Source organism: Motacilla alba, chromosome 2 (assembly GCF_015832195.1).
Source record: "Motacilla alba alba isolate MOTALB_02 chromosome 2, Motacilla_alba_V1.0_pri, whole genome shotgun sequence".
NCBI lineage: Eukaryota > Metazoa > Chordata > Aves > Passeriformes > Motacillidae > Motacilla > Motacilla alba.
In genome coordinates, this window is record NC_052017.1 from 119,980,064 (window position 1) to 120,050,339 (window position 70,276).

Here is a 70,276-nt window from a genome sequence, read left to right on the forward strand (position 1 = left end):
ATAGATATCTGACTGAGAAGATTGCATCAAGGATATGATTTGTGTGCTTTCATTTCAAAGTAGCTGGAGGAGTGCTGTGTTAAAGCCACAGAGGATGAAACAAGGTAAATGGCTGACCTTGTCCTTTTATGAGCTGCAGTGTGGGTCACTTAAGAAACTTCTCACAGTCTAAAACTTCCTCAAGGCAGGCAGTGGAGGAGGGATGCTGATTTTCTCTCTTCAATGGTGCGTGGAATTGGAATAAAGATGCATCAAGGGAAGGTCAGATGGAAGATTTCTTCACCAAGAGGAGGGATGGTCACTGGAACAGGCTCCTCAGTGAAGTGGTCATGGCACCGATATCAGAGTTCAAGGAGTGTCTGAGCAATGCTTTTTGTGGTATAGTTTAATTTTTGGTAGTTCTCTGAGGAGCAGGGATTTGAACTCGGCGGTCTTTATGGATCCCTTCCAACTTCTTATATTGCATAATTCTCCAGTGACTCCACTGGAAAACTTGGTGATGAGATTCAATTGCTGTGTTTTTCTAAATCCATTTCTCCACATTAAGTAATTTCTCCTTAGAAAGTAATCAGGGTCTGTGTGGGCTGGCTAATTATCCACCTTGAATTGCAGTTTTGCTGCCTCCTCTGCTAAAGGTTGCCACATTCTGCCACCCATTTGCTTATTTGAGCACTCCCTGATCACTGTCTGAGGGAGAGAAACAAGTCAGTTTAGCAGAAACCTACCAGTTTGTATTAACTCTGTATATTTTTTTATTAAATGAAGGTGGGAAGTGATCCCACAGTAACTCTGGTCAGAGGGACAGCGTGCTGGGCATGAAATTAATGGCAGAAGGCACAGTAGTCCCAGTCCCAGTTCCCATTTTAGAACTTCAGCAAATTAATTCAGAGGACTGTTATTTTATACTACTGATACATCTTGCATTTCCTGCTATTTTAAAGCTTTCACATTACTATATTAATGTTGCCATCCCATTACATGAATACTTTTTTCTCAAAAAAACTCCCTCTGATTTTAAATTTATTGTAAGAGTTTAATAGAAATTAATTGGTTAAACTCTTTATTATATCAAATATCTTTGTTATGATCAGATTCTAATATTCTGTGTGTGCCTGGTTAACACACATTTTAAGCAGAAATGAGGCAGAATGAAGAAAGTGTTGCAACACCTAATTTTGCAGAGACTCCAGAGCTGTCAACCCATCCCGTCTCTTGTACTTCAGATGAAAAAATATTTGGTGCTCTGCAACCATTTCCAACATGGCATACAATATATTCCTTTGACTAGTTGGCATCCTGCTACAAAGAGAGGGTTTGGGGTTTAAATTGCTGTCCTTTCTGCCATTTGGCAGAAATATTCTTAGCTTCCTATAAACAGATCAGATATATTCACGTGACCCCTTGTGTTCCAAGTAGCTGTGAAATAACTTCTCCAGTACCATCGGTGCTATCGTTCATTGTCCAAAGAGATTCAGTTCCTTCCTTTATGTGTTCACAATAACAAGAAGCAATATTGTGCTTACAATATTTACCCAACAAAATCCAAATAGTTAGCTCAGCCCTTCTCACCCTTTGTACTTCTTCTGCCAGGAGTGTTCAGGGCGTAGATAACCTACAGGCAAACAACAGTTCAGTTGTCTATTCATTAGCTTGCTTTCAAGGCTGAGTTCACTATTACCTGTTCCTTTGAAACAGGACACACTGGCTTTCTATCCCTTTATACATTCCTTCCTCTGTGTGTCTTTGAGGTCTGGGGCAAATGTTAGGCTTTCTTATGGTCTTCATAAAACCTCTTTTTTTTTACGTGCTTGTTTTAGACATTAGGTAATCTAATATTGACTTCGTCTTTGGTGTCTCCGTTTCCACCCACTGAAACAATGGAACAGTTTACACTTCAAAGCTGCTCTTTGTATTAACTGACAAGTGTCTGCCCATGCAAGTCATCCATTCTGGTTTTTGGAGAAAGGGAATCATGGTGAAAAAGGGAATGCCCACATGTTTTCTTCATAACAGCAATCAAAATAAAAACCTGGTCCTCTCATACCCCTTTTCAGAGAGACTATTCTCTGTGGGGGAGCTGTGTCTGTGACAGATCTGCAGGTGGGGGTGAAAGAATCCTTGAAGCTGGGCATTAGGAGGACTGGAGGCATGGTGGAAGGGAAGATGGAAAACCAAAGGTGTCTAATCTGTAGTATATATAGGGGAATGAACTTATTATATAGGAAGGGAATATTAGTTTTTAGGCTACTTCAGGGAAGTAAGGTCTTGCAGAGAGAAGAAACAAATAGCTTGTGTTTGTTTCTCTAGAAAGGCTCACTGAGATCAGAGGAATGCCAGTCCATCTCTCTTTTGCCATGCTGCATATTTACATCGTGAGGATTGGAAAAAAAATTTGGAAAGGGTAAGGTGAGAAAAGAATCCGTATAAAACACAACAGGATAGCTGTGAGGAAAGATGAGTTCCTACAAAAATAGTTTTTGTTATTGCCATGGTGGTGCATTCTTTGATAATACAAAACATACCGTAGAAAATCCTGTCATCTTTGGCTAGGCTTTAACATGCTGTTTAGCAATACAGAAATCACTGCAGTTTACTGTGCTGTAATTTCCCACCCTGGAATTTGACTAGGAAATTGGTTGTAACTTTATATAGGCAAGGAGACATACTGACCACCACGCAAAATCCTTCATCTCCTACATACTCCACCAGAAAAAGAAAGTTAAGCTTGTTGCAACTGAGAAAGTTGAAGCAACTATTTCTCCCTTGTGGCACGGATATACGTTTATGGCATGTCCAAAAATTCTGGGAAAGTTTCTTAAACAATGATAATTTATTTAGCACCACACTTAGGACTAGCTTACAGATTCAGCTCATACTTGGGAGACACAGGAGTACAGGAGTGAAATCCCTTCACTAGACAGAAAGGAAAACAGGAACTCCTTACTTTGCTGTGGGCACTGGAGGAGGCAGCGTAGCTACACCCAAAGAGGCAGACAACTTTGTATTTTATGTTTAAGTATCATGCTATTACACAGTGCATTCATTTCAGGACTTTTTGTTTTAATGCAGTTATTGGTGCAAGAGAAATAAATCCACAAAATTTCTAGATTGTACCTACTTGCAGAAGAACCCTGCCAAAAACTTGATAAGTACATAGAGTATTTATGTTTTCAGTAGTCTTTCTTACTTTAATTCTGTTAAAAACAGAATTCTGTAAAAATTGCAATGACCATTATTTGTCAAAAAGATTTGTGCAAACTTTTACACAATTTCATCCATTTTTTCTAATAGTTTCACTGGTCATGAGAATGTGTGTATTCATTTAAGGGATATTTTTACTGTACTATGAATACACACATTTTTATGTGACTTTAAACATATTAGAGTTGAAACTGTGAAATTCACTTTGAAAGCAATTTAATATGGAGAAGATTCAAATGTATAAATACAAATTTATTATGGACACCTTTCCAGCTACCAATACTAGCAAGCATCATGAGAGCTTCTGTGGAGCAAATTAACAACATCTCAGCCAGACCCAATACAGTGACTCATGAATGAAAGAAAATATCTCCAAATAAAATGGAAGCTGTTGGTGGGTTTTTTAAGTGCTTTGGCAAAGTAGACTTTCTTAAAGTGATCATAAGGGCCTACAAAGCAATAGGGACAGGGCAAATTAAAATACAGAATCTTCAAACTTAATTCTCTTTATTTTGTCTGTAGAAAATATTTTAACTACATTTTCATACATTTTCAAAGCATTTGCTTGTCTCTGTCTTTACCTCAAGGTTCTAGGTAGTTACTCTGTTGAGATCATGTTGGGTAGGCTCTTTCAGTCTGTCAGCTTTGCTGTAACTTCATTTTCCAATATTAAGCTTTAATTTGAAACCATAATACCAAAATTCAGTATTAGATTAATCATCCACTAAAGGAACAAAAGAAAGTCACAAATCATACTAATGAGAACTAACTATTTTGTAAAGTACTTGATTATGTATGATGTAATTAATAGTTCCTGGTTTGGGGCTTTCTCTTAACTACCATTACACAAATCCTTTAAATGAAGTTTCACCTGAATATCTTTGAAGACTTTCTGAAACAGCTTTATTAGGATGTAGAAATGTGTATGAGGAAAGAAACAAAACAATTACATTTAAAAAAAAAAAAAAAAGAGAGACTTGTGGGCAAAGTAGCAGGAAAGAATGATTGAATAATACATTGAATATTACATAAACAATACTTCATTGTTCAGAATATTATTCTGGGGACTAAAAGTTTTGGACCACTGAAATCCAAATATTACCTTCCTGTGCTGTATGGTACTTAATAACTTTTCCTTTAAATACTACCAATGTAAGCAATTCATAAAAACCATAATTTGATATCATGGAATTTTGTATTTATGTATATTGTGTGGCTTTACATCAATAATTATAGTTTTGTAAAATATACTTTATAACACTATTTATATCAATATTTTAGAAAATACTGGCTGTTTCTGGTGGCCCTGGATGTGCGTGTGTCTCTCTGGGTCTAGACTTGCCCTGAACATGTTCATTCTGTGCTGTGCAATGAAGGCTTACTCACTCCTCTCCTTTCTCCCCTCCCTGGTCACACAAACACATAGAGCTTTATTTTCCTTGGAAGAGAAACTCCAGGGTAACGGAGATGCTGCACCATATTCCAACAGGTCTGCTCATGGCAGATAGAACTGCAACCAAAGACCTGGTCAGATGTCTTTAGGAAGTCCCAATTACAACGATTTTTTTCTTTTTTTTTAATCAGCTGTGGGTATCATAGTAGTTTCCTCATATAATTTTGTTATCTTTTGATGGCAAATCGTTTAGCCAAATAAATTTATTGATTTCATTTCTTCATTTGAAATACCAAGGAAATCTTTTACCCCCCCTCAGCACTTTTTGTTCTATAATTTTAAACTTCCACTGGGTGGCATCGTTTCTCCCATAAAAAAAATCCAGCTCTTGTGATTCTGCAGCAAACTTGGAGCTTTGAGTTCCTCTGCCACAACTATGGCTAACACATGATGGCATAGATGGTAAGAGAATGCTCCTTCAGTGAAGTATGTTCCTTCCATCTATTTATGGCTGTGTGCAGATGGTCTCTGCCTTGAGTATTTTAAGACTCTGCTGAGAAGAATTGCTAGGTAGGTTTATTTCGTTTTCTCCTTTTACACCCAAGATATCTGGGGAAACAAGCACAACTCAACATAATTTATTTGTATAGGACAGATTGTATTTATGAAGTTTTCTCTGGAGATGACAGTATTACTGAAAATGGAAACAAAGAAAAAATGTAAGAATTGTGGTGTTCAAGGACTGAACAATAGGCATTTGACACTCTTTCTAATAGATTTACAGATCACAGCTGGTTGCAAAATGCAATAAAAAACCTTGCAGCCATGCTGGAAGAATTCTTAGAATCTCAAATGAGAAGTAAAAATTTCAATCATCACCAAAAAAAAAGGAATATTTACTAAAAAAAAAAAAAAAAAAAAAAGAAAATTGAATTAAGGGGTAACAAGGATCTTCTTGCTTGAATTGCCTGTAGAACTTAAAACCAAATTGTGAAATGTGTCTGTCATTTCATCAATTAGAGCAAGAAACATTCTGTGCCTGAATCTAGTTTTTTGAATATTCTTAACCTGAATATTAAGAATTGATCCTAACTAAATGCCTACTTTTCTACAAAGTATACTATACAATATTTTTGACATGAAGTTCCTACTTGATGAGAGAGAACCGAAATATTTAAGACCTGTTGGCATGTGCCAGGGCAGCATGCTGGCATGAAACATGTGCTGTCCTAGTCCTCTTCAAAAGCCACCAATTGCCTAAAAGTTATTTGAGTGTCAAATCTTCCTCTAAATTCTTCAGTGAAACCTGGTGAAGTGATCCTTGACATTGTGCACAGCCAGAAATCTGTTATTTCCTGGTTTGCTTCCAGGCCTTTGGATGGCTTGCCAACCTCTTTGAACTCACAAAAAGACAATTTCTGGTGTGTAGTTTTTGTGTGGGATCTCATTTCTAATTATTGATGATAACTTCTTTCTCCATACTTTTGGTTACTGGTGGCATGCTCTGTCTCTGCTCCCCCTCTTCCCCCTGTTCCCAGTGTTTTATCCAAATCTGTTGTGAGGGCAACAGTGCAGTTCTCCAAAGCAAGAGACGCAAATGTTCTGACAATTTAAAACAAAACAAGCAGAAAAAACCTCTTGTGAAATTTGTTAATCATGTGTAGCACCCATTGGTCTGAAAATCTGGAGAAACTGAATTTAAATTTGATATATACTTTGCCATTGATACACGCTTTGGATTGTCACTGTTTGTGGTCCAGGGTGGTATTTCAGATGAGATGAGTAGAAAAGCAAGGGGTGAATACCATTGTTAAATGTTCCCTGACAGCTGCTCAGAAAATAAATTAGTCCTTAAGTAAAGCACATTAATGCCAACTAACTTTTTTATTGCCAAGAAATTAACATATTTAATCTGAAAACTTTGTAAGAAGTATTCTCTTTAGTGACTTATTTCTTCATCTCCTTCAATTCATAGAAGACCCTGAAGGATTTGCAGAAAAATGTCACAATATGCAAACCAACTCTGAAACTTGACAAATGTGATAGCTGTCTTGAAATCCATTCAGACCTTTTAAGAACTGTCAAAGGTTTCACCCTAAATTTAGCTGGTTTAGGAAGATAATGCTAGTATCTCCTTTAACATGTAGTGCCATGTTGTGGGGAACCAAATATGCCAAGTTTCACTGTGTGGATATCAGTCTTTGAAAGGAAAAAATGAAGAGTTCTTCTGATTTCTGAAGACGTCTGTAGGAGCTGCAGGTGCTCTACATTTTTAAAATTCAGACAAGTTTGCATAACAAGCAGAGGACGATAAACCTGCTAAGCATTTTTATTGAATTAATTAGAAATGTGGTCGTATTTCTGAAGAAACAAATCAACTTGTATATTAAAGAACCCAGGAAATAACATAGGTGCAATCCACAGAGAATATGAAAAAATAGTAAATTAGTCCAATCTTCATACATGTTAATGTATGAAAAGTTAGAAGTGAAAAGTTAGAAGGGATCAGTCCACAAAATACCTAGAAATTTTTAACACAATAGTACAAAATCAAATGCCAAATTGTGGAATGGAGATCTGAAGGACAGACCAAATTTAGGCACAGGTTGAATTTTTAAAATGACTAGATAATGTGGAGACTGAAAAGGCCTATAGTTAGGTGATTTATTGTTGGGGAGATAAACTTTTGCTTCTCCCTGAAATACTAGATGTCAACAGCTATCAAAAGAAGAAATAATGATGACTAAATCATTAAGTCTTGTCCAGCACAGGAGTTACATTTTGCTTGTTGAATAGTTGTTCTAAGTCAGAAAGTACATTTATTCCACTTCAGGTCAGCATCTATGGGTCATGGAAGTGAATGAAATGGTTAAACCCATGTAAATTAAGCTGATTGTACATAAATTATGCTGTAGTACCTTGCCAACTGCTGTATAAATATCCATACAATCTGTTCTTTGTATCTCATTATTGCAAAGAAATGTGTTCAGGAATCAGGCTATAAACCTTCTGTCCTTCTCTGAGAGAGTATCCTCATGACTAAGCTGTTAAAGCTGTGGGGTTTTGGTGGGTTATTTCTTTTTTCCTTTTTCTTTTTATGTATTTTTCTTTCCTCTTGCAGTAGAGCTAAATGGAATACTTGGGGATGATTTTCAAAGCTACCCTTAGGACATTTTGCCAATAAAGGGAATTGACTGGCTAACCAGGCCTGGATTTTATAATTTGAAAAACCTGTATTGTATTGTTTTAATATTTTGTCAACTGCCTCATGTATCTCAAGGTTTTCATGTACTTTCATCTGGCTCTGTTTCAAAGAGGGTGAATCTTCCAGGTGGATATGGTCATTCTCTAACACGTTCAAGGTTACTCGTGTAAGTCTTTGACAAGATTTTTTTTTCCCATTTGACTAGATTGCTACAAGTTTTCATGACATTTCAGTTTTGATATCCTGCAAATATGTTATATGCTTAATGAATTCTATTCTGTTTTCCTAGAGTATTTCCTAAGTAACTAGTTTTTCTGTTTAGTTAAGATAAAATGAGAAAACCACTAGTTTTCAGACAGTTTGTTGTAACTTTATCTGGTCAGGACTCTGTTTTCAGAGGCCTTACCAAAAATTTTGTTAACTTGTACAATTTTAGTTGAAGAAGGTATCTGTCTGGATCCAAGTGCTTGGATAGGGTTGCTGAACTGGGGCTCAAAACTGGTGCTTAAAACTGAAAGACATATTCTTCACTGCTTCTTGCATTTAATGAATTTAACTAATTCTCTCTGACAGCTAAAATCTAAATCACCAACTTAAATGTAGATAGCTGCATTAGTCTATGCTCCAGTCCTAGTCAAATATATTTTGTTTACTGTTTTCCACTAATGTTTTTTGGGATTTGGATGTACAGCTTCTCAAAATGAACCTCCACAGGTTCAGAAAACTCTTGAATATGTAACAAATATTTGAACGTATGGCCCATGGTATCATTCTGTTGCTGCAATAAAAATATGTTCCTTCTCATATATTTCATTCAGAGAGGTGGAACTGTTGTTTCCTGTAGCTGAATTATTTATAATTTTTCTCTGGCTTTTCCAATTTTCAGGTGTTTATCTAGTCATACTCCCCCTCATCCTGCTGGTCAACCGCAGCATCTTGGAGTCTCCTAAGAAATCTGAACTACAATCGGGTCAACTTATGGATCCTGAGGACACTCTCCTTCCTGAGAAACTTTCTCCCTATTAGACATGACCATATTTATCAAACAGAGTGCAGAAATCATTTATCCTTAATGCTGCTTCTGATCCTATGTGCCTAAGGCTTAATCTGAATTGAAGCAATCAGCCAGGATGTCAGTGCTGCCCCTCTCCTGCACTCCCTTCAGCCCCTTAGACTGTTTTCTCTACTCCATGTCTTCACTTTGTTTGAAATATCAGTCCAGCAGTTCTGATGCCTGTGGCAGAGCTCCCTGAACCAGGGATTGCAGCTGGTTGCACTTAACATTCTGCCCTGCACTGGGCTCTTCAGCTGTTCCCTAGGACAAAGAACTATTTTCTAGGAATCCTTCCTAGAATTTCTAGGATACAAATATCTGAGCACTGTTGCATAATCATCCCTAAACTATTTTTTAAATCCTGACTACCCAGGAAAATACTTATCTCTTTAGCATGTCAGCGGAGATAAGGTGGAAAGCTTTTCCTTGGTCCCATAGCTAAAATATCCAAAGCCTTTACCAAGGCCTGAACACCTAGATCTTTTTCTTGGTCATTTCAGCAGAACCAATTTATTTCATTATTGTAAAGTCCCATGCCATAATATAATTATTTGGATGAGTCTTTCGTAGAGTTTGGTTTTGACTGATAGATCAAATTTTATTCATAAAATGGTATTTTTAATGCTGCTGATTGTTTGGCATTATTAAAATCTGGTGGCTTTTCAACTTACATAGTTGCTAGTCTGTAATCATAATAGACAATACAGGAAGAAAAAACAAAACAACATAATTTTGTTCCGAACTTTCTTGCTGCAATCTGGAAAATTGTGGACTCTAATTCAGAACAGCTGGTTCCAAATATGTCAAGTTTTGGTTGATTGCATTACCATTAAATAATATTGAAATAAATTATTATCTCAATGAAACTAAGCAATCTGATGCCTTATTTGGTAAACAGTCTCGTGTCTCTGAAGGCTAGAATTAGATTCAGCCTTAAAATAAATATTAAGATACCAACAACATTTTTAATGATTTTAGTTTTAGAACATGCTCAGAGGTCTCATGCTGATTCTTTTGTTTAAAGAGCACTAGCTCTAGTTTCATGCATAAGTTCTGTGGCATGCCTCTTCTGGTTTTTGCTAAACAAGGAAAAGAAAGAATTGATAGACAATACATTAGTATCCAAAAATAACTTTTTCTTGTCATTACATGGGCTTTTGCATTGACCTTTATTAGGCATTATTTTTTTTATGTTTAAAAAGCTCAATACATTTTAACTGATAAAAATCTGATCAAGTTCAGCCTATTGGTTTTCCTGAATCTGTGCCAGCTGTATGAGCTGAATCATTCTGGTTTGAGTTATTCACAAATAAATAACTGGCAACAGCATTTAGATTTAGTTGGATGACTGAAACAGTGAAAGTGCTTTAGAAACACACCAGTATATTGTTCTTCAAAGCTGTTTAAGGCTTGTGAATTGTGTCACTAAAGAGAGAGAAGCATGTGTGAAGGGATGAAAGGTAGAAAAAAAAGAAGCTTCAAATTTTTCAGTCCCAGGTTTAGAATAGGAAGGAGGGAATACTCAAGATGGAGGAGCTTTAGTGAAAGTATTTGGATGACGATCGCACGACAAACCATCCTCAACTGCTTTGGTTTGGTCTTTGTGACTGGGGAAGGACATCAGCTTTTGCTTTCCTGAGAGGGGTGTTCTGTCAAAGATTAGTGTTGTCCAAGTTTCTTTCAAATGCAAATCCTTTAATTGGAAAAAGGTTTTAGTTTTAACCTTTTTTTAAAGAATTATTCACCTTCCATTTGAATCAAACACTATTTGAAATATTTTTGAATCCTATAGGTTAAAAGCCTGAAAACATTCTTTTTTGAAGAATTTTGTAAATACCAAACATTTCCTGTGTAAAGCGATGCAGTTTTTAAAAGAAAACACTGAACAAGCAAAAAGAGTTAACCTGATTCCACTGAGGGAGAATCTGCCTGTGAGAAATCTCTACAGCAGACTGAAATCTAGCTGCTGTTAGTTTATTTATTGGAAGAAAACCAGACCATCGTTTTGCCCACTTCCCAGAAGAGACTGTCTGTGGGTGTTCTCTTTTCTTTCTCACCAGTAATAGATGAGATCTTGCAATAAGACCTGACTGCTACAGAAACTACCTCAAGAAGCTATTGTCATGGAAAACAATGACATCAGCCCAAGATCTGTGGTGTTGCTCTTGCACCCTTCCTGTGGTGCAACATCAGTAAAGAATGGTTATTTGTTTTTTGGAACAAGAAATACAGCAGAATTACTAATTCTTTGCTGGATTGTTTTGCTTTCTTACAGCCTTTTTTATCCTAACCTCTAATTATGTTTCCCCTGTGTAAACGTGGATAGGAGAAAAAAAATTATTACAAATATTGAGTTCTCCAGGAACATGTGGTATGAAGATGATGGGAAGTGATTTCTCTTACATGTACGTATGTGTCCCAGAATAAAGTATTCCTCTATTTCAGAAAGAGATATGCAAATTTATGTGAATCTTTTATCCATTATGACAGAGAGCCAGCACCATGATCTTGACTGCTAAAGGAAACCTGGATTCATGAGTCTTTGTAGCACTCCTTATAATAGCTGGATACCTGATATGAGCATGGAAATTCACTCACTTCCTGTCTTGAGACTGTTATGAATCCATTAAATAAAAACATACAATCTAAACTGGGTTTCTGTTCCTGATATAGTTTATTCTGCTTCCTCCTGGTAGAAAAGACTGACTTCAATGGATCATTGCTCTTAGCAAGTCAGCAGAGAGCAAAGCAGGTTTCACTGTAAGAATGAAGGTAATAGAATGAAAATGCAATCAGTGACTTAGGTACAATTTAAATTGTACTTACACAAGGACATATACACAAGGACAGTGTACATGGGGTGGAAGATGAAGGCTCAGAAGCAGGATCATCTGCTGGAGGAGATGCTGACTTTTTGGTAGCCAAGATGTTTCAGTGGATATGTCACAGCTTGCTAACTGTCATCATTCCCTCCTTTTTCCATCTTTCATCCCAGATAGATAACTCAAATTCACTCAAGTTAGAAAAAGGTGATGACTATGATGAAAATGTAGCCATTCAGAAATAGGCAGCAAAGCAGAAAATATTAGTTTAGGCTTTCAGCCTCACAGAAGTAACCAAATTTGAGAGACACAAAGTCACACATTCCAGCCCCAAAAAAGCCATGATCTCCTCCAGCTGACAAGCTTGATGATCTTACTGGCTTATTTTCAGTAGTTTCTTGTCACTGTCATCATCTTCCTGAGATCAATTAAGGTCATTAATGCATGAAGGATGGAAAAATGAGTGGGTGGTGGGCAGGGAAGGCTATTAAAAAATTAGTGGTGTAACTAAAAAAGCAACAGTGCAGAGTGTTGTTGTGCTGTATATTGAGGAAGTGGTACAAAACATCCTGGGGTTGGTGTGCATTCAGCAAAAAAGGCAAAGTCTTTCCTATGCTTAACTGTGGTGGGAAGCCTACATCTACCATAACCTCTCCATAGTGTACTAATACTAGAATTTACATCATGGGAGTCATGTTCTTCCTTCACTGACCCTCAGACTAAGCTGTAGTGTCATTATATGGCCACAGGCTTTTTATTCGGCAGCACTCCTGCTTCCTTTGGTGCATTGGATGAACGATGCTCACTTAATGAACAATAATCCAGTACTGGTTTCCCTTTGATACTCAGTGTGTGGCCCTCCAAATGATTTAATACATATTGTTTTGAAGACAGAGCTATGAATTCTCTTAGGAGTTTTTCTCACTACAGTGCATGCATGTGTTCCACAAAGTGAATTATTTCACCGTTGTTGTAAAAGAGGGGCTGTTCCACACAAAGGGTACATTTCAAAATACCTGTTGGTTTTGGTTGCCTAATCTGAGGCATGCTGGATCTGGTTTGTTCAAGGCACTTGCAATGAGTAGCCCTTAATATGCAAAAATGTAGATCCCATTACTCTTACTGAGAGTTCTCAAGGCTTTTGCAAGTAACAGCCTGAGATGTCCAGGCAGGTACATAGAAAATTAGGAAACACACAGTTGCAATCATTAAATACAGTGGAAATCAATTCTTCATGGTAGTATGAACTGAGGCATTTTTCTCTTCCAGAATCCCTGTCTCTTACACAGTCTTTAGATATCAGCAGTAAAACACAGGAATTCTGAACCCAGTGTCCTTGCCTCCACAAACTCTGTTTGTGCCTAGAGACAAGGGCTACAAACAGATTAGAGGGCTGAGAAGAGAAGACGTGGGGAAAAGGAGCAGGAAGGCCACAGCGCAGGATTCTGAGGACCCTTGGATGGACAATGGCAAGCCAAAGCATACAGTCATGTTATAGGGACCAAGAAATTCAAAGCAGAAGGCAGCTGAGCTATGGGTGTGAGGTGACTGCAGTCGTGTGCTTCACACTTTCCAGCACTGTGAGCTGCTGGAAGTCACGATGTGAGCAATGAGTTGAAAGAACAACAGAGGAGTTGAGCATACAGTAGCATCAGAGAGGATGAACAGAAGATAGGACCTTTGTAAAGAGAGACAAGATCCCAAGCCCCACATTGTGGATGGAGGAATAATAGGACCAGTTGTCCTCGGGCTACTCAGCCCTCTGAGCTGGAAGACAGGAAAGGGGAGCAGAAACATGCCTCCATAATTCAAGGGAAAATGGTCAGCAACCTGCTATATCACACACACAGGTCTAGAATGAGATCTGTTTATGAAAGCCAGGTCCTGCTTGACCTCCTGCTATGACCAGCTGACCCACTTAGCAGGTGAGGAAAAGACTGTGGATGTTGTTTGTCTAGTAAAAAGGAAGTGATTCCTGGTGGACATGAGCCCCTGCAACAGTGAAGGCTGACTGCACACTGATCAGTGTTAGCCAGAGCATGGCAAGTAGGCTGAAGAGAGAGATTTTTTCTCTTTACCTAGCGCTGATGGAGCTACATCTGGAGTACTGTGCCCAGTAATTGAGACCTTCCAGTAGATATGCCAGCACAAAAGGAAATCTAGAGGGCTACTAAGGTAATTCAGAAGATGGAACATAGTACCATAGAATCATAGAATCACAGAATGGTTGGGACTGGAAAAAACCTTAAAGATCATCTAGCTCCAACCCCCATGCTGTGGGCATATGTTAGCAGAGACTGAAGCAACCAGGTCTGTTTAGCTCATGGAAAACACCAAAGGAGAAGAAAGATAATTGCACACTCAAGGTACTTAAAAAGAGCTTAGAGAATGGACGTGGACTCCACCATCACAGCACAGCAAAGGAAGGAGAGGCAACTGCCATATTGCAAGAGGGAAAATTAGTTATATGAGAATAATTTGGTATCATGTAGAAAGGGTGTATCATTTCCATCCCAGGAGAATTTCAAAACTCAGTGTTTTGAACACCTTGATCTAACTTCAAAGTTACTGTACTTTAAGCAGATGATTGACTTCAAGAGCTTCCTTCCAAACTATTTTTTTTCATTATTCATCTCTATTAGTTATCCAAGTTCTCATTTACTTTTAAGTTAGCTCCTTGTCACTACAGACCACATTCTTCTGTTCACATAAATCACATTTCATTGTTGCTCTGAAATTAAAGTTCTACTCTTTGACATTTCACTGTGAATGATTATCTGGCTCTTAACGCTTTGCCAGGAATCATAAAGGAATGCCATGGTAGAAATAGGGTTGCCATATCACCTAGTACAGTTACCCATATTCAACAGCAGAGCATGGCAAAGCCACTCTCTGCATATGTAGCGAGATCTACTTCATTGTCACTTTGCAGGTCACTATGATAGGAACAAATCACTGTAACAGACTGTGGGTTTATTACCTTGACAAAGTTCTCATATTTTGTGTCTAATGGACACTTTTCATCAGTGACACATTGAGTTAAGGCAGTTACTGCCCTGAAACTGAGTCTGCAAAGAGATGGACATGCTTACAGTTCTTCTATCACTCATGATATGAGCAAAGATCCTCCACTATAAGGGGCAAAAAGTTTCTGGGTCACTCAGCATGTAATACTCTCAAAAGAGGAGTTATCTTGTGCAGTGAAGTCAGAAACAAAATTATGTGGTGCAGGACTTTTGGCTGAACAACTAAGTGTTACATAGTTGAATCTTTCAAGGATTAGTGCTAGATGGATTCTAAGCAAGGCAAAGCTCATGGTCCTCAATTTGCTTCCCTGGGTATTCTGCAGCACCTGTGAGCACAGCAACTGCTGGGATCTTATCTTTTTGCCAAGGAAGAAAGCAACTGTGAGGCTGCAATTATCTCATGAACCTGAGATCATGCAGTCTAAGCAGTTTTTCACAGACACAGCAAAAGCTATATATTTGAGAGCTGTATTTATCTCCTAATTTAATCCAATGTGGACCAAACTCACAATGTCCTCAGCTCCTTTAGCTCAGCTACCTTTAGCTCCAGAGAGACAGCAGGATAGAGAAGGCTCTGTGCCAAAAATGACCTACCAAGTTGGTTTTAATTTGGTCGGTTTTAACATAAGTGCTTTCCTACCCTTCTACATACATCAGTTACCACTGTGAGCCTGTGAAATCACACATTTTTATGAAGTAGTATGAGGGAAAAATGAAAGGAAACACACCTGTAAAGAGTTTCTTTATTATTATATTGTCTACATTATGAAAATAATAAAGAATAACAAATAAAACCAGTCAGGGGTTATTTTCCCTCAATGTTATATTTGCAGTCTGCAATTTCTTTTCTCAAGGAAAGAGAGTTTTAAGCATTGTTCTGTCCTAACCTGCAAACAGATATCACAGACAAGAGCAGTGTTAAGGCAGCACATATAACAAAGCTGGTGAATTCTTTTCTAAAACAGTGGGCTAGTAAATGACAGGCAAAACAGATGTCACACCATAAACACAGCACCAAAAGGGAATATGTGTGACTAGCACTTATCAAAGCTGAAAATTCAGAAAATCCTTACTGTGCAGACAAATATTACAAGACTCATAATAAGTTTTTTTCTGCTGATTTTATGTATGTAATGGATGCACAGGTGAAGATTGACTGTGAGATAAGGCAATCTGACATTACATTAGATATTAATATGTAGTAAAATGTACTGATATGCAATTTTTTAGGCTACTAGCACAGCAATTTTTTAGGCTTTAAGCCCTAAAAAAAAAAAAACAAAAAAAAAAAACAGTAAGGAACTTCAGTAATTTGCAGGTGGGTACAAAGATTTGGTATGGAATTGAATGTTTTCTCATAGCTGTAAGACTTCAGTAGAAAAAAATCATTTCTCTGTCTGCAACACTCTGGCATGAGATCTGTTTTGGCTCCATCTAGAGATTCATTTACAAACTGACTGTGGTACAGTCACCTGCCATGTCCCTACAGGCTTTGTGTAAGTGACCAAAGGCACATGGCATTGAGTACCTACAACTATTTTTAATGCTTAGGTTATTGCTTTCTTCTAAACCACGTGCCCTGCCTTTCCCAGCCATCCCTAGAATGCAGACCCCACAAAAGGGCCCTGTTCTTTCTAAGTGAACTTTCACAAAGTGACCAAACCTTTGTCAGAGGTTATAGCTTGACATGTGCTCTGATACTTCATATTTATCAGCATCCAAAACATAAATTGATTACAGGATATGTACTTCACTTGTGAAGTCTCCAGATGGATAATGGGCAGTTTTTGGACTGGGGGCTATTTTCTCTTCCCAACTGAGGCCTGCTCTGGATACAATTCTAATGAAATTTCATGTAACAAATAGTAGTATTGTTGGGCTCCAGTTTAAGCACAATTGCTTAAAACAAAATGGTTTCAACACACTAGAGCAATAGCCCTCAGCTATGTGTAACTTTGTACAAGGGTGTTACCAGGAGGAACATTTCCACAGCATGTTACTGCAGGAGCCTTTCTGTCTGATAGAGCTGTCACCACCAACAACTTTTGCATCTCGATAGGGTCCTGAAGGTCTTAAAGACCCAGAAGCAACTCATAGCATTTCTGTACTACAAAGACACAGGTTTAAGTTCAGCACTTCAATAACAGACATTGCAGATGGCTAAGTAACAGGAGCCCTTGGGAAAAATAATCTGTGGAGAGAGAATTTAATCATCCTGACTCCCAGACAAAGAAATGACCTGCTTTTCTTCAGGGGTACATGCACTTTGCCTACAAAATTTCTGTCCATTTCTGTCCATTTCCCATGTAGGACAACTGTTACCCACTCACCTTTATCTATAGTGTTAAAAAAAATCATACTAAAATAGGAAGAAAAACTTAATATATTTATTTAGTTTATTTCAGAAGTAACAGCTTACCATTGAAAAAATATATATTCACTTCAAAAGTTCAGCTTCTAAGCAACAGTTAGGAGAAGTTCATTCCCATTGTAAAATTTTGGTTCAGGAAGACTCAGATTGAAAACATGATGAGAAACTAAACACAAGAATCAAAATTTGCATTCTGAAAAAGTATAACTGAGGCAGAAATAGCCTATTTTGCTCAACCATGCATGCTTTGTGAAAGCAAAAAAGAAAGTGGCAAGGGAGTGAACAAAACCAGTAATAATCAAGGCATTCAGCAAAAAGTGGATTTAAATCTAACTGCATGTCAGTGTTTTTAATGTAACATGATTCACTAAGATTGTATTTTAAAGATCACATGTATGTGCTATCACTTGATTTACAAGTTCTGCTTATTTTAGTTTATAGATTCTTCAGTACAACAAGTCTTCCAGAAAGTGCTGGTACAGCATCCAGAACAAAAGCTCTGCAAATTTATCTCAGGTCTTTGCTTGTTACTCTGACACAACAAATTGTTAATCTGTATTACTTGTACAGTGAAGAATTAATGGGCTTGGTTTAAAATAATATGGGAACAAAGGGGAGAGATAGAAATTAGGGTGTTATTTTATTTTCATACCCTGTTTTATTCATAGCTTTTCACAAAACACAGGAGTAGAACCTGTAAGAAATTAAACCAATTTAAGTCAAAAAATCAAGTAGTGAGTGATGGTCAAAAGAGAGTCTTGTTCATTTGAACAAACGAAAAATAGCAGAGCTAAGAGGGAGCAGTCCAGGAATATTTCCCCTCTGCTGGTCCAAACCACCTCTCACTCCAGCTGAAAACTGCTGGCTCAGACCTAGCTCTGGACACAGTTCCCTTTGCAGATAGGTACCCACACTGTTACTTAAAGCATTACTACAAGTTCAGTCCTGCAGGACTATAGCAGCCAAAATTGTCTCCTACAATTCTCTTACTGTGCCTGTCCAGAGTAAAGCACATTTTGGCAGGGCAAGGAATCTCTGTATTTAGATCAAGTCTAAATTTATTTAACATCTATGATAGATGTCTATAGACCAAAAGATACTCAAGCCAGTAGGATAATTCAAACCATATGTAATGCTAACTTCAAAAGAAAGCATAGCCATTACTCAGAAAAACTCAATTTGTCAGAAGTGTGGGTAATTTTTGCTGCAGAATTATACATGTGAATTTGAACCCATCTAAGTCACAGAAAATTACTGTATATACACAGACAACCTCATTGCAGTTATGACTTCCTCTCGAGGGGAAGAGGAGGGGCAGGCACTGATCTCTTCACTGTCATGACCAGTGACAGGACCTGAGGGAAGGGCCTGAGGCTGTGTCAGGGGAGGTTTAGGTTTGATATTAGAAGAAGTTTCTTCACCCAGAGGGTGGCTGGGCACTGCAAGAGGCTCTCCAGGGAAGTGGTCACAGCCCCAGCCTGACAGAGTTCAAAAGTGTTTGGACAGTGCTCTCGGGCACACGGTGTGACTCTTGGGGATGGTGCTGTGCAGGGCCAGGAGTTGGACTTAGTGATCCTTGTGGTTCCCTTCCAACTCAGGATACTATTCTGTGATTCTATGATCATGCACTTTCCATTCTGATGGTTTCTCCCACAAAGCATGCGTGTAAGTGTATATCAGGAGACCATTCATATAAAGAAAAGCCTCACCTACTGTACTTCAGAAGTAGGAGGGAATATCAAAATTTTAAAAAAGCATTTCGGGTTAAAAAAAGAGTACTTAAAATTAGAAAATTAGGACTGACACAAAAAAGGCCAGTATTACTAGTTAAACATGTTCTCTTACAGTTTAGTTGTTAAATAATACCTATCAAAAGAAGATAGAGTCTGTTTTTCAAACTAAAATCAGCTATGCTTAGAGCCTTCCTTGAATCCCATTTTCCTACTTGTCTTGGCTCATTGTATCTTATTTCTTTTTATCTTGGAGGCCTTGTTATAATGACATGAAATACAGTATTAGTATCAAAAAATTAAACACGCATTGTGCTGAAATTATGAGGTACCACTGTGTTATTCTATTCATGAGATATTTGGAATGATCAGGACTTAAAATCTTCAATTGGATTTTATGGTGCAATAAAGAGCATAATTTTGTGGATAACAGCTGCCATCAGATATGTCAGTGAGGTAATCCTTGCACAGCTCCTAACAAAGTGCAGCAGGAGTGGAAATGTGCCACGGGTAGAGCTCCATGACGATGCTGCAGGGCCTGGGCAGCACACATGCACCAGGAGACATCCAACACCCCAGGCAGACTCCAAGGACTGGTTAAGTTGTACAACACGCCTCTGACTGCCAGAGCAACTCAGGATGGGAAGCATGTAAAGCGTGTGGCATGTTGGCTAGTTAAACTGGATTTACAGCCCCTCTGGACTGCCAAAACAGTGCTAAGCAAGTGAAGAGTTACACTGCGGCTTACACCTCCCTCTGCTCCCTACTCCTCCTCTACTTAACTTTGCATGTGACTTCCTCCCCATATACACTCCATGGCCCTATGATTGCACATGCCCTTATTTTTCATTGTTTTCCTCCAAGTACCAACTTGTTTACTCATAAAAAATATTTTCTGCAATTAATAATTTATATGAAGAAATATTTTACAGTATTCAGACTACAAAAACTTGCAAAAGCAGATTTTTTATCTTTAGAAAAATAAATCAGGGAATATTGTTTGCAGTTCGAGACTTCAAAAATTTGCTCTAATTTGCAAGGTGGCCAAGATCACAAGTACTTGGTATTCACCAGTTAGGCTAGAAATGGCTAGTGTGAACATCTACAGACAAATTAAAAAACTACATGTAGAAAATTGTTTCTGAACAACCTAGCTCTTAGCACTTGTACTTCATGAGCTCAGTACTTTCTCAGGCTGTTCACTTATGAAAAACTGCAACGTGTAAAAGCTTACCTACATCTAAACCTGTATATTTTCGAGATCTAGAATGCCTGGAATAGTGTGATGTAGTACAAATGCTTTTAGAAAGAATCAAGTATGCCAAGAATGGGAGCATTATAGAAGAGACCTGGACATAATCATGCAAAAGATCCAGGAAGACAAAGAAATTCTCACTACAATTTAGACCTGACAAAACTAGTTAAGCAGAACATTTTGCCTGGGATTTGGGAGATTAAGATTTTTTTCCATTCTGAACTTGGCTGTTTTCAGATTCGTACCTGTCTGCTCTGCAGTTTCCTAAATCTAAACTAAAATTTTGATCTTCTGCCTGCCTTAGACTTTTGGTACAGCTTCAATAAGGAGCAACACGCTGAGATTTTCTCACCTGCAGTTCTGTGGAAAGGACAACCTTCTGGAAGATGGGACATGGGAGGAATGGTTTGAACAAACCCATTGCCTAAGTATAAGCAAACCTGTTGGATGAAGCAGGAACACCATTCTGCGTGCTGGGGACTCAACATGGACAGTGAGCACTACTCAGTTCTCCAAACAGCACATGAGTCCCAGTTCTAAGGAGAGAGCTGCCAGATCTGGATTCCAAACAGACAGAAGCAGCAAAGCCCATAGAGGTGTGTGAAGCCCTACCATCTCTCTCCTAAGCCCTGCTTATGCTGAGGTTTAGGTGATTCACCTCTTTGTGTACTACACTTGGACTTTGTAGTCCAAGTTCCATTATGAAGCATATAACATTCTGAATAACCATTCTGAATGTCACTCTGGGTGGCCAGACACCTTAAAACAAGGCTCTAACTTGTATCTCTCAAGTACCTGAAGGGCCTGCATTTAGTAACTTCTGCTGAGCAAAAGACACCAGGACTGCCCTCAACAAATCTCTTAGAAATATAGCATTTGCTTCAAAGAAAGAAAAACCCAAAACTTCTATTTAGAAATGACCACTAACAAAGAATCTGGCACACCACTGGTTAAGTGTTCCAACATCTAATTATGTTCCATTAAAATTGTTTGCTTAAATCCCAACATTTATCTGGATTCAATTTCAAGACATTTCATCCTATTATAGCTTTGTTAGATCAAAGAATTCTCTATTATCAAACTACTTTTCTTCATGGAGGCAATTATAGGTAGATACTCATTTTGTAACCATGTCTGCCTTTAAAGTAAGGGCTGCGAGTATTACAAGACATGTGCTTGATTTTTGGCACAAGAACTGGATATTGCATTTGGCACTAGTGTAAGCACTACTGGAACAAAAGTAGTATTGCCTCCCCCATACCATTTGATATTCTCTTTTTAATGCATCCAAGAATTGCATTTGGCCAAGTGGGGGCTTATGTTCAGCTGACTATCCATCATGTCTCCAAACTTTCTCTCGAAACACTGATCCTTCGGATGGGCTCCCATTCCATTTCCAGATGTATGACTTTACACTTGGTGATAGTGAAACAGGCTGTATGAGCTGGACACCAGCAAAGAAAGGCATATCAATTAACTGTAAAGCGTATAAACCTTTGCATGCCTGAAAAATTTGTGAGTTGTTAGCATTTCAGTCTCCTGTTGCTCCTCCAATAGCTATTAGGTAAAGCTTCTGGCTCCAGTTCTGAGGAACTAACAGGAAGATGTTGGTCATTCTGAAAGGGGAGAGGAGTTCACAGAAATTTTATTTCAGAACGTGTCAGCAGCTGGCAGTTATGGACAGTGAACGAGTAACAACATGTTTCCAAGAACCTAAACTTTATCATAGAACATTGACAAAGGATCTGAATTATTTTTTGTTTAGGGATCATCTTTGTCTGCTACATTTTAAACTTAAAATTGCCTCATAAATGCTCCAAAATGCATGCATTAAGTAGACTGTGCCACATTTCTAGTGCAAATTCTGACCTTAGCTATCAGATTGTGAGCTATTTCTGTAAACGCCTACTATGGGACATGCCTGAAAAGCAACACCAAAAATCCTGAAAGCTATCCTACAAAAGGTGACCAATTACACCAAATTACTGCCTCAAACACAGCTACACTTTAGTATTAGTTTCCACACTATGTACTAACATTTTGCAGCTGTTACCTGAAAGACGGTTTCAGAGGCAGGCAGGAAAAATGAGCTGCTTAAGTACCATGAAAACCAAATTAACTTTCTCCTTACTAATGCTTTACAATGCACTCCTTTAAACAAAATCTGGGACCTATAGGGCACTCTTATCAGACAGGCAAGGTCCTACAGAACTGATTAACTTAATGAGCTAATATTTTCTGCTCTATACTTATCACACAATGTCTGTGATCCATTTGTATGACTTTATCATGTTCACAAAATGCTTGTCTGTTAAGATACTAGAACATGTGTGTGAGACAGAGGAATGTGAAATAATAAGTGAAAACGCTGTAGGGAAGTAGTGAACACACTACCAACTGAAACAAATGAACAGGGATACCAAGGTCAACAGACTTTTCTTGGGTACATTCCCCCCCACCCCCCACAACATGCAAAATTCATTGCTTGTTGGTGCAATTCTAAACTGAAGTAAGACTGTACTCTTACAAAATCAATTCTATTAATTATGCAAAGTGATTACTGTATTTTTCACCGTAACATTTTTTCCTTTCATCCAGCCACTTTACAAAAACGCATTTCTTCCTTGTGAAACAGTTTATCACTCTATGAAGATGCCTAATGAAATTTTTCTATGGTTTCAAATTCATTCACATATTAAACCTCTTTCAAGCATGTAGTCCCATTACTTGCACTGAATAGCTGAAAGGAAATGCTAAATTTTTCTGATTTAGTGCAGTAGCTTAAATGGACTAAGGTGTTGATACTTTTGTATTTACATTTTGGAGCTTGGCTCACAATAGGGGAATTACTAGTTCTGGTTTTATAACTCTGTTGTTCAAGTAGCTGGAAACACAGACCCAGTGACTGACAATCAGGTCTTTTGCCAATGTCCAAACACATTCACCAAAAAAGCACTCAACTATTTTTAGTTAAGCTGCCGTCAAAAATTTCCATGTTATTTAAAAACTAGCTTCTGATAAACTTTAATAAACTACCATTGATGTTAAGCTTTATTTAAATTGAAGTGCAGAACTAAGCTCTTGCAGAAACTGTCATAAAAATCAAGGACAGTGAATTTTATAAGGAGATCTTTCACCGGTAGTTTTAATACAGCTTGCCTGTACCTGACCTGAAAAAAACCAAGTATTTCAGTCAGAGCAGACACAACTTGTGAATCTGTTGCACCAAATGCCTCAGCAAGCTAAGACTCCTCCAGTAAAGTGCTTGCAAGATGAGAAATTAGTCTGAAGGCAGTTACGTGTTTTACCACTCCCTGGCTTTCTAATCTCTTCTCTGCTACACCTACACATTTATCAGCAACTGTTCATATCCTCATGAATACTGTGCTCTTCCACTTTATAGTATCTGCAGTCTAACACTGCAAACAAATGATGTCATTAAACTGAGTGACTACATTTAATGTGGAAAAAAATTACTCTTTTGTTAAGTACTTTATACTTCCTTGGCAAAAAATACCTGAAGATGTTCAAAGCTGGAATTATCCAGCTCAGGAGGTCCCCAGCACTGGAAGGACATCAACTGATTACAGAAAGTCCAGAGGAGGGTCATTAGGAAGATAAGGGGGATGGAGCACCTCTCCCCATGAGGAAAGGCTAAAAGCATTGGAATTATTCAGCCTGGACAAGAGAAGACTTTAGGGTGACCTGATTGTGGCCTTCCAGTACCTGAAGGGAGCCCTACAAGCCTTTTTTACCTGGGTATGTGGGAACAGGACAAGGGGCAATGGCTTCAAATTGAGAGTAGATTTTAAGAAGAAATTATTTACTGTGAGGATGGTGAGGCACTGGAACAGGTTGCCCAGAGAAGCTGTGGATGCCCCATTCCTGGAAGTGGTCAAGGCCAGGTTGGATGGAGCTCTGAACCTGGTTTAGTGAAAGGTGTTCATGGCAGGGGCATGGAAACTAGATTTTATCTTGAAGATCCCTTCCAACATTGGCCACTCTATGATTTTCTGATCTTAAGATGTTAAGAACTGCTTCTTTACATAAAAAAAAAAATCACACAGCTTTCTTGTAAACTACAACTAAGCAGGAACCCTGCTCACTCTACAACAGCACACAGCTCAGTTTGTCATTTATTGTTGCAACTCAAAACCTCACCTGTTACCTGCACAAATGCTTCCAAATTTTCTTCCTCCAAATGAAGGTTAAGCAGTATCTAGATACTGCTAATTCAAACTATGGCTCTTTGAAACACACGACTCCAAACTCAATCTCATAAACACTGCCAATTCAGAACAGGACCACAAAAAGAGACCAATCGAGGCAACAGACTGTTTTGTGCAAGATCGTTTTATTAACAGACCAGACTTTGAAATATTGCAGCTGGGCATCTTTACCTGCAAAGCAAAGAAGAAAAAGGTACCATTAGGCACACGTAGATCTGAAACAACTCTGGCCACATGAAAAGTAATACATTTCTACAGTTTGTAATTTTGGCTGAAAACACTCATTTTATTTCACTGGATTTAAGACTGCAGTAGTCTCACACACAGCAGCTAGTTTCTACATTAACATCTCTACACTGAAAACAGAGATTTTGAGTACCAAACCTAACAGTATAAACATTTCTACCTTGAATCACTGATACCTATACTTGATATTTTAAGACATGCCAAGACATTGTGCATATTCTAACTTTTGCTGCACTCTCATTTTCAGCACATTTCAGAGACTGTTTACATACAAAAATGAAAGCAAAAAAGCTGACTTGGGTCCAGTTCCTGTAAAGCTCACTTGGAAAATTGATGAAATTCAGTATGTTGCCAATACTGATTGTCAACATTTGCTTTCAAGTACTATGCTCTTTCCTCCCACTCTATACAAGGGAATCAGTACTGGAAGTCTATTTTTTTCATTCACTTGAGAATATCACTTTAGAAGTAAGTGACAAATAGAACAAGAAATAAAGACAAACAGCAGGAAACTACCTATAGGAAAGAGGAACACCCTTCATCAAATACACAGCCCTTCATAATGACATTACTTGGATAGTACTGCCAGTATGTCACCTGAACCTACTAATCTAGTTTGCCCACAACCTCAGTAGAAACTACAACATTCTTCTATTTTCTACACGTAGGCTACTTGAATTTTAAACATGCGCTCTATTCACAACAGCAGGAAAAGAAAGTTGAAGAGACAAGAACAATCATTTATCTTAGATTTAGTTTGCAGGAAAAGCATAACAACTGCTTATGAGCATAAAATAGGAAACTGCAAGGTCACTTTCAAAATTAAAATATGAAGTAAAGCTCTAATGTATGCCACTTATAAGGGATGCTGAGCTGCAAGTCCAATGAAAAACAGGAGCAACCAGATGAATGAATATCCCTTGTTTCTCTGCCAATACACCAACCATCACAGGCATTTGCAACAACTGCAGTAGTGAACTAGAAGCTTCCCATCTCTGGGAAGGCTCCTGAAAACAACACTACCAGTATAGATCTGCCTTTCCTTTAGCAGGGAAGATAGAGCAGAAAGGATCTACACTGACAGAAAAGCTGCAAAAAAAGTTTCCATTAAAAACAGCATCATGCTCAGAAATCGCAGGAGCACACAGTCCTCCTCAGCCTTGGCTATGCACTAACTTCAAGGACACATTTGCCAGTAGTGAACTTCCAAGTTTCTGCCACCAACAGCAAAATTTCTACAAGAATAGTAGTGGGAGTAACTTAACATCACCCCAGGCACCAAATGTTACAGCAATTCTGCTTCTCAGAGTTACCAACATCTTCCCATAGTTGAGCTAAAAAGCTTTTCAAGAACACTGTTCCCAGTAAGGAACTCTTTTCCTGAAGTTGGAATTTCCACATGCCATGTAAGCAGTGCTTTAAAACTGCTGACTTCACAGATGGGAGATAACAGCACAACATGCAAGGCAAGGAGCTTGAACTGAGGAAATCAGCAGCCTACAAAAAAAGCTTTAAGAATTAACGCTCTCAATCAAATGGAAAGTATTTCCTAGATCTCCTTTAGCTCTTTGGACAGAAAAAAGTGCCCAATGAGCTTAATTTGCTGTGCCTTGGCTATAACAGTTTTAAAAAGACTTGAGAGAAAAAAAATAAAACCAGCAAAACAAACAATATAAAACTTCTTTCCCCTCAGAAACTTTATTTCCAAATTTCAGAAAATTTAATTTCTGTATCATCCAAATGGAACTGTACCTGTTTCAAACTGTAAAGTCACAACACTACCCATTTTTACCTACCAATCCTCTGAAGCTAGAAATTCATATGAAAACTGCATATCTGATCTAAAAGAAAAAACAGAACCCCACAAAAAACAACCAAACAAAATCCCTACACCAAATGAATCCCAACCAAAAAAAAAAAAACCAAACAAAACAAACCAAAAACAAACCACCATTTTGACTCTGGAGGAGTTAGTTTGGGGAAAATTAGGTTTTTGTTTGATATCCTTTCCAAACACCTTAAGACAATGAAGTTTTCTTAAATTGCAGCATACCTATCAAACCAAAAATATATTTGACTGAAAGTAAGATACGGGCAGCACTGAAGGTAGTTTAGTGCCTAAAAAGCAAAGCGAAGTACAAGAGCTCTGAAAAATGTGTTGGCTTTGAATGGTAGAGACCAACCCAGGAACAGCAGACTGACAACAATAGATAAGACATTGTTTGGAGTAGGACTTTAGGACTCAGCAGTCACTGTTAAATCACTTTAAGTGTTAATAAATCTCATTTCTAAAGGACAGACTACTCAAATGGGCAAATCAGTCTTTTAAAATTACCAACTTTATCACTATACATCAAAGCTTTAAATGAATCATTCTGAAGCTTTAACAAGCTGGGAATTTAGACCAGTCCTAATCAGGTTTTTCTAGAAAACCTAAAAAAAAAGGCAGTACTTGCACTCACAAGATTTCAGTCATATTAACAGGTTATTAATGAGGCTAAAGTTTTAGCCAAGATCTCAAGGCTTCCCAACACAAAACCAAATAAGGCTTTAAAACAAGTTATTGGTAATGTTTGTATTTCCTAAACGTATCAGTGACACTGACAATTTAACTTCCTAAATGTTTAAGTTTTATTAGGACTTCAAAAATAAAACTAGAACACTACATTGTCCAAACAGCTTTATACTGTAGGTACCACCCAAGAATGAGTGAGCATCTAATAAACTTGAATGTCAAAATGACAGCAGCCTGCAGAGCTGAACAGTTGACAGCCTTGGGCAGTATCTCACCATTAGTTCATTCTCCTTATGAGTCTGTTGATCTGGTCTTCTCTGTTACCAGCATCTCCACCTTCCACAAAGTGGATTGTTTTCTTCTTCATTCCACCCCGAGGAGAGGATAACTTGAAGGGCCAGAGGAAGTTGTTCACAACTTTGAAGTTCTTGCCAACAGTGTAAATTTCATGGATCACATCTTCCATGCAGATGATGCCAAGCTTTCCTAAAATTCAGACAACAGTTTTCAGAAAGACTTCAGAGGCACTGGTCAATAGCAAACTAAAAATTATCATGTTGTTACTGTCATGCCTATTTATTTTGATAAACTTCACGAAGTCAGAAACCCCTCACTTTGTCATGAAACTGAATGACTGACTTTTCCAATTAAAATGGATTAGCTGCAGCCAAGTCAACATTTAGATGGCATACTTGGCAAGAGGCATCAGTTTCAACTGTTAAATATTTGCTGCCAGCAATGAGGAACAACAAAAAACAACCGGCACTTACTGAAACTTAGGAAAACACTGTTCTTTGGAGAAAAGCTAGATTAAATACACCTAAACCACTGCAATGTGTAACTCAAGGAAACTCACTAGCTAAGAAGTTAGGCTGCTGAATACATAGTACAGCATGTGTCCTTAATGCTTTTGCAGAGTCTTCAGCAATATGTTACAAGTTAACTCTTGTAAAACACAGGGTTGAATAGAGATTACAACAGAATACATGTATCTTTTGGATGCCTATCCACTGCACAGGAAAAGAAACACCTACAACACCTACAAGAAACAGCCTAATCTGAAGGAAAATGCCAAGTCGAGTGCCCAAAAAAGGGAGAGACTTGAGTGGTCACTTTCACTCATTCTGGCAGGACTGCAAGAGAAGGGAGCTTCCCAGAGCAGCCAGTATCCCACTGTTCACCATGCTTTGTTTCCAGTGAATACACTGATCGCTACCTAGTTCTTTCAACGAGTTTAAAAAGTCTGTTTACCAGATCACAAAAGTCAAAGACAAAATGTTTAATAATAAAGTCTGAAAGTTCAAAGCTATGATGACTTTTCCATGCTACACACTTTTTCTTTACTCAAAGACCTACCAACCCCACAAAGGTCAAGGAGGTTACATTTAACACTACAAATTTAAAAGGCTAAAATTTGATTCTTTACACCTGTTTTCAATACTTTATGATGGAAGTTACTTCCAGCTTGCTTTGTATTAAACAATTAGGACAGAAGCAGAGATCATAACTAAACACCAGTGTACTCCAGTGACACTTAGGGACAGTTGCCCAGCTCAGCACTGTCACCCCGAGGCATGCAGCTGGCTTCCCGTGTGCTCAGCAGAATTTACCAAGGCGTTTCTGGATCAGGCGGTTGTCAGTCAGAGCGATGCGCTGCTTGTTGATCTTGCCGTAACCTCGCTTGTAGATGAGTTCATGCACGGACTTCAGGTTGGGGTAACTGAAACAAAACAGTCACGTTCAAAAAAAGAATTTTAAGTCTTAGCAAGCCTCATTTCAGGGCAATGTTAAGACTTGGACTTCCATACCAAACAATTAAAGATCATTTCAGCATGTCCCACATGTAAACACAAAAGCAACAGAGAAGCAACTCTCACACCAAGTTCCCAAGAACACCAGTATGAGTGCAATCATACCTAACAGCCATTTCCTTTAAAGCACTGCCTTAACCACATTTTCAATTCAAAAACTGAAAGCACACGGAAGATAAAAAACCCCTGCAAGTCCAGCACAGCAAAATGCAAAACCCACTCAACACTTGCACCCTGATTAGGTACAACTGGGCCTTGGGCCTTTCACTCACCCCCAGGCAATGTAGGGTTCAACAATCCGCAACATGTTGATAGAGGCTTTGTTGAGTTTTACAAAGGTGCCGTTAAAAATCTGCCGCAGGCGGAGAAGCTGCAGAACCTTGCGAACCTTAGGGCTGACACCATTGGTACTGGAGAAGAAAGTGAAACAGCCTGAATTATCGGCATCCCAGAAACACAAGGTATCAGGTTAAAAAACAGCCCCAAAACACGGTAGCACTGTTCCCATACGAAAGCACATTACATGAATTACACAAAGCAAGCTCAGTAAATTACCTTACTATTGCTATATATTTCAGTATGAAGTTAAAACATCCATTTCCATGAAACGAACTAAGTATTATACTAAAACAATTTAGAACTAGCCTTGTGCTGTCATGAACATAATTCTTCCAACTACTTTTTTTTTTTTGTTTTCTGTAACACTTTACCAGTAGAACAAAACAAACACTTGAGGAACAGCTCAGCAGAAAGTCTGGGAATAGGGGCATGTACTTTTATCAAGTTAAAGGTGAGAAAGAGTAATTGTCTGCAAGTATTTTCAGCCTTGTCTTCTTAAAAATCACGGATTCCTAAAGATAGTAGGCAGCAAAATGATTTAGCCCTCAATTAAACACACCTCTAGGGCATGTACAGTATCGACCAAGAACTTCTCAAGCCACTGGCTGAAGGCTTTATCTTATTAATGTATTTAAGCCATCAAAACAGAGTGGTAACAGGAAGGCCAACTTTAGTACTTTGGAACATGGCTTGTATCTGTACCCAAGCTTACCCTCTTATCCTGATCACAAATGCCAGTTTTGGCTCAGCTGGGACGTAGTAGTTGCCAGCTTTCCGGGCCATCCTGGCCATACGGATCTCCTGCCTGTACATGTGCCTGTACTCCTTGTGGTAAGCCTGGGCTCTCGCATAGATGAGCTTCCTTTGTGCCTTGCGGTACTGCAATAAATTGGAAATTGCTTAAAGTTAGAAAATGCCTTTTAACACATGAAAATCACCTTCAAGTAACGTGCCTTACTCTAGAACTTCCCTCGAGTAACACAGATCAGTATCACACAGCTCACAACAACCCTCAGTCATGCTCCAGAGAACCTGGCAGGCTGCTACACAGCAACCACTGTTACCATTCCTGACTCTTCATCAGCACCATGGTGATGAAGAGTAATGGGTACAAACTGAAAGATGGAAAATTTAGGTTAGATATAAGGAAGAAATGCTGTATTGTGAAGACAGTGAGACGCTGGAATGAGCTGCCCAGGGCAGCTGTGGATGGGCCAACCCTAACCGTGTTCAAAGCCAGGCTGGATTGGATCTTTGAGCACCCTGGAAGGTGTCCCAGCCCATGGCACAGGGGCTGCAGCTAGATGATCTTTAAGGCCCGTTCCAACCCCCTAGAGTTCTAGGATTCTCCCATCACACACCAAGCTCCCCCTTACAAAGGCTATAACATCTTGCCCCGTACATTACAGCTGTACACTTTACCCTGAACTCTGCCCTGAATTTTGTTATCAGCCACCAAAAGCCCATTTTAGTCCAAAACTTTAAGAATATATGAACACACAGTGAATTGCTGTACTGCATCACATCAGCAGCAGCAGCAGCTGCTCCTATAGCAGATAAGCAATCTGAGTCAAGGGATCAGAGGATATTCACCTTTTTTATAGCCAAAATCTTCTTCTGACGTTTGGCTTTCATGACCGCATAGGCCTGCCGCTTCTTCAGCAGGCTCTCGGGCACAGAGGGCACCTTCTTTACTCTAAATGGGAACAGAAACAAAAGCTTTTAGCTGGTAGAAAGAAACTCAATGACAACACATGTGACAAACATCAAAACTCTTAAACATAAGATGTGTGCAGGCCTTGCTACCTTGAGCCACTTCACTGCATCTTCCTCATCCTTGCCGTTCCCAGACCAGGAACGGCATCCCAGGACAGCGCCCTGGGACTGAACTGGGTGATTTTCACATTCTGTACCAGACAAGAAAACCCTGACAGACCAACCAGAGCTGCACACAACCACAACTACAAAGACCTGTCCTACTTTGCCACAACTGGTAAGAAATCAAAGTCATTTCAAGATAACGTCTCCCTGATCAATGAACATTTCAACAGGTGTTCGAACAGGAAAAGCTTATTTGGAAGTGCTGTAAAATTTATTTGACAGGACTCTCAACTCGCTCAGACTATTACAAGAGCGGGTGATGTTGGAAGGGACCACGGCAGGTCATCTGGTCCAACCTCCCTGCTGAAGCAGGATCGTCCCAGAGCACATGGCACAGGATAGCATCCGGATCGTTTTGAAGACCCCCAGTGAGAGAGACTCCATAACCTCTCTGGGCAACCTGTTCCAGTGCGTGATCACCCGTACGGAAAAGAAGTTCCTCCGCAACTGCAGGCACAGCTTCCTGACATCACTTTGTGCCCCGTTCCCTCTTGCCCCGAAGATTTTAAACTCTTAGACACGACAAAACTTGTCAGAACAGCGTTTACAGAGCCACAACCACCCTGACGAGCGCCTACACCATCCCGGCGGACAATCACTCCTGGCTCCAGCCCCAACACAGCCGTGCTCGCCCCCCCAGCCCGGAGGAACTCCCCGCCCCAGTCCCCCATTCCGGGCTGCGGCGGCGCTCGGGGCCCGCTCTCCCTCCCCACCCCGCCAAGGGCCTGCGGCCGCAGCCGCCGCCCGCGGAAGGGCCGGGCCGGTGGCGGCTCCATCTCCGCCGCGCCGGTCCCTCCCCTCCCACCACTCCCAGCCCCGGCGGAGGCGCGGCGGCCCCGAGGGCGGTGAGGGCAGGGCTCGGGCGGCGCGACGGCCGCGGATGGCGGCGGATGGTGGCGGGAGGGACGGGACTCACTCCTTGTCCGCCATGGTCAGCGCCGGAAGAGAGGGGCGTGCGCGTGCGCGGCGCGCTCTTAGCTCATTCGCCCGCGCAGGCCAGGCCCTGCCTGCCGGCAGGACCCCGGGTTTGGATGTCCGCCGTTGTGCCTGACCGCCGTGCGAGCGCCGGGGTGTCCGGCGAGTGCCTGACGTAAAAGCATCTGGGAACTGCTTCCGCCCAGCAGGGCTGGGGCCGGCTGTGTCCCGGGCACGGACTGTCCCTGGCACGGGCTGTGTCCCGGGATCGGCTGTATCCCGAGTACGGGTGGTGTCCCGGGCACGGGCTGTGTCCCGGGATCAACTGTTTTCCGAGCACTGTCAGTGTGCCGGGCACCCGCTACTTCCGGAGTATTGGCTGTGTCCCAGGATCGGCTGTGTCCTAAACACTGACTGTGTCCCGAGCACCGGCTGTGTCCCGGGCACTGTCTGTGTCCCAGAAGCGGCTGTGTCCCGGGCGCTAGCTACGTCCCGAGCACCGCTTGTGTCCCGAGCACCGGTTGTGTCCCGGGATCGGCTGTGTCCCGAGCGCTGTGTCCCAGAAGCGGCTGTGTCCCGGGCGCTAGCTACGTCCCGAGCACCGGTTGTGTCCCGAGCACGGGCTGTATCCCGGGCCGGGCGGGAACCGCTCCGTTACCAGACCCGGCCTTCCCTGCAGGAGGCTGAGAGCGAGCTCAGGGTGGTGGGGCTGCCAGCCGCCTTGTATGCGCCAGGATTTCCCCTATTTCAGCCCTAAACCCCGTCCCTAACCCCTGCGGGACGCCACCTCCCGCCCGCGCTCAGTACGGCGGCGGGAATGGAGGCTGCGGGAGGAATACTGCCCGCAGGATTGTTCACCGGACACACGGGAACCACGGATTGCGTTTCTGCCGGGACGTGTTTTCATCAGGCTGGGCATCTTTTCGGTTCGCCATACGGAATCAGTAACTGCAGTGCGGGGAAGGGAGGGCGGCTCGGGAAGCAGCGCTGCCCTGCACAGCAGCTTGGAAGGCTGCTCAAGGCTGTGGCTCGTAAGTCTCATCCTGTGCGCGCCTAAAATCACCCAGGGAGACACCGGGAGACACATCATTACACACACACGGGAAAAAATTAGCAGCAAAGGACTGTCCGGTGTAAAAAAACGTGTAGACAGCAAGATGGGGGATAAGGAATGCCGAGCTCTGCGGTTACTGACTTTATTTGTTGCCAATTAACAGCACGCAGAGGTGTCGCACAGCACTAGCGCCTGAGAACGTTATTAAGAGTGCTTTGGAATCTAGTTGCAGGTGTATCAATGTTCATTTTTTCACTATAGTGTTATTTTGTGCTAATACAGACGTGTGTATGACTTGATCTCATTAGCAATATTATAAAGGGGACGGATTAAAGTCAGCACACAAAACCACCTGCAATATCTACTTAAGAGGTTTTCTGCACTTTCTTCCGAAATTTTGAATTTGAATTTGTGCTCAATCCGAGAGACAGCGTTCACAAAGTTCCCGCAACTTTTCTGAAAACTGGCGGCTACACAGGGAAGAAAGCGCAGCGTCGTACACTTAAGGCACACGGCTGCAAGCGACCAGAAGCAGTGGGATGAATCCAGCACACCCATGTGTGGAAAATCGCAAGAGCACGCTCTGGTCCTCATCCTCTGGAACTGGCAAATGGAGGAGCGGGATGCTCTGGCGCCGGGCGGCCGCAGGGTGCCCATCTACAGGGAGCGGCCGCTGTTACCGCACAGAAGAAAATACTTTCCGTGTCCTGGCACCCGGGAGCTCCTATTTCAGTCACTGGCGGCTGAGATACCAGTGACCTCTGTACTTGGCTGGCAGACCAAGAAGCCATGGGGGTTTTCCTCAGCGGTTTCTCACAGCTCAGCAGAGGATCCCCAGGCACGCGGGCATCATGCATCCTGCGATGGCCCGGTGCTTCCTGTGGGCTTCCAGCTTCCCTGCGTCTCCAGCCCCGAGCACGAACCTTTAGCGCCCGTGCGCGTTCCTCTAACCCGCGCTGCGGCATCGCACCCGAGATGGCGCTCTGGCGGGGCGCGGCGCACCCCGGGACTTGTAGTCCGAGGGCGGGCTGGGGCGGACTGGAGCCGCCGGGGCTCCCGCCCCGAGCCCCGCAAAGCACCGGCCGTCCCGTCCCCGTTCCCGTCGGGGACCTCCCCCGGCGGCGGGGCGGAGCGGGGCGGGGGCGGGGGGTCCCGGGAATGCGGGGCGGGATGGGCCGGCCCGGGGGAGGGGCTCGGCCGCCCGGTCCGCCCTATATAGAGGGGCCGAGCGAGCAAGATGTTCACTGCCAGTAGCGGGGCCGCGGGCGCGACGGGGCAGGACAGGGAGGTGGCGGGCAGGCAGGGAGGCATTACCGTGCCCGGGCTCCGTGTTTGGCGTGTGTAACTGCGCGTGGGGCTGCGAGGGCGAGCGGCACGGAGTGGGGGAGCTCGGCAGCGGGACCCCCGAGAGCGGAGCCTCCCTCGGTGCCTGCCCGCGGCGGGCGGTCCCGGGCAGCGGCGGCTCCAGGTCGGGGAGTCGGGCGGCGAGGAGGCTCCGTGCCACCGGCCCCGCGGTCCGGCAGCATGAACATCCTGCTGGAGTTCTTCGTGGTGACTTTCCGAGTGCTGTGGGCATTCGTGCTGGCCGCGGCCAAGTGGCTGGTGCGGCCCAAAGAGAAAAGTGTGGCGGGGCAGGTGTGCCTGATCACCGGGGCGGGCAGCGGCCTGGGCCGCCTCTTCGCCCTGGAGTTCGCCCGGCGCCGGGCGCTTCTGGTGCTGTGGGACATCAACACGCAGAGCAACGAGGAAACGGCGGGCATGGTGCGGCACATCTACCGGGAGATGGCCGAGGAGGCGGCCGCTGCTGCCCCCGGAGGTAAGCGGCGGGGCTCCCCGCGCTGTCCCCGCCGCTCACCTGCCCGGCCCGGGGCAGAGGGAGCCGGGGCTGCGCGCCCGGCCGGTCCAGCCCGGAGCAGCGCTCACCTGCGGCGGGCCCTGAGAGCGGCTCCGGGCTGGAGACTGCCGGGCTCAGGAGTATCAGACGCCCCGACGGCGCTTTTGCCAGCCAGAGCCGGCCCTGTGCCCGCCGCGGTGAGCGCAGACCTGCTTCGCGGAGCCTCAGAGTCCAGCAGCTGCTTTAAAACCTGCAGCTTTTCCTGAAACACGTAGCAGCGACAGTAAATAGCTGACTCCTGGTGTACTGCAATGACACCAAAGTAAATAGAAGTTTTGGTGGTTTGAAATTGTATTTGCTGTTTCTGCTTTAACTGCTTGTTTGAATGTCAAAATATGAGCAAGAACTTTATTGCCCCCCCCCCCCCCCCTTCTGTTTTCTTATCTGTGTTTTCTAGTGGCTGGAGATGGAGAGAAAGATGTGCTGCCCCATTGCAACTTGCAGGTTTACACGTACACCTGTGATGTGGGCAAAAGAGAGAATGTCTACTTGACAGCTGAGAGGGTCCGCAAGGAGGTTGGCGAGGTGTCTGTCCTGGTTAACAATGCTGGTGTGGTCTCCGGGCACCATCTTCTGGAGTGTCCTGATGAGCTTATTGAGAGGACCATGATGGTTAACTGTCACGCACACTTCTGGGTAACTATAAACTCTTTTTTGCTGCCCTTTTTAGTAATTAATTTTGGGAAATGAACTGCTGTTGCAGAACTCCTGTCTCCTTGAGGTTTGCACTTGTTGTTTTTCACTTGTAGGATCACTGCTTTGGATATTTTTTGTTGCGAGATGACGGTTCTGTTTAACAGGGATGCTGGTATTAAGATTGTTAGCAAATAGTTTTTAAATCAGCTGTATCCTCCTAGAATCCAGAGTTCTAAGTCTTGTGGCCATTTCTGTAGCTTTGGATATTAAATCCTTTACAAGCAATAATCTCTGAATCTGCTTAAAGGTTGTTACTGTTAATAAATGGCTTCTTTCCTCGCATACTCTTTTGCCAGCACATTAGCAACTTTAATACACTGTTTTAATGATGATTACAATAGCAAACTTGCACATTTCTGGAGGAAAAAAATCTTTAAAACCCTTGCTGAAAATGTTGTTTGAATTGCCTTGGAGGCAAATTGTTCCTTTTGAAGGCTGGGAGGAAAGGCAAAAAAGATTTCTCAAGAAATCAAGCCAGGAACACTTTTTCAGGAACCCTGCATATTTATCTTCATAGCTTTCTCTGGAGGCTGCCTGTAGAAGTAGGAAAATCTTAACTGTGGTTTCTGGGATGGTACTGTCTCCACAACTGGCAGGTGCTAATTAAGGAGAACAAGTATGTGGTCTTATTCTTTTTGTCCATCTAAACCTTGTTTTCCCATGTGGTTTATTTTTAGACCCATAGTGGTGTGGAGTTACATAAATTGGAGTGTTGAAGGAGGGCATGATGTACACTTGGGTTAGCATTAGCTGTCAGACTGAGACCATTGTTAGTATTAGTAAAACTGTTCTTTGATTCCTCAAATAAGGTTATGAAATACACTTGCATAACAATGAAAGGATTAGGCAATCCATAATATACTTCGACTTAAACCTTCTTTGACTGATCTTACCTTTTCATAATACAATTTTATTAAGTGCCCTCATCTTCAAAACTTAGAAGGCCCTCCCAAGACAACTTTTTAACATGGAAATGAAATGCTGTTTCATAACCCTAAAGGAGCCCCTTCAAATCTGCACTGTGAAACACTTAATGGCAGAGCAGTCTCTTTCCAATGTATTGTAAAGCTTGCAGAGAGTGCACAGGAGATAGTATGTTTAGAAGCTCTTTTAAAGTCTCAAAGTATATATTTTAGAGCAATCTGAGAGGTTCTGAGAATGCTTATGTGGCTTTTTGTAATTAAGAGTTCTGCCTGTTCCCCTTAATGAAAGTTAAATTGGTGCTTAAGCCAATAGAGATGTGTAGTAGATTTAATGACTGTTATTGATGTGGCTTAAATGTTGAATTGACAGTTTCCAAGAACTCTAAATTATGACATCACCATGAGTTAAAATATGGGAGGATCCTAAATTCTCCAGCTGTTCTTCCTTCAGCCCTAAGTCATACACTTATAAATAACACTTTCAGAGACCTTTTTAAAGCACTCTGTGTGTTCTGAGTCTCTTACAGTAATAGAAAACTAAACTTAGATTCTAGTATTGCTATGATTGGGTTTCCATAACAGTTCCATTCATCTATCTCTAAATGCTAGTGTAAAGTGGCTTAAAAAAAAATATTCCAAGAAGGTATAGCTATGTCTGGACTGCGGAACTTGAGATTTTGGCTTAAGTTTTAAAGGAGTAGTCAACACCCTTTAGATTTAATTGAGGATCTGTTCGTATGTAAACTTCCTGTAGATTCTGTGTCCTGCTTTGCTTTTCTTTTTCTTTTCTTTTTTTTTTTTTCTGTTGGCAAAGCTCTTTTCCTTGTATTCCCCTTCATGGTCCCAGAAAAGATTGGCTTGACCAATAGTGGGTGGACTTCTGTTGAAAGTAATACTACTTAATTCATGAGATATCATCTGAATCAGCTGATTTGAAGCCAACTTTTTTGATGCAAGTCAATGCTGACTTAAATAGAACAATGTGTCTAGATGTGTGAAGTCTTATACAGCTAGTCTTTTCCGTGTCAGCTAAACTGGTGGTCCAAAAGCAAAGCTAATACTCTGGAGCATTATGTAGGCTTTTAAGTATTCTTGGAGGGTGTTTAGTCCAAAAAACTGTAAATGGATTTTGTAAAGACATGGATCTTGCATGTAATATTGCTTCAGTAGTTAAGTGTCTGTACTTTCTGGGGTTTTGGTGTGTTGTGTGTTTTTTTTTTAATGTGGTTCGGGGGAAATTCTTTTTCATCCCTTGATCATTAATCAAGCCTTGATGTGTTTCTATATAAAAACTGAAAATAAGGCTCTAGTCCTGTCCATTGAAACATTTGACATCAGATTAATTGCCTGCTCTCCATGCAGAATGCAGGTGATCTGATCTTGCTTTTGTTAGCAGCTACCATCGGAAGGCTGCCCAACTTCTGCAGTAGGCAGTGACATGAGAATCTGTCACCGTTTTGCTGTTGTGACTCCAACTGGGCTGTGTACCATATCACAAACTGGCAGTCGAGAGAGCCTTAGCAGCATGCAACAGCCTAAACAGATGCTTTCCATTTTGCTGACATGCATGATTTGTGTAATCCTTCCTATGAGTGTTCTATATAAAAATGTCACCACTGCATCATGTAGCAATTTCCACAGCATAAAATCCACTGCAGTATTAAAAACCTGTTATTTCATGCTGTGATAACTTGAATGCTTCTGATATTGAAAACATAGGGACAAAATCCATTCCTGGTTTGAAATAAACCAGCTCTGGTTTACTGTAATTTGCAGATGCATAAAATTGTAGCAGGAGTGTAACACTATCTTTCCTGCCAGTCTGTTGCAGGAATAATAACTTACTTGGCTGCACTTGTCAATTATTAGAACTGAATTTCTACAGACTAGGAAATTTTCTTTGTGTCAGGATTCAAATTTCAAAAATGTTGTTACAATATAACTTAAAGCTGTTGCTAAATCAGATTTTAGTAAATATAGGAAGTGGACTGTTTTGCTGTAGCTTTACAATAAAGCTTAAGTATCAAAAATACTGTGGTGTAGAGGATGGCACCATATAGAATAAAACTACAAACTGTTAATTTTGGGACAATTTGAGGGTCTACTCTAACACTTCTTCTGGAAAAACAATCTATTGCTGGATAAGGTAAATATTAATATTGGACATCACTATAATACCTGGGCAATTCTTCTAGTTTTGGTTGCTGGGGAAGGGCCAGTGCAGGGTGATGAGCAGCTTCTGAAATTCTGTGACATGAAGATCCTTCTGTACAGCTGGTCTTCAGTATTCAGCTCCAAGAGATCAGTGATCTGTTTCCCTGTCATGTGGATGCTCCAAATATTTCAGCTTAAAGCTTTCCTCCTAGAGTTCTCTTCAACTTACCATAAGGGGGAAGCAAAAGCATTCTGCTCCAGCTCTGTCATATTAAAAAAAAAAAATCCATATAGAGAGAGACTAGGGCCCAGAGTTTAAAGACTTGTGTACTGCTTTCTTAGCCTGGATAGTTTTGTTTTTTGTTTTTTTTTTTTTTTTTTTTTTTTTTTGTTTTTTGTTTTTTTTTTTTTGTTTGTTTTTGTTTTTTTGTTTTTTTTTTGTTTTTTTTTTTTTCGTTTTATCTACAGCTGCTTGATTTTTTGAAGATATGCTGGCATCTCTGTAGGAATTGAAGTAATTTTCAGGTGGCCTGACATTGGTGGGGGGAGATAAATACTGATTAGAGAGAGAAACAGTACTCAGGTATTTAGGGCATTCATGAAAACCTCTAAAATTTAAATATGCCTTGAGAAGATGGTTAATGCAGGGTTACTAAATCAAATACCCATTGATGCAGCTGCTGTACTTATCAGTCTCATTAGACTGATAGGATTGCTAAAGCCTTGGAGGGGCTATAGTTACCTATAATGTATCAATATTCATGTATTGTTGTCTTCTTTTTCAAGCTCCTTGGTGTCAGAGCTCACTTATGCCCATAGTTTTAGTTCAAATACAGAAGTATTACACATAGTGTACACATGGAATCTTCTATGGAAGAAAATGCAGCTTATGAAATTTGAAGCTATACCCTGTTAAGTCTTTTGGCCTGTTGGCATGATTTTTCATTTTTGCTATCAAATTTAGGATTCTAGCACTGATGGTCAAATATAGACAGAATATTCCACTAACAGGCCACCCAGCTATATTTAGTATTTCAGCTGAGTGACGTTAGCTTGAATTTTTATTTTCTTTTTAATGATGATGTACCCAAAGATACTCAAGTTCACTTACAAAGTTTAATCTACATGTTCTTGACTTTTTTATTTGAAAAATGAGCCGGATCAAGTTCAAGCAAAACATTTGTATGTGATCCAAAAAGTATCATCAAAACTAGCTCTTCCTTGCACAATTATTCCAACTCATTGCCACCAGTAAATTACCCTGGACAGCACATGTGTTTCATATACTGTGGTAGCATGCTGGGTACTGAGTATGAAGGAAAAAGCAATCATACTTTTAGCTATGGAAATAGTCGTATTAGTCATACTTAAAACTTATAAGTGCTTTGGTATGGTTCTGCTGTTCATATGGTTTTGGGTTCATTTCTTAAAAAAATAGAGGGAATCTATCAAATGAGAAAATACTATCTTCCAGATGCAGACCCTAGAAAACTGCACTTTCCCATTTTATAAAGCAGTGTGCTTAGCACAAGTTTTGGAAAATAAAGGGTGGAGATACATTTCTGGAGTTAAAGTGGGCACAATGCTACTGGTTCAGATCTTTCTTCATGGGTTTACTTTATGGTCTACAAGGACTAGCATTGTGTCAAGCACAGTTGTCAGTTACCGTCATGCAGTCTTTAATTTTATATCCTGTATCTTGCAATTTGTGTTTATCTGTATCTTAGCTTTGTAATCATGTTTTAGTTTACAGTGATCGCTTAAAAAGCATTCATGTTTTTCATTTGGTTTTTTTTTAAGTTTTCTTTTTTGATGCAGACACCAACCCAGACCCTTTAATCAGGTGCCTGTATGTCTGACCTTTGAGCATAGCACCAATCTTACACCAGTTTCAGAATAGTAATGGAAGAGGATAAAAATGAAGCTTTCAGCAATGCACTCATCTGAAGAGGCAACACACATAACTGAGTGTTGTAGGGATGGAGTGCTAGGTAGGTCTTAGTCTTATGCAAAACGCCTCTTCATTTGCCTTGTGTGGGAATCATGAGTTTGAGCATCTATAATTGGGATTCCACAGTGCTGCCCACCAAACTGTAGTTGTTCCACGTGTTTCTCAGCTCGAGTCCCTAAGGGCTATTGAGTCTGTTCTGTCCTGGTACTTGTCTACTGTATCTTGATGATAAATAAGTAGTTACGTATCAAGGAGTGTGAGCAGAATAAATTACAGCACTCTTGGTTAGTTAGCGACACTCAGGGCTGTGGGAAAATCACAGTGAAGATTTTTTGAATGTGTTACAACACCAGCCTTCCTACATATACTTTCTGTGTTAGAGCATCTTCCTTGTGTGATGGAGAATGCTGACTTCTTTTGTTCACCTGACAGCTGAATTTGTGCATTTTCCTCCCCTCTCACTGATGATGTAAAGTGTTTGGTTTTCATTTCAGTCCATTAACAGCTCTAAACTGACCTTCCATAATGTTTTCCTTGAACTACTTCAGTTACACCTAAGCTTTTGTGATAAGTTCTCTCAGACATACTTTGGAATTTAAGTTGCTGCACTATTTGAAAGGCGAACAGATCTTAAAGTCTCAAGGAACAGAAAATAGAGATTCTCAGATTGTGGCCCATGGATTGTTTGTTGCCTGTTGATTGGTGTCCAAGGTGGTAGCACAAGGTGTGATCAGCCATTTACTTCCATTCACTAAACTTATTAAGCTTGAAGAATTTAGGTGAAAACTGTAATGTTTCTCAGAAAAGCATTGTGAAAGTTCACTTAAGGTAAGGGAAAGTTGTCCTGAAGAGACCATGCCAAGACTACTTGAAACATATCTGAAATATTAATAATTAAGTGGCTTGCATTTCTACATCAATCTAAAATGAAGTTGGAGTTGCAGTACAGCTTGCAGAGGTAAGGCACTTGGGATAATCTCACTCTCTAGTCTCCTGTGACTTTTTCTGAGGCTTGGAGACTTGTCAGCAAACTGTGAATGTTTTTGGGATTGCTAATCTTCTCTGAAAGCATGGTCCTGGATGAGTGATCAGTGTTATGGTTATATTCCTCCTTCTTATGGAACACAGTAGGTCAGCTGAATAAGCAAAAACCTCTGACCTGGATTTGGTCTGCAGTAATGCAGTTACTTGAGAAGGATATGGGGAGACAGGAAAACCTTGAATGTGACAATGGTCTTTGCCAGTGTGATGCCTAACCTTGCTACAAGTGGAGAGAGCAGCTCTTCAATGTTTCAGTGAAATACTCATCTAAAAGGCTGTGTGTATGCCTTTCTTGTCCTGTAGAGGTTAGGAGGGCAATGGAGTTTAAAGTTCCAGATTCTTCCACCTACAGGTAACATCCACCTTTATTTTATGAAAACTGGCTAAGTTAATTTTGTGTCATTATGTTGTTAACTTTCTGTAATAACCAAGTGACTGTAGCAGAATTGGAGAAGACAGCTGTGTTCGTGTGCTCAGTGGTGGAGAAAACTTGCAGCCAAGTGTCCTGCTTACCCAGTGTTTGCAACACTGTCTAAGACCTTTCTTAACTGATCTGTGTGGGTAAGCAATCCTTTTTCATAGTTCTCAGTGTTATCAATTACTATGACTAGACAGGCTGAGGAAAGATGTATGTTATGTTTTCTAGCACCATCTCTGTCATTTTAGCACTGCACTTCTTAAATCTTTTCTACTTTTATCCTTATCAGCTGTGAACTATTACTCTCTCCCAATGCTTCTCAGGCTTTGATTTAGCTTCCGAGGTTTTTCTGCCGGGAGGAAAGGATTTTGTTATGTAGTCTAGTACTAAATCTTTCCACAATTCTCTGTATGTAAAAGCCAGTGCATCACTCACTTGATAAGCCTTGCTCCCTTTGACCTTTGAGGTTTCTGGCTATTGACACTGATGGTAAAACTGAGTTACCGATACCCCTCTGTCTTTTGTGAAAAATGGCAGATGTCTTTCTGCAGAGGCAAACTGAAGCTGATTTGCATGTGATGCTATGTGCTTTTACCTGTGGTCTTTGATGTCTTCATCTGCTAGAAATTAGAGTCTTTCAGTCTTTCAAAATGCAGTTACGATATAGGTGAGTAGGCATAGACTTTGAGATTAATAGAATCTTGGGGGTTGAGGGTTTAGTTTGAAAGCAGATATGTCACAAATGGGGGAAGATTTACATCTGTACTTACACTTTTGAATGAACACAGTTCTTGTAAATAATTATGTTAGTAAAATGATTTATATGTCAGTCAAATTAACACTTGACATGAGTGAGTTACCACAACTGGGATGGGAGGGCATGGTAGGCCAAGATATGCTGGAACAGCTGCGGAGCTGAGGTGACTGACTTAGTGTGAGCCTTTTGAAATTCAAGTTTGTTTGGCTGTTGAATTCTGCACCTAAATGTGCCCTGGTGCTGGTTGCTTCTACCATCTGTTTGAACTTGTGTGACAGTTTCTCGAGCACTCCCCTTTTCAGCATTGTTTTGAAAAAGCTCACGAGTGTGTGTTTAAAAGTAACTTGTCCAAAATTCTTGTTGATCTAGGATGAAACTACAAGGCAGCTTAATGGTGGCAGTCTGTCTTGTGGGACCTTCCCTTGAATCTGTATCTTACCTTGCACTAGTTTTTATATTCAGTTGATGTTAGAGTGAGCTGGTTCAGCTCACTAAGTTGTCTGCAGGGCAGGGAGGAAAGCTGCTAATTTTCTTGCCCAAGCTGATTCATTTTTCAGTTTGAAGGCTAGAATCACCTCATCAGCATTTCAGACTTGGAGTAGCCAATGTGTGGGGGAAATGGTGAAGAGGAATAGGCTAAAACCACATAGCTGAACAGGGCCTCTGTGATTATCCTAGTGAAACCTCATTCTTGGACTTTTTTTTTTGAGTAGGATTTACATCCTCTAAATAATTAAGTAGTCATAAATGATTCCAGGCCATAACAAATCCTCTTCTGGCATAACAGGCTGAATATAATGACTTGACTTCAAAAGAGATGGCAGTATTTTAATTACAGCTGTTAAAAACCCTTAGATAAAGGTAAGCTAGTTTTCTGTACACATCAAGTAATGTTGTGTTAACAGCTTTGGCTTATTTACCTTGAAACAATACTATGATTGCTGTGATCTTTGTGCCTACTGCACTGTTTGACTTCTCTGGAAATCAGTTTTACTAACACAGAATGTAGAAAAAAAACCAGGCTGGAGCCATGTTTCAGCTTGTGGGAAATAAGCATAGTTTCCACAGACAGGCAAAGGAAGTATTTCACTCTCTGAAGACTCACCCCCCAAGAAAGTGAGTAGTTTGATGTTTGTTTAAAATGTCTGTGCAAGCAGAATCTTTGAAAATTGCATTAGTTGCTGGTTTAGTCACCGTATTAGCTGGAGTCTTTTGATCATTTTATCCTTTGTTGGCTTATGAAGCAAAAATTTATCTGCTGAGACTATTTATTTTCTGTACACCCTTTTGTGGAAGGGTGGGGCGAAGTATGAAACATAAACACCTGGGTTTTTAAAAACCTAAAAGCTTCATGGATTTTAGAAATGTTGCTTCTTGTTCAGTGAGTTACTTTGCAAGAAGTCATAGTCTTTAGGGTCTTACTGTTTCCTGAAGAAACACTGAAGTTAAATCTCTAGTTAAATCTCATCTTCCCTTGTTTTCTGTTTCCACTAAGTAAGACTGCTATGTAGAAAGAGAAACTTTCATTCTAGTCTTGTTCCTCTTGTGAGATACTCAGTTGTAGCATAATCACTTTCCTTGTTATGAAGGAAATGATTCAAAACAATGACTTGGGGCCTGAGTTGGGCAGGATGAGTAAAGTGATTCAGCTTTCCTCTGTGTGCAAGTACTCTAGGAATTGCATTGTTACAGAGGTACTGGCCTTAAGGTATCTATAAAATATGGCAGTCCCTTTCTGCTTAGGCACTTCTTAAAAAGCCTGGTACATAAATCACAAAATATGAATGATGACTTCATATTTTCCGTAAGTGCTTCTGACAGTACTGTTCTCTAGTAATGTTTTGGAAACCTGTAGACTAAAATACCAAGCTTTACTAAATAGTCCAGAAGATGACTAAGCTTATGGCAAGCTGGAGAAAAATGTGGATTTAAAAGTTGGATTCTGTTCTTGTTCACTGAACAAAATATTCTGAGCTCTTATCTAATAGTTTTTTCTAAAATGAATTTGTTATGTGGATTTTTCGCAAACTCATAGGAGCATGTTTTCATTTTTGTCAAGATTATCAAATAGCTGGCAATAAATAACTGCTCTCCAAATGGTTGGACATTTGCTGCAAACTTGTGCTAATGAAGGTGAGGAACTAATGTGTTTGTTACACTAATGTCAACATAGCCCTGAAACGCTACAAATCGTTTGACACAGCCATTTGTCAGTATATAAACAAAGTAGAATTTCTAGTTGCTTGACTTCAGCAGGGCTTAAGCCACCTTTTGTGGAAGGGAGTAGGCAAGTGTTAACTTCCTGTTTTACTTGAGTAGAAAACACTAAAGTAATTTTAAATTTGACACTTGAATAACCCTATTTTTAGGACATCTTTACTGATAGATCTGCCTGTGGAAGAATACAAGGTTGGTGCTGCTACCTACTCATACTGTAATTTAAATTCCTGAATTTGCAGGAGTGTATCTGTGCTGTCACAGCCACATTGGAGCTCTTTGTTAGTCATGGCTATATAGAAAGCTCAAGTACTGACCTGGCAGATTTGAGCGGAAGGGTTCACTTTCTAAGATGCATTTTACTTTTCAGTGGCTGCCAACTGTGTAATACTTCATTTAAATGAATAGTAATTGTGGTTGGATAGCTATGATAGTCTGAGAGTAGAATGAGATTAATATTTACGGAGACTAAATATTAGCTTGTCTAAATGAGGACTCTGAAACCTTCAGTTTTCATGCTTAGTTATGCCCTAAAATTGTGCTGTCTGCAGGTATACAATTGTTCCACTTTGGTCTAGACTTTTTTGTTTTATATGTAAGGTGGATTAAACACATAGCTGGGCCTCCAACAGCCCTCTTACTATGCCGTGTCACCTCTATTATTCAGTCTCATCTTTTAGATTACTTTTGCATTTACAACAAACATCATTGGCAATTTGTTTTGCACTTTTACATGACTTAAGCAGAGATACTCTTTTTCACTGTTCATTGCTAGCTGTCAAGAATCCAATATGTTTGGACTGCTCTGACCAAGCTTTAAAACTATTAAAATTCAAAGTGCAAAAAATTGTTTGTGAGGGCTCAGAATGTCCTGAAGAAGCTGGCATGGTAGTGTAGTTACTGATAGCCAGGGGGACATTAGTTTTTTAAAACAGTATGGTACATGTATGTGCTGAACTTGGCTTAAAAATGTTATTTCCTCAAGAAATTCAGCTGGGTGCTCTGCACTGCTTCATTGGGCCCTCCCTCCAGCAGAAGGGGCTTGAGACCTAAGGAGAAATGGAAGTAGAACAGATACTGTTTCAGATCAAGATAATTTATTGCAGGCAAGAGGTCTTGTCAGAGAGATACAGGAGAGATGTAGCAGAGGTTGGCGTCCTTTCCAGTTAGTTAAGATTCATCGTTGATAAACTTGCAGTTAACACAGTGACGAAGAGTGCAAGGTCTCTGCTGGTTTATGAACTTCTTCCTCTGTGGGAGAAAGAGGGAATGGGCTGTTAAACAGGGAATTAGTGTACTTAAGTTGAGAATCACAGAATGGCTGAGGTGGGAAGTGGCCTCTGAAGGTCATCAGGTCCACCTCCCCTGCTCAAGCTGGGCCACCCAGAGCCAGTTGCCCAGGCTTGTGGCCAAACAGCTTTCTAATCCCTCTAAGCGTGGAGATTTTCACCACCCCTCTGGGCAACCTGTGAGAATGTGCTTTGTTTGTCATAGCCATATGAAATCAAAGACTTGCAGACTCTGGAGGGAAGTAGTCCAAATATATGATCAGTGACTGAAGCAGTTATGTGTACTGCTGCATACATAGGAAGCACTTACACATCAGCCAAACAATATCAGCAAGTACAGGTGGACATGGACTAGTCAGTGTGCATTTATGGTTTTGTATAGGTATATGCATGTCCTTTAAAGGCAATTAGATGTTTGCACAAAAATGACTGGCAGCATATAGACATTAGAAAGATTGGACACTTTGCAGAACAGGCCTGTCATCTGAGGATGGAAATCATTTAAAAAATTGTGAATTTAAAATCTCTTTGGAAGAAAAAAATATGCAAGTTCTTGGGAGTGGAAAGGTGGAGACTGCATATGAATAACACAAAGGCTCCGAATTCCATTTGCTGATATAGTGATAACAAGGGTAGTTCAGCTTGGATAGCTCAATTTCTTCATGCCCAGAGACTATATATAGTAGTGACTCCTAAACAGATGTAAAAAGTGTTCTTTAGGAGAAATTAGGGCTACTTTTCAGTGTTCTATGTACCTAAACCCCTGCTCTGTGTTATGGTGCACACAAAATCTAGTTTGGTGAAGTGGTGGGGAGTGCAGAAAAGCTTGACTGAAGAGACCTTCAAGTCTGATTAGCAGCAGAGCACCATAAAGCTTACGGTGACACCTTTTCCACCTTGATGCTCAAGAGGCAAGTTTCTGAAGTCAGAATTGTATTACTTAGGTAGTGTTCTTGAACACTTAGCCTACACTTTAGATGAGAGGGAGAACAAAGTTTTCTGCCCCAGTGTGGAGTAAGATCACAGGAAATTAAGTCCTTATAAGGAAAGAGGGGAAGACAATGTAGTGATGTGACAAGGCAAAGTAATAAAAGTTTCTGTTGCAATGTCCTTCCCTAAGCATTTTTCATATCCTTCTCTCAGTAGACACAGCCTTTTTCAACTAAGCCTTGTTAACTATACAAAAGGCAATTTAGTCAGGCAATGTTCAGTTGCCCTAGGCAGAGCATAATTAGTTCTAGTAGTAAAGAGTGGAAATCAATGATTAATGTTTGAGAGATAACTAGTGGTATTAGTTTCCTGTGTGCTTTTTTTGTTGTTGTTTAATAGCATTACTTATCTTATCTTTACTGTCTGCCCATTGTAAACAGCTTTGTGGCACTAAGTTCTGATTAAGGAAACTATTTAATTCAGTTTCAGCTTTTGTGTGATAAACTCAACATGAGTTAGCTCCATGTAAAAGAGGAACCACTATGATAACTAAACTCTTCATAGGAAAAGTGGTGACTATTGGCTCTGAAAACTGGAGAAATTGTGGAACTGAACCCTAAACAATACGAATGCTAAGCAATGTAGTAATGTAAATGTGGACTGTAGAATACTTTTCTGCAAATGCTGTGACAGATGCTTATTGCTACTAACAAACCCATTTACAAACTTCCAGAAATAGGATTTAACCTTGTTTTGTACAACTTTAATGTTTTCAGCTGATTTGATATGTTTGTTGAGAAATGGGGGATTTTATGTATGTACATTGGTCCTGAGGGAGAGAAAATTACTTCCATAAATTAATAATAAATTATAAACCAAGTGAATCAAATAATAGCTTATGTTTTCACTGATCTAAGACTTCATGTACCTCAATGCAGTATTTCATGCAGAGTTGGGAGAGAAGAAAAGTATTTCTCAGTAAATTAAAAAATGTTTTAAATTAATTGATGCTTCTTTTCGTTTGGGACTTAGCATCTTAAGGGTATTTATTTTATTACCTTCACTTCTTAAATTGAGTAGCTTTATCTCTGTCTGCTAATGTAGGCTATCCAAGGTATTGGGGAGTGTATGTGTGGCTTTGCTTTTGTGTTACGCATCATCATTATAGACTTTAGTTTAAGTCTGTCATGTTCTTTCGTTGGCTTCCGGTTGCGTGGTAGTTGTAGCATTATTACTGTGCATGAATGTTAAGCATTAACTGCTGGTGCACTTCAATATTAAAGGAATCCCCGTGGCCCCAAAACAGTGGGGTTTTTTGTGAAGGACAAATAAACCTTCAGTGAGAACTTAAAGGTTGTGTTGCCTGCCAGGAGATAAATAACAAAGGGACTTCTTTTGAGATGAAATATTGGAAGATCTAGCTTTTTTGTTCTGAATGCAGGGTCTGTGCAAGGCACACTTGAGGACAATCCATGAATATTTTCCTATTCTGCTTTTAATGCAAAACTCCTGATCCTTTTTGCTTCAAAAGGATCTGGGTAGTCCTATAAAAATTCAGAGAAATGTGACTTTATTTTTTAATTCATTACTCTAGGAAGACTGTGTAATTCTGACCTATAGTTCATTATCGTTTCTTCTGAATGGAAACCAAAGAACAAAAATAGTTCTAATTTCCACAGCTATTCAAATATTTACTTAGACAGTAGCTAATTATCCAGAAGGGGCCCAGCAGTTCTTGAAAACAGTCAGTAGAGACATCTGAGGTCCTTTAAAGTACAGCTTTGGTCCCTTGTGTTAGCAAGGTCAACAGTAGTTGTAGACTTCTGTCTGCCTGCTGTATTCAGCCTGTTACTGTCAGAGCCACATCCTTTGTATCGCATGTTCTCTCTAGTCTTCAGCTCACTACTTGGTATTGTCATGTAGTCATAGTGCGGTTACTATTCCCACCTTAAGCTAACATTTCAGAGATGCTTGTAGAGGGGTAATTCAGGAAGGATGTGGAGGCTATATGGGAAAAGTAATTGAGATGATCCTGCAAATGACAAGTAATTATTCTCAGTTCTCTTTGGAACCAAATAAAAAAGCTAGAAAGAAAGTAAATTATTAAAGGCAGGCTTGCAACTTCATACTTTGGTGTGTGAGAAAGTATTTTGGATATTACATTGCCTAACTTTGATAAATCCTCCTATGAAAAAGTTCTAGGGTATATTTTCAAGGCCTTTTCTTAAGCCATTTGGTGATGATTTCCCCTGTAATCCTGTAAGTGAAGTTTTAGCCTGTGTTTATAAACTGTATGTAAAGTGGCTGTCTTCTGAAATAAGTTGGGCTATATGATTGTAGCTGAAAATAACTTTAGTGTGTTTACTGGTAAGCTTGCCATGGGGGTTTTCTGCCTTTCAGGCACCTTCATTTCCCTTTCAATATATATAGTGGTGCATTAGTGCAATACCACATAGTTTGGACAAACCTACTGTAGGTAAGACTGCAGAAAAATTAGAGGTGCTCTTTTGTCGGACCTTAGTGCATTTCTTCTCAATTACTGGAATGGAACAAGAAACTGGGGCATGTGGAAATCTCTGTTTGGTTCTAGGGTGGAGTGTCCACATGCTGTCATGCACAGGAGCAAGAGAACTTGCAGCGTGCTGTGCTGTAGGCTGTGAAGAAGAATGGGAAGAAAAGAAGATTGTATGTCCATGCTAAAGGAGAAGGAGGATATAACGTGTATTTTAGATTAAAAGCTTTTCTTGTCACTGTTAGCTGAACTAACAAATTAGCAAATGTGTGGCAGCAGACTGCTATGGTCTCTGGTACCTTAGTTCCCAGAGATATCTGGATGTGAGTCCTTGCCTAACCACACCAGTTTTGCTTCTTGGATTTGCCTGACTGGTTTTTAATATGAAGATGAAACAATACTTTTACCCAAAAGTGCACTCATTTGGGCTGTTAGGCAGTTGCTCTGGCTGTCAGGAATAGCTGTGGCTTGGGAGAAAATGTTTCCTCTGTTATAGCAGTACACCACTGTTGTGTATAACTAGTGATGTGAAAACTCACCTCTTTTGATAAGCCTCAAAAGAATAACCATGCTCCTTACCTGAAGGAGCTGTATGGAAAATGAGCTTTGGCACAGACTTTGGCGTAAGGGTACTTCAACCTTACAGTAATACAGCTTGTTTATGCCATTAAAATAGTTTAGAAAGGCTGTTGAGGCAAGGTAGAAAGTATGAAGAAATGTATTGAAAAAGAGAAACTTAAAAGACCTTATGTGTTGATACCTGTTTATTTCTTTCTTTGCTATAAAGGCAACTCTCTAAACATGAGGCAGCACATACTTTTCTACTTTGGTGTGCTCTCTGCATTCAGTATCCATTGTTCTGAGCTGCATACAGCTAACATTGTTTTCTGTGGATGCTTGCTTTCTTCTTTAAAAATAATTAATCCAAAATTTAATTAAAAAAATCACTTTCCCAAACAGAGTATTTCTTCATATTCTCATTTGCTGTATTTAGACTAATTTGTCTTGACATTGCAGCTGTGCTGCTCTTTGTGTTTCACAATCTTTGGAGTTTTGTTTCATTAAGAATGGAACTAAAGAATTTGGGGAAGGGGAGGGAAGAAGTGCTAGACTGTTAGAAGTTAATTTGCCGTAAACCAAAATGTTGAGAACAGATTACGAAAGCTATGAAGTGACATGTAAATGCTTGTTCAGTTTCACACTTGTGAGAAATAAGTCATTTAAGCTGTGTGCACATGACATAGAAGTTTGGTTACAGCTACTGGGAATAGTTTGGTCTTATTGGTATATTCAAAACCATAGAGGAACATGCTCAGAAGATTAGAAATTGATCTCTAGGTTCCAAAAAACTTAAAGGCTAAACTAGTTTGAAAAAACTAGCTTTACTCTGTTCATAACAGCTTTATATTTTCTGTCTCTCCTACCTAGTTTCTATCTATCTAAAGTATACTGCAGATTAGAAAATTATTGTTCTCACTATGCTTTTGGTGTTTGCTTTTTGCTTTTGATTTTTGTTGGGTTTTCTTTTCCCTTAAAAAAAGTTAATTTTGGGTGAAGAAGATGCTTAACTTGCATTTCTCGATGGTGAACACTGCATAATTTCCCTGACTGTTTGCCCTGATGCATCACAATTCTTTTCATCCTCTATATTCTACTTACTGGTTTCTCTTCAGTGTTGAAAACTGTGGTGTGTTTGTAATGAATAAATGACCCAGCTCTGACTTTAAATACTTCTATGTTTTGGTTAAATGTCTTCCTGTGCAGCTGTGAGAGGTAAAACTGAAGCTTTGAGGATCAAACCAGAAGGCAGATAGTTCGATTAAACCACTTGACTTGATTTGAATTATTTTGGGGGCCTGGTTCATGACCTCTAATGCCATGGACAAAACCCATCTTTTGCTTGGTGTCTTCTAATTTTTTTTTTTTTAATGGAGGATTAGCATGTCCGTGCATCACCTCAGAAAACTAATGTGGTCTGTGTACCTGTTCAGACAAACTCCAGATGGGAAGGCCACCCAGGAGGCATCTTGCCCGAAACCAGTCAAACTCTTAACTAGTTTGTCAGCAGCACAACAAGCACACAGAAGACTTCAGGTCTGGTAGGCAGATGTAGTTGAAGCTGAAAGAAACTAGAAACAAGAAACTAGGTTGATCTGGTTTATGTAACGGGTAGAAAAACTGGGAATCAGAGTATGGAGGAAGTTGCTTTGATCAAGGACGTGTGTGGTGCCAGAAGCTCAGTAAGAGCACTGATTTATTTGGGGATTGCTTATACCACGAAAGAATAACTTCACTTTGGGATTGTTTTTCCCAGCGAGAGGAGGTTGGGAGGAGCAGTGGGCAAGCATTTACTCTGAGCCTGGAAATGCATCCCCCGGTAGGGTGTGTCTGCCTCTGACAGTGCTTGTTTTCAAGTGCTGACTCCCAGCTGCTGCAGATGGCTGGAGGATGGCAGCAATCGAGATGACTTTCTCTAACATCCTTTAATGGAGATGCTGATAGTTGACTGTTAAGTTTTCTACATATGATAGTTATGCTATCTTTATACACCCCCTCAGCTTCAGATTTTAAGTGGATTTTTGGGATAATGTGCCATGACAAAGTATAGGGCTTGCTCTGAACAGGCTGTCTCAGAACACTGAGGTCCCATGCAAAGATTTCCATGAATTTCTAATTGTCTTTAAAGCAGAGGAGCTGTGGTTTTTTTCCAGTTTAGCCATAAATGGCTTTTAAGAGATGACTTACATGAAATGACTGTAGTTCTGCTGCTGGGAGTTGTTCGAGTCTGCACTTGAGATGCTGAAGACGTCACCCAAAAGTGTCCTCAACAAGCTGTATTTGTCATGTGCCAATTTCATCTGGTTGAACATGGGTTACTTTAGCCACAAGCTCTGAAAACTTTTTTATATATATGAAAAATTTTTATAATCTTTATGCTTTGACATAGTATAGAATAGTTGAATGGGCTTTCTGAAATTTACTAGTCTGGTTATGTTGCGTATATATATACATCTATGCACACATATATGACTTTGAAAATTCTCTTTCTCAGTCAAGCTAAACAGAGACACAGACACATAGCTATAGTTCCCCATATTAAAAACAACAAAAAAAAAACAAAGAAGAAAAAGCAGTGCCATAGCAAAGATAATAGCTTCATGCACTTGCCTGTTCATCTCTTGGAAGACAATACTGACTCATGCCTTGAAAGTGGTAGGAAAGAAATCTGTTGCTACTCCTTTCCCTTCTTTCTCTACCCCAAGGCAAACTTCATGGCCCCTTTTCTGTAGTTGCTGTGGTTTGCAGCCGGAGCTTCAGACTGTCTTATCAAGCTTCCTGGCAATGTGAGGTGGCAGTCAGTCATTCCAATGTGATGTGGACAGATAGCTGAGACAAAAGTGGAAACTGCTGATGGAGCTGACAAATGTTCAGGAGTGGAGTAAATTGTTTAGCAGGACTGAGCTGGGAGCATGGGTGTCATACAGGGATAGCACGGAGGGTCAGGGTTGGCATACACATCGTTGGTGTTGCAGTGTGCAAGGCAGGCTGCGAATAAAGAACACTCTGTAAAACTTCAGTGCCATCCAAGCAAAGCCTCTTTTTCGGGTGGCCATGCCCGATGATGACTCGGCTTTGTTGCCATGCAACATGGGACGAGAGGCTGAAACTTTGTGTGCCTGGCACAGATTAGTTTAACAGCAAACTGAATTCTTGTCCGAGGCTCTGTGTAAGAGGTTTAGAGATTCATGCCATGAGGAAAGAAACAAATGCAAGGCAGCTTGCTCTCAGATTATTTCTTATAATTAGGTTAGTTATGTAGTTATGACAGAATCTAGGAGTTGTATGAATCAACAGTAGAAAAGGCAAGGAGTCAGGAGGTCTGTTAATCTTCTATCATCTGCCAGCTGTCCAGTGAAAACACTCTTTTGTATGGTGTTAGGAGGTCTGGATTAGTCATTTAACACCTGCAGGCAAAAATGTTGTACAAGAACATGTGAAAATCATTAGAGCAAAACTGTCCTGACGTCTGTGATTGGAAAATGCAGACAGCATAAGAATGGAATTAGATGGATTCAGCTGTAGTTTGCATGTCTTTTTAAGAATGCAGCTGACAAGACTCAGATCAACAATTAAGCAAGTAGGAAATACTTAAGGGGCATTTGTGTGCTCTGAGTTTGGATACAAATTACATGGGAAGAGTTGATTTTTGGGAGGATAAAGCATTCATGGTACTGAGTGAGTTGGAATAGATTAGTAGCTCTGTCACTAATAGATTAACATATCAACTAGACATGTTTGTGATTAAAAAGCATTGTCTGAAGTTCTTGGGCAATTTAGAAGTGATCTCGTATAGTACACTGACACCCTAAAAGCTGAAGTACATCATAACTACAAATACCATTTTACTACTTCTTTAATTTTTGTTGTAAATATGGTGCCCTGCTTAATACTTATTTAAAATGGGAGGTGTTGAGTCAGCTTCAGAAAAGAGATGACAAAGAAAGGCATTCTGGTAGGGGCGATCTTCCAGCAAGTACCTTCAATGTGTGTTGCTTAAAACTTAATTTTTTAAAAGGTGTTAACTCTGACTCAGGTTTTTTAACAGAAACAAACTTTGTTATAATCAAAATATAAAAATCGGAGGTTAAAATTAAAGTTTCATCTTGAGACTTGCTTTGAGTTTATTTTTAAACTTTTACGGAATTAGTAACACAAATGTATATCTTGTCTTTTTAGCTATAGCAATGCTATGGATACTAATCAAGATGGGAAGTAATTTAAACTAAGATGTTTGCTCTAAGTAAAAAGTAACAACAGCAGAAACTCCACCTGTAGTATTTCTTTTAATATAAAATTCCATAGGCAATAAGTTACTTGGATAAAATTAGCAATTTCTAAGTTAAAAACCACTGTCAATAATTAGAATTGATAATTGGTACTGTTCTCAAAAGAGATGTGCTGGATGGTGTAAGTAAACACTTTGCATTTAGTTTTCTGTCTTTAAAAAATGTGGCTTCCATTTTAAGGTCAAATTATCTCCTTCTGATAACTAGTCTCTTTGGGAAAAATAAACATGTCTGAGCTCAATTGATCTTTTAACCTTAGGATTTCTGCAGATATAATCCTTGCTGCCTTGCTCTCTGGATTCACAAACAAGCTGTAGGTTTTCTGTTAGCATTTTTGACCAACTCAAGTTCAAAACCTGTAAAATGATTGTATTTCTATATTCTTGATGATAAACTGAGAGTTTCTGAGAACTCATTGCTAATGTAACTCGTTCATGAAGTGGTTTTTTTCTTTATGTTGCTTATATGTACTTTGTTTTTTGTTGTTTTCTTTTTGTAGACCACTAAAGCATTCCTTCCCAAGATGCTGGAAATGAACCATGGACACATTGTGACAGTTGCAAGTTCCTTGGGGCTATTCAGTACTGCTGGAGTGGAGGTTTGTTAAACTATAATGAACCAAAAATTTGGTACTTTTTGCCAAAGATAACTTTTAAAAATACTTCCTCTAGCTGATAATAAGGTCAAATCTTCAAAGATATTTGTAGATTATGGTGCTGAGTACTTTATCAACACATGGCTCCCTGTGAGTGGGAGCCACAGGACTTGGGCAGGCATTGCATTCATTTACTTGGATGGTGGAGTTGGCACTCTAGAGCAAAATCCTAGGATGGCTGGGGCCTTCAGCATGCCAGGTCATCTTTGAGTTACCCGATAAACGTAGGAATTTGAAAGGAGCCATTCAGCCTGTTTCTGGCCAGATCTTCAGTGCTAAGCTTGAAGCCAAAGGCAAGGGCTTTCAAAAGTAATGTTTCTTGTTTCTGTGAGGAAATGACTGCAAATGTTCTAGAATATATGACTCACCTGCTTCATTAGCAGGTGTTTGAGAACTCCAGTTTGTGAGAGTTGTCTGGTGCATGAAATAAGTTAGGACTAGAGCTTGTCATTTTTTTTAAGTCATTAGTATAAATGCAAATGTGAACAAAAAGCATTCAGTTGGTGAAAATTAATTAAGGTGTCTAAAATAATAGTGGTCATATTACCCCATAAGCATAGGCTTCTTTGCATATAGGTAAGGCTCAATCCAGGACCTTAAACTGCAGTGTTTCATAACATAAATGAATGAAGATGGTGTAACTTAGGGCTTTTTAGAGTGTTTACTGTCTTGAGAAAGCTACAAGGAATTTCCTAGACTGGGTGTGACCACCAACAGAGATGGACACATCCAACTGAAAACACACTAAGTTCAGCTACAATAAAAAATAATTGCATAGCCAGCAGTAGGGTTTTTGTGCATCTCATAGAAAAACTCAAATCTTGATTGTATCTTCTGTTGAAACTAACCTTAAAAATAGCACTTTTAAGATTTTTACACCTATGCCCTGCTATCTCTTCAAGCCTTTTCAAATCTGACCCGAGGTAGTATTAGGTATCTCAGTCCTTTGTTGCACCATTTATTATTAAGCAAACTGGTAATTGGAGTAACTTATCATATGAGCCTGCCTGATTCAAAGACTTGAATCCAAGGTTATATACTCCTACATTCAGCTTTCCTGCTTTCATGATTCTGTGCTAATTACCTCAGAAGTAAAGTGATAAATGAGTTGATGTGATGCTCTATTCAGTGGGCATCTTTTGTTGTTGCTTTGAAAATCTGTGCAGAATCACCTCAGGTATGCTGGCTTTGAACATCATTCATATCTGTCCCTTTTGTTTTTTTCCCTGCTTCGTTCATTGCCAATACAGGATTATTGCGCCAGTAAATTTGGAGCTGTAGGCTTCCATGAGTCTTTGAGCCATGAATTGAAGGCTGCTGAAAAGGATGGAATCAAAACTACTTTAGTCTGCCCTTATCTTGTAGATACAGGAATGTTTAGAGGGTGCAGGATCAGGTGAGTAGAATCTTCTTCTGCTCTGTGCTTGTAGTGCCATAAAAGTATTTAAAGGTAACTCAAGTGTTACCATAAAAATATTATATCTGCTTTAGTATATGTTAGTGTTAGACTCAGAAGCCTTTTTGAATTCACTATCTTCTGTCCTTTTGTACACAGACAATGTAAGTTTTGAGCTATAGTCTTTGTAACTTAACAGTGACTCTAAAAAAGTTCCAAAGAAATTGAGTTAATGCACTGTTCACTGGGGTCTGTGGTCCTTTGGGTATCATATTAATCTGTCCGAATCAAATGTTCCAGAAAAGAAATTGAGCCTTTCCTTCCACCCTTGAAACCTGAATACTGTGTGAAACAGGCTATGAGAGCCATCCTTACAGACCAGCCAATGATCTGCACACCTCGCCTCATGTATATGGTCACCTTCATGAAAAGGTAAGGGCTGAAGTGCCAGTTATTTGACAGTGGGATCCACAAAATACAGGAGCATATCCAGTTTCATGATACAAACACCCTCCCACCCACACAGGCCATAGGTGCCATTTTGCTAGAATTCATGAGTCTGTCTTGGCTTGCAAGCTTGTAGGTTGCTAACTGTGGTCCTGTGTATCTATGCATCTTTGTTTTAACCTTCTTGTATCTTCCATCCTCCTTGGATTCCTATTTTCTTTTTAACAGACTTTTAATTCCACTGTTTGAGTTCCTCTTTAGGAATGGGGCATGAGGCAGCTATCAGCAGAGGAATCTCTAGCTGCTTGTTTCTAGGACAAGCATGTGAGGATGCCCTTCCTACCTGCAGATTCTTCAGAACTTGCACAGATATGGTAGATAAACTGAAAATTGGTACTTTCAGAACTAATTTTCAGAGTCTAAGTTTGACAAAAAGTCTATTTAAAGGAATTACGTCTTTCATTCTAACACACTGCAGTTTTAGAATGAAAACTGTTTTAATCTGTAACCAGATTTACATTTCAGGGATGCTGGATAATACAGGATCTGCTTCAATTCCTGTGATATCACTTGAATTCTAGTTTATGGAGAACAGCTTCACAGTCTGTGTTTTGTTTTAAATCTGTAGTGTGTGGGAAGAACCTATAAAATACAGCATTGTAGTATTTTCTTTCTGCAAGTGATGGTTGAAACTGAGCACCTTGGTGTTTTTGTTGAAACTGAGCACCTTGGTGTTTTTATTCCACTTACAAGGTGGTTATTCTCCTCTGGCTCAAGTGTCTCTTGGTGGACAGGCTCACCAAAAAACAGAGCTATATTCACTGCTCCCCTCTTTCCTGGAAGAGAGATGTATGTGTCTATTCTGACACCAAATGAAGGCCACTGTCAGTATATTTAAGAAGTAACTCCTTCACCCAGAAGCTCAGATGGTGCTTCAGTGCTTCCAGCACAAGCAGTGCCTTACAGCAGCAACAGCCACATCAAAAGCCCTTTGGGTTTTCTTGGTTCAACACTTCAGCTTCCAACAGGGAGATCAAAGCTTCTGCATAATCTGTGCCCCAGGCAGCAGCCTTTAGATCAAAGGCCCTCCAGTCACTGCACAAGCAGTACTGCTGGCACTGGAGACACCTGTACCAGTGACATCTACTTCTTGGGGCTTCAGTGGTCATTACTCCTGATGGCTGGAATTGTACTGCTTGCCACTGAACAAGTGCCTGCTGCTATTCCCAGGGCCTGAGGAATCCCATTTTATTCCTTCACTAGAGCTCCTGAGTATTACACTTGAAATAAAAACAGAATTTTGTTCATGTGAGAACAAGGAGAGGATCTGTAGCCAGGTATCCATCACATAATCACCTTTTGGAATTTTATCTGGAGGAAATTGCTCTCTTTACTTTGGACCTTTCTTCTTGAGGATGGATGATTGAGCTTAGAATATAAATCAAGGTTGTTAGACATCTGGTGATCAAAGAATGGCATTAACTAACACTAATCCCACATTAAAGAATATCTTAAATGTCTGATGACCTCTGCTGATGTGGCTTTTAGCAGATGCTTTGCTTTTACCAAGCTCTGTGATGCCCTTGCCCCCCCCATCCCCCCTGTTCTTTAAAGCAAGTTATCACACTGCTTGTGAAGAAACAGAAAATCTGGTCTAAGATGGACACATGTGAATAAACACCTTCTTTCTCCTTTCTGCTTGCCTGCATGATTGGGACTCAGGAATTTAAATTCTCCCTGAAAGTATCCCTGTGAAATAAAAACCCCCTAAGTCTTTTAAGAAGAGTAGGTAATAAGTAATAGGTATTATATTGTTTTTAAGGGGACCAAGTGCATAGTGCATGTAAGTACATATACCTACAAGTGCATGTAAGCAGAGGTTTTGTTTTATGCTGTCTTCTAACAAATCCATAACCTCTTTTTCCCAGTATTCTGCCATTTGAAGCAGTGGTATGCATGTATCGATTTTTGGGAGCAGACAAGTGTATGTATCCTTTCATCGCTCAACGGAAACAGGCTACAAACAACAACGAAGCGAAAAATGGAATTTAACAGTTTTGGATGGACTAACATTTATAGGTGAATGCAATAATGTTACATGACTGAATTGCAAAGTGCACTTGCATCTAATAGATGCAAATGTCAACATCTTACTGTGGCATTCTCTTGGGTCCTAAACCTGTGTATTGAACTCTAAAAATCAATGGATTTTTATATACTGTAAATAAAACTGACTAGAGTACTTGGGAAATGTGATAGGTAACTCAAATGAATTTACAATGTAGCTGCCACCATTGTCCTTTAGAATATCACTGTATGTACAGTAAACTAGTCACACTACTTGTTGTAGGGATGCACTGTGTGATATCTCTTCCTTAGTCTGCTAAGGCTTCTAAGAGCTGTCTCCAGCCAGAAGATGGAATGCTTCAGAAATGGTTTGGCTTTCCTTACGTTGCTTAGGAAGGGAGAGAAATCTTGCAATTTAAGCTACTGCTTGTGATCTTATAGCAAATTCAAGGACAGTTTCTGAATGCATCTCTTCACTCGTTCACCCACGTTTTCTAAAGGACACATGGCCAAATTGTGGTGTAATTCTCTTTTGTTGCAACTGTGTGTGTTCTATTTAAACAAAGATGAAAAGAAATTTGTAAATCTCTGCCAATTCAAAGGCAAATGAATGTCTTACATACTGTCAAAGCAAACTTGTACTGGGCATCTGGTTTTTTTTAGGAATGCAGTCAGTGATTTAATTTGACTTTTTTTCCAAGTTGACTTAATTTGAAATATGCTCTGTTCCATTTCCTTCTATATGTCAGAGTCCAATTTACTATTATGGACTACATGTTTCATTTCTTCTTCCTCATTCTTACTTCTGACAGAGTTCCCCCACCCCCCAAGGAAACTGTTGTGTTGAATTCTCTAACTGGACTTGTGCCTAAAAGACAAAGCAACTCAGCTGAGATACAAACTGTTTATGTAAGTGCTGGTCATATGCCAATTATTAGCAAAGGAAAAATAGAATAATGCCTGATGCAACTCTACATTCAGAATATGAAAGGGTGTAAAGATTTTTTTTGAGTTGTACTCACGTTATAGAACAGCAAATGACATTTTTACAGTATTTTTTGTAAAGCGAACAATTTTGTGCCTTGAATTTGGTAATCTGTATTAGTGAAGCATTGTAAAAGTGAAATTCTACCTCTGTATCTTAATGTATACCATCCACTTGTAAACTACTATCAGAAAAATTGTGATTACTTTTTTTAGAATGTCTTGTTAAATAGTGACCAATGCCTGTGGTTATTAAAGTGAGCCACCTTTTCCTTAAAACGGTGATTGGAATGTTTCCTTTAAAAACTGAACTAACACAAACTACTTGTTGCACAACTCTTTGGTGTTAACACTGATCAAATATTTATAGCTCAACTCCTATATCCACTTTGTCAGCTACACGGTTTACAGTGTAATCTCTGAAGGCTATCAGTAGGTACTGTGAAATTGAGCTTCAGGAGCTGACAATTTTGTCTTCTAAACTCACTGATGAAGGAGCTGGTTCAAGAGGTTATGAAGAGTATTAATTTTGGTGTTTAAAAAATTATCTGGTGTGGATGCAATTTCAGTGAGTTGAAAGTAAATGTAGTTTCAGTACAGCTGTAGTTATTACTGCATATACATACATAACACACATATAAAATAAAAAATTGGTATCTGTGTCAAGAACGGTGTTGTTAACTAACTCTGTTTAGAAACTAATTGAAAGTAGAAGAAAATTTTTACATTAACCCTCACTCCAAATTCCATGCTCTTTTGAAAAAGTCATTAGAAGATTTCCCCAGGGCCAAATTACCTCCCATGATCTTATAGCACAGTCACTAAAAGTAAGTACAACAAATTTATTCTATTGCATAGCATCATTGTATTGCACTTTTGCTTTCTAAGATGTCTCAATCTCTGCTGCTGTGTCAGACTAAGAAGCAACTTTTGAAGTTTTGACACTACTAGCCTAACAGAAAAGGAAAAATAAGAAGCTAACCACCACTACCAAGGTGTTCTGTAAAGCATTCTGCCAGTTTACAGTGCTTACTTAAAAAGCAAGTTTCAAGGCTTGCAGAGTTTTACTTTATTATTGGATGTGTGATCATCCTATTTATTTACTACCTTTTCTCTCAATTCTTCAGCTGTGTGGCTGGGGCGTGGCTTGTGGCTGTTCCTCTCTGTGAGCATGTTTCTGAAACGCATTCTCTTAACTTTTTGTCTTCTGTTCAAAAGTCAGTTACACATGGAGAAAGAGAATACCAGATGCCCTGTAGATCTAATGAGTGTTGCTTGGGGGGAGAATCTTTGAGGCTGTTTAGTGCTTGTCTTGCAGAGTGTGAGACTGAGCCTAAATTCAGTTCAAGCCTCCAAAAGAATTCAGCTTGTTAGTTTTTCTGATACACATGAGCTATTTTGGAAACAATCCCAAAACTCCTGTCACCTCTAGTCACACCTTAAAAAAAATCCTATAAATAAGTCAATCTCACCTCTCCATGAGGGTTTTCTGTTGACTGGGTGACTTCCCAGTTGGATGGGTGATTCCTATGAAGCAGGAAGAGATTTGTGACAGGATGGAATGGAAACTGGGGTATCCCTTGTTTATAGTGCCCTAAATTGCTGCAAATACCATGTGATGGTGAGAGTTTCCTTTAACACTACAATTAGAAACTATGAGAATTGTGTCTCTTCAGGGCTGTGACTTGATAGACTGTGCTAATTCACATAAAACCAGCCTAGTTTAAGTAGCTCAGGTAAAAGTTCTAATTTAATGCTTTAGACTAGTAGCTTAATGTAGGAACTTCTTTCTTCATTCTGTAGGATAATGCCATGAAAGATTCCTGTTAAACCCAGATGAACTGACATGGGTGTACCTCTTGGTATTTTTTGTCTTGCTGTAACAACCTGATGGGATATGCAGCTGATGAGAGTTTTCTCAGAAAGCTCCTATCTTAACAGTGCTAAGCTTGTATCCATGTCAACAAGGTGTTTGAAGATCATTCTGTAGCAGTCCACTTCCCAGTGAGCAGGACAATTTGCATCACTGGTTCATCTATAAGAGGCTTCTAGGGCTTCTCCCCTATTTCCTAGTCTTTAAAAAGAATCTAGGGTTGCCAGATCTCTAAACTTGGTGTACCCATTCAGCCATTGGAATGAGATAGACAAGTTTAGTATCCTTGCTTTTGGTGTCAGTAGTGTCCTTCAAGTGTCCTTGCTTTTGGTGTCAGTAGTGTCCTGTATCATGTGCTTGTAGGATATTTTATGTATTAATGTAGTTCAGCTTGGAGCTCCTAAGCTGGATGCCCATTGTGGTATGAGTTGTTCTTCCTCCCACATTAGGCCTGTCTGTGTATTTAGAGTTGGTAACACACTATATATATATATTTATCTTACCTCATAAGGACTTGTGCAGAAGACCTGAGTGAGGTGAGCTAATCAGAAACAATACCCTTTAGCTTCATAATGAATAAATAATCCAGCAGCAACCATTATTCTTAACATTCAAACACCATCATAATCTGTCCTAACTTTTGTGTATAGATAAATCCTTATGAGTCTTGTCTTCAGGAGCAACTTGGGAAAATTTAGAGGGATCAGAGCTGTGTAGTGAATGCATGCAAAGGAATAAGTTATGGGCCACTATGGGCCACTCTGGTTCTGAAAGCGTGTGCCTGCTCAAGAATTTGATGCATATAAAATCATTAACCTAATCTCTGAATTTGATTCCTAATATTTCTTGTGTCTCTGGGTAGATAAGTCCTCTGTTCAACAAAAGGTGATAATCATAATGCAAATAGTAATTGGGTAAATTTTGGGGCTCTGCTCAGCTTTCCATTGCAGCCAAGTTCATAGCCCACAAACTAATAAAACTATCACAGAGGAACTATCACAGGAAATAAAACGATCACAGAGATGAGGTCTTCTAACAGTCCCTGAAACAGCAGATCAGGCAGAATGGTTGATGAGGGCACCTATTTAAGTGTTACTTTGCTCTGAAGCTCTTAAGCCTAAATTCCAGGTGTTTAGCCACACACCTTGCAAAAAAAGGCTGGGGAGTCTAGGGACAGTACCCAAAAAAGTTAGAAATGTAGTTACAGAAACCCCAGCCCCCTGGTATTCTAATTAGCCTGCCATGGTTTTTCCCTAACCTTTAAAAGCTGATGTATCTAGTGACAGAAAGTGTGGCTTTATAATGGCTTCAGTGAAATTAAGAAATTCATAGTAACTTTATTTAAACATAGCTCAAGTAGACAACCCAAATATTTAAAATAACTTTGAAATAACATTCCAGCTTACATACTTATCTATCTGCTTAGTGCTGGCAATACACAAACAATTCATTTCTTCCACAGATTATTTTTGAAAAAAGCTTTTGAGCTAAATGATGAATGTTCAGAAGTCAGGATCAAGTGTTTGTGTGTGTTCGTGCCTAAGTTAAATTGGCAGGATGTTTGGTTCCCTCTTCCTAAGCAGGGTAATTGTAGCACTTAGTTAAGGAGCTACAATGTATTTGGAAAAAAAATCAAACCTTTAAACACATCCCTGTCTGTACAGGCTGACCAATCTGCCTTTAAAATGTTATCTATTCTGATTGAAAATATTTTGGCAAACAATGTGCCTGGGCCAGTGCCTATGGCACTGGAATGACTGGAGCTTTTCTCTCCTAATCCAATTATCAATAAAAGCTGCTGTGGCAGCAAGATATGGGGAATAGCTAATGCTGAAGCATTTGGAAAGCTAGTAGCTGTATGCAGGGACAGGTTCTTAGTGGGAGAGGAAGAATGGGGTGCTAAGATGGCTCTAGGTATCTCCCCTTTGTACCTGCTCTAGCAGCTCCTGTTGCAGGGTGTGTGCAGGCACAGTGTCTGCTTGTGCTGACATCCAGCCCTCCCTCCCCATGGCAGCTGCAGGCAGCCACAGCCCTGAGCTCATCCACCAGGGCTCTTCCACACACAGCCCTGCGCAGGAATTACTCTGAAATAGCTGCACTTCAGTGTGCAGGGCTCTGTGTGTGTGTGTGCTACCTTTATATCTTGCAATAAGCGTAAACTGTTCCAGCCCAACTTAAACAAGAAGAATACTCTGGAGTAAGAAGTTCTGCACTCTGGGACTTGGGACTAGCCTGTGCCTTTGGAATGCCTGTCACACTCCCATTTTCATCAGCCATCAGATCTAAACAAGCCCTTAGAAGATAATTACAAACTTTCATTCGGATGCAACCACTTAAGATACAGATAAGCAAAGTTAGCTTAAACTTGTTCTATTTTCTTAACAGGCAAGTGCATTTGGATCCATGTTTAGAACAAATGTTACTCAATACAAGTTAGGTCTATACACAGATCAGTAGTTAATGGGCAAACGGAAGCATCCCACAGTAATTAAGGATGTTAGGTTATCCTGCCGTGCTGAGAGCCAGGAATATTGACCTCTGCACTGTTTTAGAAGAGCTTCTGCCGAGTCAAGCCTTCGGCCTGTAAGGTAAGGAGTTATATGTCAACAGTAGGATTGGAGCAGAGGGTGGAATTAAGGTCTCCCAAATATCTCCAAATTTAGCTAGTGTCAGTGCTCTTCATTTTATTGGTGTCTTCAGAGGTCTCACCATCAGGTCTTGTCTCGTGGCTCCTGTTAATGCACTATGGTAGCAGCAGTGGGAGCCCTCATGCAGATACAGCTCCAAGGGCCCAGTATCTCCTCAAGACCTCTGCTTTCCCAGGACATGCCTGTGAACTGCAGTGCTTGAAGTGTGAGGGTTGCCAGCTTCTTGTCCAGCAAGTCCTCACCGTGGTGGAAAATAAACATGAGGCAGATGGGACCGAGGCTTCCATTGGAGACATCATAAACTATAACAGTCCAGCAAAAGTATTGACATGTGGATTTCCTCATCTGTTATATCCACAATCCAAACAACCTGATAAAAAATGCCAGCTTTTCTCTGCTTGCAGTGACTCTAAACAAAGATAATTTAAACAATTGTCTTCTGTATTTTATTTTTGAATTACAGAAGTGATCACTTGTTCAGTTCTTTAAAAATTTTGACATTTAAAACTAACGTATGACTCACGTAATACATCATCTGTTAGCATGTGAAAAATAAGGTACTCCATTAGTCCCAGGACTAACCTGGGAATTTTGGAGGAATACTGGAGTGGTTCTGAAAATCCAGGTTATTCAAGCAGTCATTCAGTCTCTTTTACATCTTTATTTTGTATAAGAAACTAGAAAAAGTGAAGCAATTAGAAGATGTGTAATTGTTCTTACTAGACGGGATAACAAACTAAGTAACAACAGGCCTATGAAGAGTTTATAAGCACTGGGAGTTTGTTTTAAAAACAATTTTAACTATATTTTAATATGGAATCCTTATTTATAGGCAGAGCACTTCTGAGCCACAGCTGTTGGTAGATGGTGTTTTCTCAAGGATATAATTCATTTCTCCTTTGCTTGAAGGGAACAGTAGTAACTTTCACCAAGCTGCAGTCCAGGCCAGGTTGGGGCTGGGACTGAGACGGGGACAAGGACCAGAAGATAATTTGTCCTCAAGTTCTTCATACCTGGGAAAGATGCTAACTTTTAGCTGAAATTAGTGGCTACAATAGACTTGGAGGTAATTGTTCCTAGAGTCTCCAACAAGCAGCTTTTACCTTTCTCTGTCTTTTTGGTATTTTAAATATTTGCAGTCCCCTGTGGAGGTTCTCCTCTGAAGACCTAGAGCACCTAATAAGACCGGTCAGGTCAGCCAAGGTAATCTCTTTTTACTGAAGGGACAGAATTGCACATGAAATTCCACAACTATTGAGCTTGTGGGACCCAAGTTTCTTATTTTCTAAAAAAACCTGCATATTTTATTTTTTTTTCCTTCCTCCGATGCTTGAATGATCAGATGTGGAGATCCTGTCAGTGTTCCTGGGATTCACCTTGGGAAGTCAAGCCTTTGTTACTAAATATTTGGAAATGGACCTAAAATTATACTCTCACTGGGGACTCATAACACAATCTGCTGCCTTGAAAATTCTTACACGAAACAGCTTGTGGGACTGGGATGGCTGGGAAGCAGAGAAACTAATACAGCACTCTGGGCCAGAGGGAGCAAGGCAGAGCAAAAGCTAAAGCCCCACTGGGAAATTCATTAACCGCAGCTCCTACAGCTGCTGTAACTTCCTGCTCTGTCACTGTCTGGATCTTTTCCTCGAGTCTCACTCCCTGAAGACAATTCCAGTGTCATGGTCAGGATTCTGAGCTTTCTCACCTGCCGAGGTGCTGCATCCTGGCCTCCTCTTCCTGCCGGCGCTGCCAGGTCTGGCCCCAGGGGGAACAGGACCTCAATTGCATGGGCAGTGCGAGAGCTCCCCATCTGTCATGTAGTTTTCACAAGGGGAAAGGAGAAGTTATTTACCATCATCTTTGTGATTTTGCTTCTCTCCCAACCTACACTGGGAAGTTTCAAGTGCCCTCAACAGAGCAGGAGAGAGAGCTACCACTTGCAGTCTGGTCCATGCCTGGAGGTGGTTTTTTGGGCCCAGCCTTCTAAGCTAGAGAAGTTGTCCCTCAAGCCTCTGTGTTGCACTGCCCACCTAGAGCCCTATGAAAGCATCTTTAGTCCTGGAAAAGTCCAACGTGATGACATAGGCAAAGAGCACATATCTGCAGGGAGCTCCAGTGCCCATGGGCAGTCATTTTCTGTCAAGAACATTTGACTTCTTCCCAGGCATAAGCTTGTTGCAATGCATCTCTATCAAACAGAAAGGAACCACACATGGGAGAATCTCACCCATTAAAGAGGACCAAGCAATGCATTGGTTGCTGAAACTTGGCAACAAGTCCTTTCCAGCTTCCCAAGTACCCTGATGAAGTACTCTGAATGGCATGTCATGCCCAGTTGTGCCATCAGCCATGTAAGGTTGTACCCTTGAGGAATGGTTCCAGATCAGATTAAGTCTTTCCACATAGGAAATGTGGTTGAACTGCTTTCACCCATCAAGGTTGTTAGACTAGAACTGACATTTGAAGCCATCCAGGCAGGGTCCTATTAAAATCAGCAGGACTTGCTGGAGCTGGACACCTTCTCTGATGAAGCAGCCATTGCTTGTGTACCAGCAGCAGAGCTATGTGGAAGGATTTCTCTTGTGCTCTATAAATATCCGTCTTCTCATTAAGCAGCCTGGCAGCTGTCTGGACTAGATAAATTGTTGACTTTCCACCTGGTGTCCTGTGAAGGGTTCCTACTGCTGTAGTATCATATAGCTTTGCCTCTCCTGTGCCAGTGCTGAACTCCCTGACTCATGGAAACCCAGCCATGAGTACTGGCTGCAGCTCCCCAGCTGAGCAGGAGAGCTGATGAAGGACAACTAAGATGCAGAGGGAAGAAAAGCATAAAGGCCTATAGGAGACTCTCCTCAAACAGAGCTGTGTAGTAGCAGTACTGTGACATTAAATCAATGTCTACTGTTCCTTTGAGTGTTCCACTGGTTTGTTCCAGCTACAGATTCCTGGCAAAAATTGTTATTTGTTCTTACACATTACTTTAAAAAAACATTATTTGCATTATATCTTAACTACAGCTTTTTCTTTTTTTTTTTTTTTTTTTTCTTTTTTTTTTTTTTTTTTTTTTTTGGTGCAAATCCTTGCTGCATGAGTACCTCTGCCTTCTTCCTTAGACAGTCATGCTGTGTTAGGTCAAACCACAGATTTTCAAACCAATCTGTCTTTGAGTTTGTAGCTTGACTCACTTGGACACTCCATTTAACTTCTAAATCTGCTTCACATGACAGATCTGTGTATCTCTAAGCAGTGAGTGTGCTTACAAAGAGCAGTGATTATTAGCAAGCACACATGTAAAGCAAACTGACATTTGAAAACAAAGCTTGAGCACAGAGAAACAGAATTTTATAGCAGTCTACCATGCATGAAAAGCAGATCCAGCAAACAAATACCCCCCTAGTTCTTAAATCTGTATTTTGAACTGACTTTCAACCAGGTGTTTCCACTTTAATTTGATCCCAGGCATTCCTAGAGGTGATGTAAGATCCAGATCCACAAGGTAATAATGAAGTCAAGAGTTGAAAAATTATCAAGGCCTAATCTGGCAATTTAGTCCCTTGTAAATCACTGTGGTTAGTTATTGCAGAGCCCTTCTTACCAACCAAGTTCTCTTGAGGGTTTGCGTTAACTTCACCACCTGTTTGACTGTCAAAGAGATAAATTTCCTTGAAGGGAATCTTCCACTCCTGACTTTATTTATGTCAGGGGTGGGGGAAAGAGGATAGATTGACTGGGAAACTTCAGCGACAAGGGTCTACATGTGCTGAATCAGAGATTGATGCAATTCACTTACTGTGTTTGATATTACACATAAGGTCCCAAAATGAAACATAGAATTAAGAAGTTCATCTGGCCTCTTTGCTGGATGAAAAGCTCTAATGAAATATAGACAATTGATGCTTTTTCTTCTTTTTCTCTCTCTCTCTTTTTTTTTTTTTTTAACAATCAGATGCAAAAGCCAAAAGATCACATCAGTTATTCTGTAACCCAATACTTCATGTTTTTCAGAGCACCTGTGCATTCAACATCTCAGTAGCTAATACCCAAAAAGTCCATCAATGAGTTTGAAAAAGATCTACTGGGAAATAAGCAAAAAAACAGGATTATAAAAATAGATCAGTGGGATGGAGCCTTCAGCTAACTCTCTGGGTTGCAGGAGTAAACCATGAGTTAACTTGTAAGCTCTGACATGTGTTAATGAACTGAGTAGCCTGTGTCTTGAGTCAAAGATAAAGCAAAATACTTTCACGAGTTCAAGCTAGAGACTGTTACACAAAGTATAAGCTCAAATTGCTGCTCAGGCTTTTTTTTTTTTTCCCCCTTCTTTTAAGAAAGTCCTTTGAAACAACTGAAACTTGAGTGGACTAGAAGTAAAGAATGAAAAAGATTTTTTAGGTTTTAAATCTGTTGTTTCCTCACAGAGCAGTTGCTTATGGCTGCATTTTCTAAAGTTTCCTCTGTTTGAAATGGTACATCTCCTACTTTGGGCTTTGTGGTGAGGGGTTTTGGGTATGGACACACATACAGTGCCACAGTTCTCATCTTTGCCTCCTCTCTTTCAGCACCCCAGTCTGCATCCAGAATACATGGCTTATTCTGTGTAAAATCTGCCCAGTGGCAAGCAGTTTGCTACTGCTCACAGCACTTTTCCATACATGTCTCATAAGTGACATTGTATTAAACCCAGTCAATTGATGCTGCCTCTGCTGAACGGCAAGAAAACAGCTTCCACTGCTTCCCTACCCCATCAGCGTTCCCAACCACACAAAGCAAGTAGTGTGAAAAAACCTTTTACCTGAATTTAGACAGTGTCACATTTCCTTGGCTCTTTAGGGGTGCTTTTTTGTTATTCTGTACTCTTGGAGACTGCTGGCAGCAGTGGAAAGGAAGGCTGTACCTCCACTGGCGTGAGGGTAGAGAACTCCTTGTTCCTCCAGGCTGGTTTACCTGCCAAGGCAGTGAGAGCAACCAACAAGCTGCTCTTTATCAACAGGGTTTACAAAGATTTATGACAATATGTAGGGTTGGGAGGGGGTGGAGGGACATCCTTTCAGTCACAGACAAGATCTGTATTGAGAGATGTAAACTAAGGAACTACTCAAAAGAGGTAAACCTGCAGAGCTCTGGAAGATGGCATGAATAAAGCTGGGAATAAAAATGCATCTGAGGAAACTGGAAAAAGTAAGTAAGATGATATAGAGTTAGGGAATACTCAGGATATGATTCAGAATTTTTTTTTTCAGGGTGAGAATCCTACATGTTCTTTACGATCAGCTGTATTGTGGGCAATGCCAGGACTGTGATCTTCTGCACTCTTTGTCCTTTTCTCCCTGGGGGGAAATGGGGGAGAGGGACAGAATCAGAACTGAAGCTCTAAAACACAACTTTTGAGGGCACTGGAAATGTCTCCATGTAGATGAAAGCCTTTCTAGCTCACTGGGAACACAGTGTCAGTTAAGCTCTCATTGAAGGTATACTCTACATCCTAAATGCCCAGTGGCATTTTTAGAAAAGACTAACAAGTTTTAGG

The 70,276-nt window shown here is 40.2% G+C and overlaps 2 protein-coding genes and 1 long non-coding RNA gene across 3 annotated transcripts in view; 1 reads left to right on the top strand and 2 right to left on the bottom strand.

Moving 5' to 3' along the window:
- Positions 1–24,392: 24,392 nt before the first annotated feature.
- RPL7 (ribosomal protein L7) lies at positions 24,393–32,050 on the bottom strand. Its single transcript, XM_038126860.1, has 7 exons — positions 31,995–32,050; positions 30,791–30,893; positions 29,910–30,076; positions 29,131–29,268; positions 28,658–28,767; positions 27,323–27,533; positions 24,393–24,457 (listed from the first exon to the last, which is right to left on the bottom strand). The coding sequence occupies exons 1-6, from the start codon at positions 32,006–32,008 to the stop codon at positions 27,325–27,327; spliced, it is 741 nt and encodes a 246-aa protein (XP_037982788.1). The 5' UTR covers positions 32,009–32,050; the 3' UTR covers positions 24,393–24,457; positions 27,323–27,324.
- A 2,237-nt stretch (positions 32,051–34,287) lies between these two features.
- RDH10 (retinol dehydrogenase 10) lies at positions 34,288–60,504 on the top strand. The gene is made up of 6 exons (XM_038126859.1): positions 34,288–34,863; positions 35,339–35,577; positions 55,176–55,274; positions 56,582–56,727; positions 57,028–57,159; positions 59,103–60,504. The coding sequence occupies exons 1-6, from the start codon at positions 34,572–34,574 to the stop codon at positions 59,224–59,226; spliced, it is 1,032 nt and encodes a 343-aa protein (XP_037982787.1). The 5' UTR covers positions 34,288–34,571; the 3' UTR covers positions 59,227–60,504.
- Positions 60,505–63,032: 2,528 nt separating this feature from the next.
- The window catches only part of LOC119696923, a 7,785-nt gene continuing 541 nt past the window's right edge, over positions 63,033–70,276 (bottom strand). Inside the window, exons 2-4 of the long non-coding RNA XR_005255690.1 lie at positions 69,542–69,693; positions 66,455–66,559; positions 63,033–65,759 (exon numbers count right to left, since the gene is read on the bottom strand). This is a non-coding gene — a long non-coding RNA (uncharacterized LOC119696923). The remainder of the gene's footprint in view (positions 65,760–66,454; positions 66,560–69,541; positions 69,694–70,276) is intronic.

Excerpts from the sequence above, each read along its gene's own strand:
- RPL7 (XM_038126860.1), bottom strand. Across the intron at positions 28,768-29,130 it reads GAACCCTACATTGCCTGGGG|TTACCCCAACCTGAAGTCCG; the intron begins GTGAGTGAAAGG and ends GTTTTGTTTCAG. Across the intron at positions 27,534-28,657 it reads CCTGATCCAGAAACGCCTTG|GAAAGCTTGGCATCATCTGC; the intron begins GTAAATTCTGCT and ends TCTGAATTTTAG.
- RDH10 (XM_038126859.1), top strand. The coding sequence starts at position 34,572 with ATGAACATCCTGCTGGAGTTCTTCGTGGTGACTTTCCGAGTGCTGTGG. Across the intron at positions 55,275-56,581 it reads TCAGTACTGCTGGAGTGGAG|GATTATTGCGCCAGTAAATT; the intron begins GTTTGTTAAACT and ends TTGCCAATACAG. Across the intron at positions 57,160-59,102 it reads ATGGTCACCTTCATGAAAAG|TATTCTGCCATTTGAAGCAG; the intron begins GTAAGGGCTGAA and ends TCTTTTTCCCAG.